Source organism: Phyllostomus discolor, chromosome 9 (assembly GCF_004126475.2).
Source record: "Phyllostomus discolor isolate MPI-MPIP mPhyDis1 chromosome 9, mPhyDis1.pri.v3, whole genome shotgun sequence".
In the NCBI taxonomy this organism is placed as follows: Eukaryota; Metazoa; Chordata; class Mammalia; order Chiroptera; family Phyllostomidae; genus Phyllostomus; species Phyllostomus discolor.
The window spans coordinates 59,503,214-59,575,302 of NC_040911.2; the positions used below are offsets into that span (position 1 = coordinate 59,503,214).

Here is a 72,089-nt window from a genome sequence, read left to right on the forward strand (position 1 = left end):
TTTTCCCAAAGCTGCAGTATGAAAAGACTATGAACAGTTCATTCAATACACATGAATGGGTTTCTTTGCTCTGGGAAATACAAAAAGAATAGAAATGTGTACAAAGGTTTCTGGAGGGAAGAAGGATTACACCCTGTATGTAGTTAGTGTTCTGGACCTTCTGCTGCATCACATTCTTCTCCTGATGTCCATAATGTGAAGTTATCTCTAAGTAGCTGCATGATGAGGGTGCTGTCTTTGTATGAGTCTTTATTCAGTGTATTAAGTTCTACAATGGCTTCATCAAAAGCTGTTTTAGCCAGTGTGCAGTCAACCTCTGGGTTATTCAGGATCTCACAGTAGAATACAGAGAAGTTCAGAGCCAGCCCCAGACCAATTGGGTGAGTGGGCTACATCTCCTTGCTTATATCGAAAGCCTCTTGGTAAGCTCCTTGGGCATTATCTATGGTTTGTTTTCAATTGTCACCACATGCAACTTCAGTGAACCACCAGAAGTAATATCCCTTCATTTTCAGACAGAAGATTATAGGGGGACTCCACTCACAGGGCCCCACTGGCCACCAAGGATGAGAATAAGTCTACCAAGACATGATCACTTGCGGAGGAAAAAATAGCCAGTCTCTCAAAGGAGAAGGGCCAAGAGCCTGTTCCTCAATGGCCTTTTATTGGGCTCATTTACACAAGAATTCAGGTAAAGCTCATTAATCATTGCCAGGCGGTAAGGATCAAACAATAGATAACAAAGAAGTCTGAAGGCCTATTTTGATTCAGGGTCAGATAGCTAAAGAGCTGTAAAACTTTGAGGAACAAACTTACTTCTTGTTCGGACCCTTATCATTTCATTGAGAGCATTCTAAACAAAGCAGGTTTCACAGGATTTTACATATTCTTTCTTAGGCCTAATCACCCAGGGAAACCTCCTTTTCCAGCACAGGGCTGCACCACCCTCTGTCATTGTTTCAGGCTTAGGTGGAGCAAGGGAAGTAAGGCAGCCAAGAGATCAAGAGATTTCCTCACAGACAATGAGGACTCAGGCTTTGTAAAAGCTGAGGGGTGAGGATCCATCACCCCCTTTTTCTGTAGCCCCCAAAAGGCCCCCTTCCTTGGGGGCCTCCCACATGATCATGCCTGTCTTAGATTGTCCCCCCCCCCCTCCTTGGGGAATCTTACCCATCATTGGCTAACCCACCAAGCACTGGGGGCTAGTTATGGATGAAGTAAAAGGAGCAGAAGTGGTGCTCCTGCCAGGGAGATAAGCTTTTTGTCTCCCTTGTGGCTTACAGTTCAAGGCCACTCCCTCAGCCTTAGCCTTGGTGGGGGTTACAGATTCTGAAACCAGGCAGGTCGGGTCGCAACAGATCTTGCTGTCTGGATTAGCTGCATTGGCTATTAAATACATATACAACAAGTCCAGGACCGTGGTGCACATAGACTGAAGCTCCGAATCCACTTTCTCTGGATAGTCCTCAATCAGCTGCAACTTCTTCTCTGAGGTGTTGGTTTTCTACTCCATGCTTGAGATGACCCTCCAGGTGAACTGGTGGCTTACAACACTTTCTTACAGGCCACTGAGAACAGGTTGTGCTCCTTGTTGCCTGTCCTTGAAATTTTAATATAGCCCCTTATTAACCATCTAGCTAAAGCTCTGAGGGCAGGGTGAGGGATGACAAGCTCATTGAAGATGTTCTTGATTTTTTTCTATGGAAGTCAGCTTCTGTGCACTTCATATAAATATTGTAATTAGTTTGGTAAATGATATTTTTTCCTGGGAAATTAACCTATTTTATATAGGTTTTCAGATTTATTTATATGATATAAAATAGTCATTGGTTTTTAAAAAATGTTCTATTATAATGTTGCTATTAGTATTTCTTATTTTAAGTATTTGCATTTTCTTCCAACTTTGGTGTTGTATTCTCTTTTTATTGCCTTGGCTTGTGTGGATCAGTGGTTGAGCACTGGCCTGTGAACCAAAGGGTTGCCAGTTTGATTCCCAGTAAGGGCACATGCCTGGGTTGCAGGCCAGGTCCTTAGTGCTGGGGCACATGAGAGGCAACCACATATTGATGTTTTTCTCCCTCTTTTTCTCCTTCCCTTCCCCTCTCTCTGAAAATAAAGAAATAAAATTTAAAAAATTCATTCTGTCTTTCTAATTTTTTGGGTTTTGGTTTTTTTTACCTTTTTCTATTTTTTTCCATTTTACCCTCTCACCCTTCCCACTGATTACTCTCCATGTAATCTCCATCTCTGTAAATCTGTTCCTGTTCTAGTTGTTTGCTTAGTTCATTTTTGTTTCTGTTTTTAGGATTGGTTGTTGATAGTTGTGAGTTTGTCATCATTTTACTCTTCATAGTTTTGTTCTTCTTTTTTCCTTTTTTAAGTCCCTTTAACATTTCATATAATAAGGGCCTGGTGATGATGAACTCCTTTAACTTGACCTTGTCTGGAAAGCACTTTGTCTGCCCTTCCATTCTAAATGATAGCTTTGCTGGATAGCATAATCTTGGATGTAGGTCTTTGTCTTTCATGACTTCAAATACTTCCTTCCAGCCCCTTCTTACTTAAAAGGTTTCTTTTGAGAAATCATCTAATAGTCTTATGGACACTCCTTTGTAAGTAATGGTCTCCTTTCCTCTTGCTGCTTTTAAGAGTCTCTGCTTATGATTAATCTTGGGTAATGTAATTATTATGTGTCTTGGTGTGTGCTTCCTGGGGTCCAAAGTTTTTGGGACTCTCTCAGCTTCCTGGACTACCTGGAAGTATGTTTTTTTTTTTTTGTTTTGTTTTTGTTTTTGTTTTTGTTTTTGTTTTTGTTTTTGTTTTTTTTTGCCAGATTAGGGAAGTTCTCCTTCATTATGTTTTCAAGTAAGTTTCCAACTTCTTGCTCTTCCTCTTCTTCTTCTGGTACCCCTATGATTTGGATGTTGGAACATTTAAAGTTGTCTCAGAGGATGCTAAGCAAGCCTCTACTCATTTTTTTGAATACTTGTTTCTTCATTCTGTTTCAGTTTAATGTTTAGTTCTTCCTTCTGGTCCAAACTGTTGATTTGAGTGCTGGTTTCCTTCATGTCATTGTTTGTTTGCTATACATTTTCCTTTATTCCACTTTACATAGCCTTCACTTTTTCCTCTACTTTGTGACCATACTCAGCCATTTCTGTGAGCATTCTGATTACCAGTGTTTTCAATTCTGCTTCTGATAGTTTGCCTATCTTTTCATCACTAAGTAGTATTCTTTCTGGAGCTTTGACCTGTTCTTTCATTTGGGCCATTTTTTTTTTGTTTCAACACACCTTTCTTTTCTTTTTCTGTGTTTTTAGGTTGATTTGAAACTCTTTTTCCTAAAATTTGCAATTAGTGCTAGAAATACTCCTCTCAGAACTAGAGCTGAGTCTTATAAATTTTGATAATTGTATATACATTTTCAATAAGTTCTGTGTATTTTTTTTTTACTTCTCTTGAGACTTCCTCTTTTATCCATGGATTGTGTTGCTAAGAAATCTGCTGCTTAATTTTCACATGTTTTGAGATTTTGTTGCTATCTTTCTGTCCTAACTTCTAGTTTGGTTCTCCAATGGTGAGAGAACATACATTGTGTTATTTAATTTCTTTTAAATTTGTTGAGGTTTGTTTTATGGCCTAATATAGTAAATTTTGACATATATTCTGTAAACACTTAAAAAGGATGTGATTCTTCTACTTTTATGTGGGGTGTTCTATAAATGTCAATGTGGATATGTCAAAATATTGATTGGTGGTGTTGAGCTCTATACTTTTGCTGAAATTTTATCTAATTGTTCTGTCAACTCCTGAGAGAGAGGTTTCGAAGTATTTACTTGTAATTGTGGATATCTCTATTTCTCCTTCCAGTTATATCATTTGCTGCTTCACATATTTTTTTAGCTTTGTTATTTGGCACATACACACTCACAATCATTTTATCTTCTTGGTAAGTTGACTATTTTATTATTAAACAATGTCTCTGCCCTGGCTGGTATAGTTCATGGATTGAGCACTGGCCTGTGAACTGAAATGTGACTGGTTCGATTCCCAGTCAGGGCACATCCCTGGGTGGTAAGCCAGGTCCCCAGTTGGGGGCGTGAAAGAGGGAACCACACATTGATGTTTCTCTCCCTCTCTTTCTCCTTCCCTTCCCCTCTCTCTGAAAAACAAATAAATTATTTTTAAAAAAGTCCCTGTCTCTAGTAATTTTTTTTTGCTTCAGTGCCAACTTTATCTGTTATTAATATAGTTACTCTGCTTTAGTTTTGCTTTGATTACTGTTTACATGTTATATTATTTTCCATCCTTTTACTTTCAGCTTATTTGGGCATGTGTGTGCATATGGACATATATTTTAAAAAATATTTTATTATATCAATAGCCAGAGGGGAGAGGAGAGGGGTCAGTGAGGGGAAGGATTTTCAGGAACTACTATAAAGGACACATGGACAAAACCAAAGGGGAAGGTGGAAGCAAGGGAAGGAGGTGAGATTGGCTGGGGTGGGGGAAGTTGTGGGGAGAAAATGCAGACAACTGTAATTGAACAACAATCAAGTAATTAAAAAACAAAAGAAAAAATATTTTATTTATTGGTTTTTAGAGAGAAAAGAAGGGAGAGAAAAAGAGAGGGAGAGAAACATCAATATGTGGTTGCTTCTTATGTGTCCCCTACTGGGGACCTGGCCTACAACCCAGCTGTGTGCCCTTGACTAGGAAACGAACAAGTGACCATTTGGTATGCAGGCCCATGCTCAATCCACTGACCTACACAAGCCAGGACTGGTCATATATTTGAAGAGAGATTTTCCTAAAGAGCATATAGTAGTTGTGTGATGTTTTCAGTTTATTTTTAATTCACTTTGCCACTCTCAATATTTTTACCAGTGTAGTATTTGATGATTTATATTTAATATAATTGTTGGCATATCGGAGTTTTTCCGACATTTACTTTTGTTTCCTATTCCATGTTTTGCTTCATTGTTTTCCTACTTTTTGTAACTTGAGATTTTTTTTTAGAATTCCATTCTTATTTATTTATTTTTGTCCAATAAAATTGTACACTTGAAACCTTTATTGATTTATTACATCGCATCACCTCTATAAATTCAATACACAATAAATAAATAAAAATTTCTCCACATGTTCCTTTGGTTCTTGTTCTGGAACCCAAACACCAAAACCTGAGGTAAAATAGTTATCCCCAAAACACATTGTCTTTTAAAACAAACAAACAAACAATCAAAACCTGGAACTCCTGAGAATAAGTGTCATCATCAGTGAATTGAAGTCAGAAGTCTCCAAGGTCAGTTGCTACAATTCTGCCACCTTTGAGAAGAGGAAGCATTTTTCTTATATCCCACACTGGGTTTCTCAGGCTAGTCACTTCTGATCAGCCACAGTTGCCCCTAAGTGAGATCAGCACAAATCCTCTCAGAAACCCAGGTATTGTGGACTCACCTAGGTCTTCCAGTCCCCTGGGAGTTTACTTTCTCTTTTGGGAAATGGAATCATGCATTTCTATTTCTCAAGTGTGTGTTGAGAATATTTGCTTATCTGTCACTTGTATACAGAAATCTGTATTATGGTGGCACATTGCGCAATGTTTGGGTGTGTGCTCACCAGCAAACTAGGACTCATTCTCAGTCCAGTATAGACATAGCCTTGCATCCACCACTCTACATTGGCCCTTTCGTTAACCTCATTACCTCATTTTTAGGCCATATTTCTTGTTTTTGGTGGGAAAATGCCCCCAGGTTGCAAATGGTTTGTTTGTTTATTTTTAAATGTCAACATTTTAAAATATTTTTTATTGTAGTTCCAGTACAGATTTCTGCTTCCCCCCATGCCGCCCCAACACCCCAGCCCTCAACACCTCCCTCCCCATCTCCACTCCCCTTATTATCATCCATGTGTCCTTTACAATTGCTCCTGCAACCCCCTTACCCCATTTCCCTTCTATCCTCTCTCTTCTCCCTTCTGATCACTGTCAGCCTGCTATCAACTTCAATGTCTTTTGTTATATTTTGCTTGCTTGTTCATTTTGTTGATTAGGTTCCAGTTAAAGGTGAGATCATATGGCATTTGTCTTTCACCACCTGGCTTATTTCACTTAGCATAATGCTCTCCAGTTCCATTAATGCTGTTGCAAAGGGTAGGAGCTCCTTCTTTCTCTCTGCTTTGTGGAATTCCATTGTGTAAATGTACCACAGTTTTTTGATCCATTCATTTACTGATTGGTAGTTAGGTGGCTTCAAGCACTCGACTACTGTAAATTGTGCTGCTATGAACGTACTGGTGCATAGATTTCTTTGGATTAGTGTTTCAGGGTTCTTGGATATAATCCCAGCAGTGGAATTGCCAGGTCCAAGGCAGTTCCATTTTTAGTTTTCTGAGGAAATTCTATGCTGTTTTTCATAGTGGCTGCAGCAGTCTGCATTCCCACCAACAGTGCACTAGGGTTCACTTTTCACTACATCCTCTCCAACACTTGTTTGTGGCTTTGTTTTAGATGGCCATTTTGACTGGTGTGAAGTAGTATCTTATTGTGGATTTAATTTGCATCTCTCTGATGGCTAGTGATGCTGAGCATCTTTTCATATGTCTTGGGGCCCTCTGTATGTCCTCCTTTGATAAGTGTCTCTTCAAGTCTTTTGCCCATTTTGTGATTGGGTTGTTTGTCCCCCTGGAGTGGAATCATGTGAATTCTTTACATATTTCAGAGATCAAATTCTTGTCTGAGGTGTTATTGGAAAATATGCTTTCCAATATAGTTGCTTCTCTATTCATTTTAATACTGTTTTCTTTAGCCATGCAGAAGTGTTTTAATTTGATGAGGTCCCATTTGTTTATTCTATCCTTTATGTCCTTTGTTTTAGGGGGACATATTAATGAAGATGCTGCTGTGTGGAATGTCTGAGATTTTTCTGTGAATGTTCTCCTCTAGGATGTTTATGGCACCGAGACTAATATTTAAGTCTTTTATCGATCTTGAATTTATTTTTGTGCATGGTGTAAGTTGGTGATTGAGTTTCAATTTTTTACATACATCTGTCTAGCTCTCCCAACACTATTTGTTGAAGAGGCTATTTTTACTCCATTTTATGCTTCTTTCCCCTTTCTCAAATATTAACTGACCATAGAGACTTGGGTTTATTTCTGGCTCTCTGTTCTCTCCATTGGTCTATGTGTCTATTCTTATGCCAGCACCAGGCTGTTTTGATTACAATGACCTTGTAATACAGTTTGGTATCAGGTATTGTGATCCCTCTTACTTTATTCTTCTTTCTAGAAATTATTGCAGCTATTTGGGGTTGTTTAAAGTTCCATATAAATTTTTGAAATGTTTGTTTCATATCTGTGAAATATGTCATTAATACTTAAATATATTGCATTGAATCTATAAATTTCTTTGGGTAGTATGGACATTTTGACAAAGCTAATTCTTTCAATCTGTGAGCACGGTACATGCTTCCATTTGTTTGTGTCTTCCTTAATTTCTTTCTTCAGTGTTGTGTAGTTTACTGAGTACAAATCTTTTACATCCTTAGTTAGATTTATTTCTAGGTATTTTACTTTTCTTGTTGCCATATCAATGGGATTTTTTCCAGATTTCTCTTTCTGATAGTTCATTGTTGGTGTACAAAAATGCTTTTGATTTCTGAATATTGACTTTGTATCCCACTGTTTTGCCAAATTCATTTATTAGGTTGAGTAGTTTTTTGGTGGAGTCTGTAGGACTTTCTATGTATACTATCATGTCATCTGCAAACAATGAGAGTTTTGCTTCCTCCTTTCCAATTTGAATGCCTTTTATTTCCTTTTCTTTTTTGATTGCTGTGGCTAGGACTTCCAATACTATGTTGAATAGGAGTGGTGAAAGTGAGAATCCTTGTCTCGTTCCTGATCTTAGTGGGAAAGCTCCAAGTTTTTTCCCATTGAATATATTGGCTCTAGATGTCTCATGTATGGCCTTTATTATGTTGAGGAATGCTTCCTCTATTTCCACTTTGCTGAGGGTTTTTATCATAAATGGGTGTTGTGCCTTATCAAATGTTTTTTCCTCATCTATTGCCATGATCATGTGGTTTTTGTCTTTTGTTTCGTTTATATGATGTATTACATTTATTAATTTGTGAATATTGTACCATCCTGGCATCCCTGGGATGAATCCCATTTGAATATGGTGTATGATCATTTTAACATATTGCTGGATGTGGTTTGCCAATATTTTGTTGAGGATTTTAGCATCTACATTCATCAACTATTAGGCTTGAAGTTTTCTTCCTTATATCTTTATCTGGTTTTTGGATTAGGATGGTGCTGGCTTCATGAAAAGAGTTTGAGAGTCTCCCATCTTCAATTTTTTGAAACAATCTGTAAAAGATAGGGGTTAGCGCTTCCTTAAATGCTTTGTAGAATTCTCCTGTCAAACCATCTGGTCCAAGACGTTTGTGTGTCTGAAACTTTTTGATTATTGCTTCAATTTCATCAGCTCTCATTGGTCTGTTCAGGTTTTCTACTTCTTCTTCATTGAGATTTGGAAGATTATCATTTTCTAAAAATTTGTCAATGTCACCTAGGTTTTCAAATTTCTTGGTGTATGTTGTTTGTAGTAATTTCTTACAATCCTTTGTATTTCTGTGGTATCAGTTGTAATATCTCTTCTTTCACTTCTGATTCTGTTTATTTGGGTTCTCTCTCTTTTTTTTCTTGATGAGTCTGCTTAAAGGCTTGTCCATTTTGTTTATCTTTTCAAAGAACCATCTCCTGGATTCACTGATCCTTAGAACTGTGTTTTTAGTCTCTATGTCAGTTCATTCTGCTCTGATCTTGGTTATTTCCTTCCTTCAACTTTCTCTGGGTTGTCTTTGTTTTTGTTCCTCCAGTTCTTGTACACATAGGATTAGATTGTTTGTTTGAAATGTTTCTATCTTTTTAGGTAGGCCTGTTTCACTTCACACATCCCTGTAAGGACTGCCTTATCTGTATCCCATAAGTTTTGGATTGTTGTGCATTAATTTTCATTTGGTTCCAGAAACTTCTGATTTTCTCCTTGATCTCATTCTTGACCCATTCATTGTTTAATAACATGCTATTCAATCTCCATGATTTTGAATGTTTTGGATTTTTTTCCTTTTGGATGATTTCTAGTTTCAGTCCCTTGTGGTCAGAGAAAACTGGTTGATATGATTTTAATTTCTTGAATTTGTTGAGGCTTGTTTTGTGACCTATCATGTGGTCTATCTTTCAAAATGTTCCATATGCATTTGAAAATAAATATGTATCTTGCTACTTTGGGATGAAAAGCTCTATATATATCAGTAAAGTGTATTTGATCTAGGGCAAGTTTTAATGCCACCATATCTTTTTCATATTTTGTTTGGAAGATCTATCCATTTTTGACAGTGGTGTGTTAAAATCTTCTACTATAATTGTGCTGTTGTCAATGTCTTTCTTGAAGTCCTCAAAGACTTTATGTGTTTGGGTGCTCCCATTGTTGGGTGCATATATATTTACAATGTTGATGTCTTCTTAATGGATTCTTCTTTTGGGTATTATGAAATGACCTTCTGGGTTTCTTTTTATGGCTCTGTTATTGAAGTCTATTTTGTCTGATATGGGTATTGCTACCCTGGCTTTTCTTGCCTGTACATTTGCTTGGCAAATTTGTTTCTAGCCCTTCAAATTCAGCCTGTACAGGTATTTTGTTCTGAGGTGGGTCTCTTGTAGGCAGCATATATATGTGTCATGATTTCTTATCCATTCAGCTATTCTATGTGTTTTGATTGGGACATTTAATACATTTATGTTTAAGGTTAGTATTGTTAGGTACTTACTCATTGCCATTTTTTTTTACCTGTATTCCTTTCTCTCTCTCACTGTTTTTCTCCCTTTTCTTAAAGCAGACCTTTCAGCATCTCTTGCAGAGCTGGTGTGGATGAGGCATATTCTGAAGTTTATTTTGTCTGGGAAGCTCCTTATTTGGCATTCAGTTTTAATTGGGAGCCTTGCTGTACTGAGTAGTCTCAATTGCAGGCCCCTGGTTATCATTACTTGGAATATTTCTTGCCATCCCCTTCCTGCTTGGAGCATTTCCATTGACAAGTCAGTTGCTAGTCTTATTGAGGCTCTCTTGTAGGTTACTTCCTGTTTTTCCCTTGCTGCTTTTAAGATTCTTTCTATGTCTTAGACTTTTGCCATTTTATTTATGATGTGTCTTGAAGTGGTCCTGTTTAGCACCCTCTTGATTGGGCCTCTGTGTTTCCTGGATTTGTGTGACTTTTTCTCTCATCAAATTAGGAAAGTTTTCCATCATTATTTTTTCAAATAGGTTTTCTATCCCTTACTCTTCTTCTCCTCTGGTATCTTTATTACACAGATATTATTATGCTTCATGTTATCCTGCATTTTTCTTAACCCCTCTTCATTCTTTCTGAGCTTCTTTCCTTTTCCTTGCTCTTTCTGGGTGTTTTTCTACTTTTCTTGCCTTTTCATTTTTTTGTTTTGTTTTGTTTTGTTTTTGTCTTGTAGGTTGCTGATCTGATCCTCTGCTTCATTGAGCCTGCTTTTGATTCCTTATACTGTGTTCTTTAGTTCAGAAATTGTGTTATTCATTTCCTCTTGGCCCTTGTTGATTGTTTCTATTTCCTTTTCATGTTGATATAATTTGCAGTGAGTTCATTGTAGTTTCCCTATATTTTTTAGTAGCTCTCTGTGAGCTCATTGAGCTTCCTGATAACCATTGTTTTGAATTCAATATCTGATAGTTGACTTGCTGCTATTTCATTTAGCATTCTTTCTGAGGCTTCCTCTTTTTCTTTCATTTGGGGATTGTTTCTTTGTCTTACTGTTACTTGTGAGACTCTTCTTGTTAGCCTCTGCTTCTTAAACTGATCTGTTCTGACTCCCTGGTTTTATGGTATAATCTTCTATGGTAGGAGGCCTGTGGGATTCAGTGTTGCAGTCTCCTTTGTCTCCTGAGCTTTCTGGTCTTGGGCTGTCATTTATGTTGGCTCTCTGGATGTATTTGGGTTTTGATTGTTGTTGGGTTTTTCTTTGGTGGGTTCTTCCCTCCAGCTGGTTAACTGAGGGTCATTCCATCTGCCAGCTCTTGCATTCTGTTGTGCAGGTGTGAACAGGTTGTGTTGAACCTGGTTCCTCTGTGTGTAGGAGGTTTTGAGGCTTCTTTCTCACTCTTGTTCAGTTGTTTTTTCTGGGTAATTTCTCTACCATTTAGTTGTATTTCCAGATATGTCCTGTGTTGAGGTTAGTGTGGCTTCCACTCCATCCTTCACCTTCTTCTGTTGTTATCTGTTGGTGGTTCCTTTGTTGGTGGATTGCTTCTTCTAGCAGGTATCCTGGTGTTCACAGCTCCCACCTGCTCTTTTTTTATGATCAGTTGGAGGGGGAAGGCAAAATGGTTTAAACAGCAGGAGTGTATTCTGTGGTATTTAAAGTACCAACCCTCAGAAAAGAGATAGGACATACTTTGGCTATGTATAGTGTTAACTGTGATATTTCACACAATTAGTCACTTTTTAGAAAGGGTAGAAAAAAGATAAGACTCTTGTTGGAAAAGGAGGGATTGTGAGCTAGATCTAGAAAGCAGTGAGCTTGTGGGAGGTCAGACTATGAGGTAAAATGAGAGTAAAGGTTGCAAAATAGCTGTAGTGTGTGAGGGAATAGAGTTAACCACAATAGTAATGAAGTTCATGAAACAGTGAAGTGAGATAAGATGCGGGAGGGGTGCTGTGTAGTATTTACAGTTGTATGGGACATCAATTATTTACAATATTAATGGAGCCACAATCATATGACAGAATCTATGTGGTTTGAATAACAAGAATAGGAAGTAAAGGACAAAGAGTATTGTGCTAATGGAACCGAAGTTCCATTAAGAAGAGAAAAATGCAAAATTAAAAATACACTATGAACGAGAGAACACAGGGAACCAGTCAAACAATGCAATTTAACAAACCAAGCAAAGAAGACTAAACAGAAAGAAGAGAAATACAGAAATACTTATAAAATAAAAGATGGAAGAATAATGAAAAATAGTAACAATACAAATGTACAATAACTTGCAAGTTCTCTGGAGTAGCAAATTGAATTTTTTATCACTGTGTCAGTTGTTGGGATGACCATTCTTTGGGTCTAAGTCTGGTCCTTTCACAGCTCCAGATTTTATTGCCTCACCTGTGGGAATTTTTTTTAAAAGGAGGAAGGGATAAGAATTTAAAAAAGAAAGAAAGGAGGAAAGGAAGAGGGAATAATAAAAAGAAAGATGGAAAGAAAGGAAGAAGGAACTAAAAAAAAAGAAAAGAAAAAAGAAAAGCCTCCTGCTGACTTTAAACAATCCAAGCCAGTTCCGTTGGTCTTCCTGGCTGCAGCAGGTTTAGGTGGGATTGGTTTTGCCTTTCTCCCTTCCTGTGGTTTTGCAGGGATGGTTGTCAGGTCTGAAGCCCACTCTCTGCAGTTGCCCAGCCTCCTTACCATTTCCTTAGTTTGCTACAGGTCCCCCAGGGCCCTTCTCTGCCCAGCCTACACCTTCAGTTCACCAGTTGCACTGTCTTGAGGTGCACCAATTAGGGGCAATTCACACACTGCCTTCTTGTTTTTTGCTGTCCTAGATGCTAGGGATTCTCAGAGTCTCTTCAGGGTTGTCGAGCACCATCAATGAGTTTTCTGACTCCCTGATCCCTGCTGCTTTCCTCTGCGGGGCATCTCTGCCTTCCTCTTAGAGAGCCAGTCTGCCCTGCAGGGCAGGGGCAGCGCTATAGCTACTGGATGAATGAGGGCAGGTACCTCCTTTGTTTCTGTGCCTGGGGCAGTGGGGTTGGGCAGAAGCTGCCTCTGGGTGTCGTGTCAGGTGCTCTCTGTCCCTGTGGCTGCAAGTGTGAGCACTCAGCCTCCACTGCTGGAGTGGATGGGCAACCGCTGGGCCATGGGGTCAGGTGTGCACCCCCCGGGGCTGCCAGAGGGCATGGGTGCTGGCCTCCACTGCTGGGGTGGGTTTTGCAGCCACTGAGTCATGGGTTTGGGTGCACACCATCCCCACAATTCAGATATGACTGCTGCCTCAGCTGCTGCTGCTGCTGCTGCTGCTGCTGTTGTGGCTGGGGCAGGGTGGGAGTGCAGTTGGGTTGGTGGCACTCCACTGGGGTTGTGAGTGTGATGGGGCACCCTCTGCCGTTGCAGCTGGGGATAGGGGTGCAGGAGGCAGGGGCGGCTGCTGCAGGAGAATTACCTAAACAACCGCTGAGTGCCTCTTTTTTTTTCTTTTTCTTTTGACAAATTCCTCATATTCAAGGTGACTGCTCCAAACAAGCGCCTGGCCTCTCACACAGCCCAACTCTCCAGCCACACTGGGGACTATCTGGGTCAGGGTCCATCATGGCCCACCTCTTCCCAGCCAGCATCCACAGTCTCAGTGGGTGCACACCGCTTCTGTGTTTTTGCCACTTTGTCCTTATTCCTCCCCTGCAACTTCAAGCATCCAGGTCCCTCCTGGTGCTGCTCAAACCTTGTTTGGCAGGGGAAAGGAGCCATTGACCTGGCTCTCTCTGAAGAATCCCTGGGCCTGGGGCTGCAGCCACCCTAGTCCCTGTGCTGGTCCCAGGGACCTTATTGTTCCTGAAGCACTCTCCTAACCAACTGATTTTTCAATGTCATCTATAGTGTTGGCCTCCCATCTTTATATATGCTGGAATACCATTGGCTGTTCAGTCTTTTCCTCAGGAGGTTGGCTAGGTGTTTCACCCATGTGCAGGAGGAATGCATTCCACTACCACCTATCTTGCTGCCATCTTCAAAGATAGCCTTTTCAATAAATGGTGCTGGGAGATCTGGACAATTACATGCAAAAAAAATTAAGAAAAAAGAAATGAAACTAGACCACCAACTTACATCATGCACTACAATAAACTCAAAATGGATAAAAGACTTAAATATAAGTCACAACACCATAAAGTCCTAGAGGAAAACACAGGCAGGAAAATTTCAGGTATACCACATAGCAATATTTTTGCCAATATATCACCTAGGGCAAGGGAAATAAAGGAAAAATAAACAAATAGGACTACATCAGACCAAAAAGTTTCTGCATGATTAAAGAAACCATTATAAGAATGAAAAGGTCACTGACTGTATGGAAGAACTTATTTGCCAATGATACATTAGACAAGAGTTTGAGCCCCAAAATATATAAAGAACTTATACAACTCAACACCAGGAAGGCAAACAATCCAATTAAAAAATGACTGTCTTTTTAAACCCCACTCCATGCACAGGGGGTGAGCTCTCCTGTTCTATTTGTCAATCTGGTCTTCTACTAGTTCCTAAAAGCATAAGGGCAACAAGTGGTTATCAGGTGGTTAATGTGTGGAGAGATGGGAGCAGGCACAGATCCTCACTCTGTGGGAGTGAGGCAGTTCTATTTGTCCTACTGGGGCTGGGGCTTTGCACATTGCACTCCAGACTTCCACAAGGTTGAAGTGCCCTCTCCTTCCTTCAGAATTCCTCCCTTTCTGACATTTTGCACTTTGGCTCTATTGTCCTCACCATTAAGTTCTGGCCCATCCCAGCCTCTGGGCAGCCTCACAGTTCTCTAGATATGGCTTATCTGAACCTTGAAGATCAACAAGCCTTGCTTCTGCTTTTGGCCTTACTCTGATTTCAAGACCTAGCCCTAGCAAAATGGAATTTGTCCAGCTTTCTCTTGGCCACATTCCCCACTTATACCTCATGTCCAGTTATCACATTTCCATCAAGAATGTTACTTCCCCTCTAACTCACCACTGTTTTGCCTCTCAACCCCAACAGGAACTAGACTCCTGCCCCCAGACCTCAGTCTGTGAAAAAGGAGTCATGTCCTCACTTCTCACCAAGAAGCTCTACTCCTCAGCCTCATCTGTTTTCTCCTATTCTCTTTTTCTATCTCTAAAGCATGACTACTCCATGACTACTCCCTAGTTCCTAGAATCCTTTCTCTCAGCCATCCCATGGTAGGGGAGCCTGGCCCTGACAAGTGAGGGGAAACAGGAGAACCACCTTATGCCATGTAGTAAAATGTAAAGTGGATTTTTACAATTTTCTTTTATATTTGAGAGCTGTTTGTAGATTGTATTGGTGTTTGGGGGAGTCCAATCTGTACTCAGTTTCATAGTTGGACAGAACATGGAGATGCTCAGTTCATAAATGGATAACCTTTAGGGAAGGATTCTGTTTTTAAAAATGGCTCTGGGAAGGTAAAAGCTTAGAAGTCTGTTCTGCTTGCTTGAGTCTCCATGATTAAGTTTCTTTGTAAAAGTGTCTTAAAGTTCTGCCTGGTTAAGTGTTTACAAATAATGAGAGTATAAAATTAGAAAGTAGACAAGAAAAAGTTCCAATTTGAGGGGTTCTTCAGATCTGTGATGGTACCTGAGACCAGGTTAGACACTGGTCAGCCAGAACTTGATGCCCATCTGCCTGGAGATAAGAAAGACTGAGGAGATAAGATGAGGCTGAGAAATGATTCTGCTGGGTGATATTCTTAAAACTGCAGTTTCTCTGTTCACCTCTGAACCCTAATGTGTACCGGAGTGCTTTTCTTTTAGCAGTGTAAAGATGGACCCTGGCCCAGAAATGGGAAACGGGTTGGGAGGCTCCGGCAGGCAGGCAAAACAGAGCTTGATTGGGTAACAGTCCTTGCACCCTTTCAGGCATGAGGCTGTAGCAGCAGCCGTCTGGGAGCTGCAGCCACAATGCACCGTAGAGACAGCATATGTCACCCTGGCAATCAGGGTGACGTTAGCTGGCTACACAGGGGATTCTGGGGAGCCCTCAAAAGGAGAGCACTGTAGAACCTCTGCTTTCTTGGATTCTCCCCTCTTTCCCTACCAGTGAGGGATAGAATTCCTGGACCCGGGGTCTTGGGGACTGGCCTGGGATTGTCCCAGAGCCAGTCTGTTACCACTGTAAGGCCAGAGTGCAGCACAGTGAACTCCAGTAAGAAGGGAGGGGAGGAGGCTCTGGCAGTCAGGCAAGGGGAGCTTGGTCAGACAACAGGCTCTGTGCCTCCTCAGATTTGAGGCTGCAGTGGCTGCCATCAACCAGTGTGGGCCTATTGATGATGGCTCCAGTGAAGCTGGTGGACAGGACCTCCCACCACCCACATGATCCTCCAGTGGGAGCCCAATGGTGGCAGTTCCTGCTGTTGCTGTCAATCTGCCAATGGAAGTGGCAGATGCTGGGACCACTCAGGACTTAGGACCTGGATGGTAGGAAGCCAGCTCTCTGGACACAGGGTCCTACCCTGGGATTCATGCCTTACCAAACTCTAACTTTTGGGGTACTACAATTGCATCATGATACAAGTCCTAGATTGCTTTCACTCTTTTGCTGGGAGAGCAGTGCATGGAGACTGACAGCTGCACATGGAGGCATGAGGTGGGAAGCTTCTTGTAAATGGAGGTTCCCTTGCTTATTCATCTGGAGTGACCTGGCAGCAGATTCCACACCCAGAGAATGAGAGACAGAGAGAGAGAGACTGTGGTAGGTGGTGGTGAAAACCCATAGATGCATACCCCAGAAAGGATGAAAGGATGGAGACCTGTTTGCATGGCCAGGTAAAGTTCCAAAAGCACATATAAGTAATAATGGTGAGCTTACAGGTTTGGTTTTAGATTTTTATATTCCTGGATGTGGCTGTTTTACCATGGTTTGCAAATGAGGTTGGCTTGGAATGTTTCCAGCCCTCTCAAATCAGGTTTCCTGTTAATAAAAACCTATTTCCTTCTCATAAATCTTTGTAGTATGTGTATATATGGCAACAAGCTGCTGGAACCCATGTTGCCAAGTTAGATCAGTATTTTGTAATCCAAGGGGCACTCAAGCAGGAAAGGAGGGGGAGGTTGTCTAGTGCTTTCAGTAAAATTTCCTATTTCAAAAAAGCTAATAATATCCTCTGGAAACTCAAGTCTGACAAGACCACATTAATATAGTGGCCTTGATACACTGTAGAAATAAAATGTGATGATGTCAATAGCACCTCATCTGGAAAAAAAAAAATTCAAAGATACTGGTTTATAGCTGTTAGTTGTGTGTATTATAAAAGAGTTCATCCAAGCTATATCATCTGAAAGAGCAGGCCCTACAAAACTATCTTCACTTTCAATATCAGCCCCAAGATCAGGGTTCCTAAGCCCACCATCACTTCTTTCAAATGGTCTTCAAATTCGGAGGTCCCCACAGACTCTTTTAGGTTTGCTGGTTCACTAGAATGACTCACATAATTCAGGAAAGCACACCATCTATATTTGGTTTTAGCATAGAGATACAAATTAGAACCAATCAAATGAAGAGACACAGAGGGAGAAGTCCATGAGGGTGCCAAATACAAAGTTTGTGTCATCCTCAGGGATTCACTACCCTCTCAGAATCCATATGTGACAATGCACACAAAGTACTGCCACCAGAGAAGCTCATCTGATCTTTGGTGTCTGAAATCTTTATTGGGGTTTTATTATATTTGAAAAATTAACTGAATCACTGGCTACATGATTGAATTCAATTTCTAGCCCCTCTCCTCTCTCAGGAGTTCAGGCTGATGTCACATGGCTCAAACTCCAAAACCTCTAATGACATGGGTTAGTCTTTCTGGCATGATCAGCCCAATCCTGAGTCATCTTATTAGCATAAGTTATCCATGCATCTACCCTGAGTTACCTCATAAGCATAATTTATCAGATGTAGCGCCATAGGCCCTCTATGAATAATACATTTCACTCAGGAAATTTCAAAGATTTAAAGGTTAACTTCAAAAAATGGAAACAAAGAAGGAAACTCTATTTTGGTAAGATTAATTCCTCATTATATAGCCACAGAGGGGTAGGCTTGTGAAGATCCTCAAATAAACCACATTTTTTTTTTGCAATTGAATCATATGGGAAATGTAGGTGCTGATACCTATCACTTTTTGTAAAGTGAAGGAATTATTACTTTTTTTTGACCGAAGACCATCAGTTCAGAAAAACTTAAGATGAAATAAGTGAACTATCTCCTGGTCATCTTTGTTTGAATATGTATGTACTTTTAAGCAGAATTATTTCCCAACCATGAACAGTTAAAAAAATGACTGCTTTATTTTAAAGATCTGATCTTCCTTAACAATATATTTATTGCCAGCACTTCTTAGTAACAGTGATGTTCAGCCCCACATTCCCTGGTTATTTCCAATTCTACACATATTTCATACTTTCTGTGAGCAAGGAAAAATAAAAGCTGATGGTTGGAGGTTGGGATACTTTTCAGAATAATTGAGTTACCCTGTATACTAAGAAAATATATTCATGCAAGAGATGGAACGGTCTCTACTACGCTTCCCTAGAAAGCTACGTGAAATGAACTGAATAAAGCTACATGGCTGGTACTAAAGAACCTCTTGTTTTAGAAAAGCATTAAATTATACTGAGGTACCTAAATGTTCCTCAAAACTCAATATCAAATTAGATTTTTGGATTATTTTTCTCAGAATTATTTGTCAAAAGAATAATAGAGTACTTTACTTTCACCATCCCATCAGTTATGAGCATTAGGCAAAGAATTTTAGAGGGTTAGAGGTTATATTTTGAGGAGAGATGGATGATTGGGAATGATAGTTTATTAGGTAAAGAGAGATCTGGGTAGAGTTTTGATTACCAAAAGGTATAAAGTTTGATTTTTTTTATTTGTACCTGGGCTAAAACTGAGTTAAAAGAACTGTAGTTATACCACTTAAGGGTTTTATAAATAATATTATCTTGTTCACATATATACAAGTCTGGAAATGTACATTTAATTTATTGCAATAATCCCCAAATGTATCTAAAAAATCCACCTTCTCTTTTTCTTTCTTTGTTTTGGCCAAGGAACATCTGGATGTAAGTAAATAAAGGCCAGGATATTGAGCCATAGCACTAAGAAATACAATATGTTGCATGAAATGTATAAGGGAAATGAAGGAGAGATATTAATTTTTAGATGTTTTCAATCTTTTTCTCTCACTTGAAACCTTTTCTAAGAGGTAAAGATTCCAGCTGCTAGGTCAGTTGTCTTTTTATTGCACATAATCTGAAGGATGGGCAAAGGGAAGATGAAATTGGAGCCATCAGAAAGTATATGATAGTTAAATGATGAATAAATGGGTAGAAAGTAAAAATATGAGCCATGGGGACAAACTAGGTGTGAAGAAGTGTTTAGAGGAAAAAAAAAAAGGAATTTATAGAGTATTGGGAATGTGAAGGAGCTTGAGACAGAGACTATTTGGGGGATTTCAAAGGTTGCTGAAATTAAGAATGCTATTCCCCACCTTGTTTATGTTGTAAGAGTTAGACTAAATGTTCAAAACATAGAACTGTATTTTTATGTGCTATCGTCATTTATTTGAGGAAACAAACTGCTAGTTGTCCAGGTTTATTAGCTTTATGGTAGGAAGGAGGCTGGACTTCTCATTACTGAAGATTCTCTGTGTGGTCTCATCTCTTTATATTTGAGTTACTTTATTGTACATGTAGGTCTCCCCATATGTGGTTTATTTCAAAATAATACAGAATAAACCCAAGAAATTATGGAGCTGGACATGCCCCTCCCACCTTAGAGAAGACCCTTTCATAGGAATACCTAGAGTGTTTGAGGTGTCTGGGATACACTCTTCTGCAGGTTTTCTTTCTCTTTGAGGTCATACTTTCTTAATATCAGAGAAGTTAGAACTTAGGACTAAAATTTAAGTTTTGACTGAAAGAAACAAGCCCAAGAGAGTCATTAGTCTATGTATTTTTTTTTAAAATTTATTTATTGGACTTCTGGCCAAGATGGAGGCATAGGTAGATACACTTTGCCTCCTCATGAAACCAAAAGAAGGAAAACAACAAATTTAAAAACAGAAAATAACCAGAACTGCCAGAAAATTGAACTGTATGGAAGTTCAACAACCAAGAAATTAAAGAAGAAATATTTATCCAGACTGGTAGGAGAGGCAGAGACAGTCAGCCAGGGCAGAGAGGACTCTAGCAGGCAGATACTGGAAGACCAGGGCAGGAAAGGCAGAAGCTGGCAGAGAGGGTAGTCCCACATTTACATGCAGATAAACTGGGAAGAACAACTGAGGAGTGAGACAGACTCCACAACCCAGGGTTCCAGAGCAGGGAAATAAAGCCTCAAAACTTCTGGCTGTAAAAACCTGTGGGGCTTGATGCTGCAGGAGAAACTCCTAGCCTCACAGTGGAGTTTGTTGGAGAGACCCACAGGGTCCTAGAATGTACACAAAACCACTTACTTGGGAAACAGCACCAGAAGGGCCCAATTTGCTGTGGGTAGTGGAGGAAGTGACTGAAAGCCAGCTGAAAGCTGATCAAGTGGCACTGTCCCCTCTCAGACTCCTCCACCACAATGCAGCAACATGAGTGACTCTACCCCTTACTGTGTAACAGGTATGCCAAGACACACAAAAAATATGGCTCAAATGAAAGAACAGATCAAAGCTCCAGAAAAAAATATAACTAAGCAATGAAGAGATAGCCAACCTATCAGATACACAGTTCAAAACACTGGTAATCAGGATGTTCACAGAAATGGTTGAGTATAGTCACAAAGTAGAGGAAAAAGTGAGAACTATGAAAAGTGAAATAAAAGAAAATGTACAGGGAACCAACAATAAAGTCAAGGAAATGGTACTCAAGTCAACAGTTTGGAGCAGAAGGAACAAAAAAACATTAAATTGAAAAAGAATGAAGAAACAAGTATTCAAAAAAAATGAGGAGAGGCTTAGGATTCCCTGAGACAACTTTAAATGTTCCAACATCCAAATCATAGGGGTGTGAAAAGGAGAAGAGGAAGAGCAAGAAATTGAAAATTTGTTTGAAAACATAATGAAGGAGAACTTCCCTAATCTGGCAAAGGAAATATACTTCCAGGTAGTCCAGGAAGCTGAGAGAGTCCCCAAAACTTTGGACCCCAGGAAGCACACACCAAGACACATAATAATTACATTACCCAAGATTAAAGATAAGGAGAGACTCTTAAAAGCAGCAAGAGGAAAGGAGACCATTACTTACAAAGGAGTGTCCATAAGACTATTAGATGATTTCTCAAAAGAAACCTTATAAGTAAGAAGGGGCTGGAAAGAAGTATTTGAAGTCATGCAAGACAAAGACCTACATCCAAGATTATGCTGTCTAGCAAAGCTATCATTTAGAATGGAAGGGCAGATAAAGTGCTTCCCAGACAAGGTCAAGTTAAAGGAGTTTATCATCATCAGGCCCTTATTATATGAAATGTTAAAGGGATTTATCTATGAAAAAGAATAAGCTCAAATATACAAACAGCAAAATGACAACAAATTCACAACTATCAACAACTGAACTTGAAAAAAGAAAAACAAAAACAAAATAAACAAACAACTAGAACAGGAACAAATTCACAGAAATAGAGATCACATGGAGGGTTATCAGTGGAAATGTGGACTGGGATGAATGGAGGAAAAGGTGCAGGGAATAAAAAGCATAAATTTTCAGTAAAAAATTGACAGGGGGAAGTTAAGAATAGCATTGAAAATGGAGAAAGTAAAAAACTTATCTATATGACCCATGGACATCAACTAAGGTGTGGGAATGATGGTGAAGGTGGAGTACAGGATGGAGGGGAATAAAGGGGGGAAATGGGACAACTGTAATAGCATAACCAGTAAAATATATTTTAAAAAGTGTGGGAGGATGAAATATTTTAGCAATGTATATCCCTATAAGCAAAAACAAACCTAAAGTTTGGATAAAGGGGAATATTTGGAGGGAAAAAAAGGATACTGGGTAAAACCCAAGTTTTAGATCCAGGCAGACTTGACTCCACACTGCTCAGAGAAAATATGATCACTGGTTGGTGACTGTACACAAGATTTACCTCCTCATACCTCAGGTTCCCTGTCTGAAAAGTAAGAATAATTGACAAGAATTTGTGGCTACAGGGTGGCAGGACTAGAAATGACACTGCTCATTTGTAGAGAGGTTAGATAAGCTTTAATAACAATGTCACACCAAACAGGCATGAACAGACAGAACAGTGACAATAGCTTTCAACAGTCCACAAATATACTCACTGTTGTGCTTAGTCAGAAGAAGGCCATCTGATTAGCCTTTAACTTGTTTCACTCAGTTTAATCTCTTAGAATAGAAAGAAGGAAAAGACAGTTTGGACACCAGGAGTTGAGAAGCTTGGGGTAGAGTGGCCTTGTGGCTGTAGAATATGATGAGGGAAGGAGAAAGGACTGGCCTCCCCAAGCTGAGGACATTCAAAACAGGTCCAAAAATATGACTCCCAGAGAAAGTCCAGAATAAAATATTAGCAAATAGAATCCAACTTCCCATTAGTGGGGTTTATCGCAGGACTTTAAAGAAAGTTTCCATTTATATTTAGTAATCTATATGTACCTATAAATGTACTTAGTCTTATGGGTCAAAGAGACTGTATAACTATTAAAAATGATGGAAAAAAAAAGGCATGGGAAGTAAGACTCATAGAGACATAGGAATAGATTGTTAATATCACACTAATGTATGGCTATGTTTTTATGTATACAAATAAGCTTCTAAAGACAAATGGAACCCCACACTCCCTATAAACACTCTTGCTCCCCTTTTTCCTAAGGCAAGAAAAAAAAACCCCAAAATATCCATGGTAATTCCTCTTATTTTTATTGCTTTGAAATACTAGTCACTTAAATTAGATAAGAAAAAAAGTCTAATACATGGAATGGAAAAGGAAAAGTAAACTATATAGTTGAAAATATTAAAAGAATAAACTAAAATATTTGGAAAATGTGGAGTTTTGGCCAAGATGAAGGTGTAAGTAGAAACATTTCACTTCCTCACACAACCAAAAGAAGGATAACAACCAATCTAAAAACAATAAGCAACCAGAAGTGCCAGAAAATCAAACTGCATGGACCTCTGACAGCCAAGAAATTAAAGAAACATTCACCCAGACTGGTAGGAGGGGCAAAGATGGGCAGCTAAGTGGAGAGAACACATGACAAGGCAGTGGATCACTCGGGACAGACAGTACTGGCTGAATGAGAAACTAAACACTTAAAGCTAGCTGTAAACTACTCTGGGCTTGCCATGGCAAGGGAAACTCCCAGTCTCACATGAGAGAGTGCATTTGAGAGTGGGGCTAGAGCAGAGCAAGCAGGCATATTTTTCTCTCTCTGATCCATCCCCAATAGGCAGTGTCAGAATGCAGCAAAGAGGGTTGCCTCACCAGGGTGAATACCTAAGGGCCTGCCCCCTTACAACATAACAGGTGCACCAACAAAGAAAATGGCCTAAATGAAGGAACTGATAAAAACTTCCAAAAAAGAGCTAAGTGATGAGGAGAGAGCCAAGCTATTTGACTTAGACTTCAAAACTCTGATAATCAGGATGCTCACACAACTGATTGAGCTCAGTTGCAAAATAAAGGAACAAATGAAAGCTACCCAAAGTGAAATAAAGCAAAGTATACAGGGAACCAACAGTGAAGGGAGGGAAACTGAGACTCAAATCAATGATTTGGAACAAAAGGAAGAAATAAGCATCCAACTGGATCAGAATGAAGAACAAGAATTCTAAAAAAAAAATGAGGAGAGGCTTAAGAAACTCTGGGACAACTTCAAACACTCTAAAATCAGAAACATAGGGGCCACCAGAAGAAGAAGAACAAGGGCAAGAAGTCGAAAGCTTATTTGAACAAATAACGAAGGAAAACTTCCCCAATCTGGAGAAGGAAATAAATAGACTTCCAAGAAGTCCAGGAAGCCCAGAGAGTCCCAAAGAATGGATTCAAAGAGGAACACACCAAGGCACATCATCATTAAGTTATCCAAGATTAAGGATACAGAGAGAATCTTAAAAGCAGCAAGAGAAAAGGAGACCATTACCTGCAAAGGGGTTCTCATAAGCCTATCAGCTGATTTCTCAAAAGAAGCCTTGCAAGCAAGAAGGGGATGGAAAAAAGTATTTGAAGTCATGAAAGGCAAAGACCTACATCCATGATTATGTTATCCAACAAAGCTATCATTTAGATTGGGAGGGCAGATAAATTGCTTCCCAGATAAGGTAAATTTAAGGAGTTCATCATTACCAAGCCTTTATTATATGAAATGTTTAAGGGAGTTATCTAAGAAAAGGAGGAGATCAAAAACTATGAATAGTAAAATGACAACAAAATCAAAACTATCAATAACTGAACCTAAAAACCAAAACTAAAAGAAAAACTAAGCAAACAAGTAGAACAGGAACAGAATCCAAGAAATGGACTTCATATGGAGGGTTTTCAGTGGGGAGGGGGTGGGGAAGAATGGAAGGAAATGTACCAGGATTAAGAAGCATAATTCATAGACATGAATTAGATGGGGCAAGGTTTAATTGTTTTATCTGTTTGGTTTATTATTTCTTAGAGTATTTGTTAAAATCTACAGGAAGTGGTAACATTTCTACCCACAATTCTTACATTCGTTTCTATTAAATATTTAAAAATTATGTAGTAAGTGAACATATTTTGTTCATTGTAGCTTCTTTATGTTCCATGATACCCAGTTAAACACAGACTTGTATCATTCCATGACAAATTGACATGTTTCTACTTGCTCAAAGAGTAATATATGAAACTCTAGCATTTCAAAAATATTGTTACATTTTTTCCAACATTACTGTTAACTTTATTTTTGTCTTTAGTTTTCTTAAATTACATGTTATTGATTATGCTATTACAGTTGTCCAGATTTTTCCTCCTTTTCTGCCCTCCACCCAGCACCCCCCACTACCTTAAGCAATCCCCACACCATTGTTTGTGTCCATGGGTAATGTGTATAAATTCTTCAGCTACTCAATTTCCTATACTTCAACTTTCTTCTTTAAGTGTTTTTCAAATGGGTGCTACATAGTTGGATTTTTTATTTTCTTATCCAGTATGAGATTTTAAATCTGTAGTATAATTACTGATTTCAGTATAATTTTTGTCTTCTTAGGTATTCTTTCTTTTTCTCATTTTTAAAACTTTTATTGTTGTTCAAATAGAGTTTTCTGCCCTTTCTTTGCACCTCTCCCTCGACCCCCAACCACGCCCATTTCCTACCCTTGATATCCCCCCTTTGGTTTTATCCATGTGTCCTTTATACATGTTCCTGAAAACCCTTCCACCTTTCCCCCCATTGTCCCCTCCCACCTCCCCTCTGGTTACTGTCAGTTTGTTCTTAATTTCAATATCTCTGGTTATATTTTGTTTGCTTGTTTGTTTTGTTGACTAGGTTTCACTTATCATTTGAAGTACATAGAGGTTTACTTTTTGACACTTATATTCTTAATAATTCTGTAGTTCTTCATTTGAAGAAATAAAATTAATTTTTAAAGGGGTTGCAATTTGTTTTTTTTCTCCTTCTACTATTTGAAAACTCAAGGGTTGTCAATACCAAAGCATCCACTGAGTGTCTCACCATACTTAGTTGTTTGAATTTAAAAAGCACAGAAAAAATCTGTTGGTTTTTTTTTTTTTTTTTTTTTTTTTTTTAGTGTGGCTTTCAGAATGCACCAGGGGATAATATTTTTCAAGACACTTCTAGACAATTTTGAGCTATAAATTTTATTGACTTGTAAACAATTCATAAAATTTAAACATGGTGAGAAAATGATTTGTTCTTTATCTTTATAAAAAGCTCTGGGTTCCTGATGGCACAGAATGGTACTCCTATCTCTTCAACAACCCGTAAAGCCTCTATATGAGAGATGAGAACTGCACATTTAGCTAAATTAAGAGACATACTCTGACCCTAGAATTGGTCATTTGGGGGACCCCCAAATTTATTATTAGTGAAAAATCATCCATTTGAAGGGCTGCTATTGTAAATAAATCCTGAATCTATAGACTATTTTCCATAAAATTCACATAAAGTTAAAAATAAAAAAAATCCTTAGACTAAACATATACCTTCTAATGACACTGTAGCCAGTTTGAAACAGTATTAAACCACAAAAAATCTTCCCATCTTCTTGGATAGTATTCTATGGTAAAACTACAAGACAACAGGCATTAACAATGCCTCAAATGAAAAAGTGCCTGACACCAAGAGATATAATGAAAACAAACTAAATCATAAAAGTTATTCATCTTTATTTCTACTTTAAGGTTTTTTAAAACATAAAAATTACAAAGATAAAGTAGTTTAACTTTTATTCCTGTTGTGCTAATGTAAAATATCTTCAGGTTAGTAAGGACAGCCTTTTATTTCTTTTTCTTGTCTGATTGCTTTGGCTAATATTGCCAATACTATGTTAAATGGGAGTGGCGAAAGCAGATATCCTGGTCTTTCTTTCTGAACTAGGTGGGGAAGCTTTTAATTTTTGCCCATTGAGTATGATGTTGGCTGTAGGTCTTTTGGTATATGGCTTTAATTTGTGTTGAGGAATACTCCCTCTATTTCCACTTGCTGAATGTTTTTAATCATAAATGGCTGCTTTACCTTATCAAATGCTTTTTCTGCATCTATTGATATCATCATGTGACTTTTGTCTTTTGTTTTGTTTATGCGATGTATTACTTTATTGATTTGTGAATATTGTATAATCCTTGCATCCCTGGGATGAATTCCACTTGATCGTGGTTGCATGATCTTTTAACATATGCTGGATGTGGTTCGCTAATATTTTGTTGAGGATTTTAGCATCTACATTCAACAGCAATATTGCCCTGAAGTTTTCTTTCTTTGTTGTGTTTTTATCTGGTTTTGGGATTAGGATGATGCTGGCTTCATAAAAAGAGTTTGGGAGGCTTCCATCTTCTTGAATTTTTTGGAATAGTCATTGAGGATAGGGGTTAGCTCTTCCTTAAATGCTCTGTAGAATTCTTCTGTGAAACCATCTGGTCCAGGGCTTTTGTGTGTCAGGAGTTTTTTTTATTACTGCTTCAATTTTTCAGCTGTTATTGGTTTGTTTCAGGCTTTCTGTTTCTTCTTCACTGAGTTTTAGAGATTAGTATTTTGTTAGAAATTTGTCCATTTCACCTAGTTTTCATATTTCTCTTCGCATTAGTTTCTTCATAGTAGTGTCTTATAGTCCTTTGTATTTCTGTGGTGTCAGTTGTAATTTCTCCTTTTTCATTTATGACTGGGTTTATTTGATCTTCTTTTTCTTTTTCTTGATGAGTCTGCATAAAAGCTTGTTGATTTTGTTTACCTTTTCAAAGAACCAGCTCTTGGATTTATTGATCCTTAGAATTTAAGCATCTATGTCATTTAATTCTGCTCTGATTTTGTTTATTTCCTTCCTTCTACTTGCTCTGGGCTGCCTTTGTTGTTGTTCCTTGAGTTCTTGTAGGTGTAAGTTTAGGTTTGTTTATTTGAAATGTTTCTATCTTTTTTTAGGCAGGCTTGTATCACTATGAACTTCCTTCTCCAGACTGCCTTCACTATGTCCCATAAGTTTTTGATTGTTGTGAGTTCATTTTAATTTGTTTCCCAGAAACTTTTGATTTCTTCCTTGACCTTATTCTTGACATATTCATTATTTAATAGCATGCTATTCAATCTCTGTGAGTTTGAGCATTTTGAGTTTTTTCCTTGAGGATGGTTTCTAGTTTCAGTCCCTTGTGGTCAGAGAAAATGCTTGATATGATTTCAATTTCTTGAATTTGTTGAGGCTTGTTTTGTGTCCTATCATGTGGTGTAATTTGAAAATATTCCATGTACATTTGAAAAGAATGAGAATGTTGGCTTGTTGGGGATGAAGGTTCTATATGTATACCAGTTAAGTCTATTTGATCTAGGTCATTGTCAATGCCACAGTATCTTTTTTTGATATTTTGTTTGGAAGATCTATCCATTTTGATAGTGGGGTGTTAAAATTCCTACTATAAGACCGTTGCTGTCTGTATTTTTCTGGAAGTACTCCAGATTTTCCTTGTGTCTTTGGGTGCTCCTATGATGGTTTCATGTATGTTTATATGTTTATGTCTTCTTGATGGATTCTTCCCTTGAGTATAAAGGAACGTCCTTCAGCATCGCTTTTTATGGCCCCTTTTTTGAAGTCTATTTTGTCTGATATGAGTATTGTTACCCAGCTTTCCTTTCCTGTCCATTTGCTTGGAATATTTTTTTTCCAACCCTTCACTTTCTGTCTGTGTAGGTCTTTTGTTCTGCGGTAAGTCTCATGTAGCCAGCATACGTGTAGGTGATGTTGTGTCATCCATTCACCTAGCTATGTCTTTTGATTGAAGCATTTAATCCATTAACATTTAAAATTATTATTGATAGGTATTTGGTCATTTTCCCTCCTTTGTACCTGTGTTCCTCTCTGTTCCTACCTTTACTTCTCTTCATACAGTACTCTCTTTAGTAAATTTTGTAGGACTGGTTTGGTGGAGATGTATTCTTTTAGCCTTGTTTTTGTCTGGGAAAATCCTTATTTCACCTTCCAGTTTAATTGAGATCCTCTCTGGCTAGAATAATCGTGTTATAGGCCTTTGTTTTTTTATTACTCGTGATATCTCTTGCCATTTACCCCTGGACTAGAGTGTTTCTGTTGAGAAATCAGCTGCCAGCCTTATTCAACCACCTTTATATGTTACTTTTTTTATTTCTCCCTTGCTGATTTAAGATTCTCTCTTTGTGTTTACTACTTGGTATTCTAATTATGATATGTCTTGGAATTGATTTCTTTGGGTTCATCTTGTTTGGAACTCTCTGTGCTTCCTGAAATTTCATGTTTTCTTTTCCTCTCCAGTTCAGACAGTTTTCTGTCATATATTTGAAATAGGGTTTTCTATCTCTTTCTCCTATTCTTCTACCTCTGGTATTCTATGATATCACATGTTATTGCTTGTTTCATGTTACCTTGAGTTCCTTAAGCTATCTTCATAGTTTTTAGTGTGTTTTTTTGTTTGTTTGTTTTTTGTGCAGCTGCTCTACCTGAGTGTTTCTTTCCACCTTTCTTCCCACCTCACTAATTTGGTCTTCTGCTTCATCCAGTTTACTTGCAATTCCTTCTAGTGTGTTTTTTATTTCTGAGATTTTATAGTGCATTTCTTCCTTTTTTTGTTTATAGTTGCTATTTACTTTTTCATACTGTTGTAGTTCCATCCAGTTCCTTGTAGTTGTCTGTGAGTTCCTTGAGCATCTTTATAACCATTATTTCAATTCTATATCTGATAGTTTGCTTACCTCCCTTTCATTTAGCTCTTTTAGTGTGGGGTCTTCCATTCCTTTTGATTGCAGGTTCTTTTTTGTCTCCCTATTTTAGGTGACTCTTTTTTTTTTGTTTCTGTGCTTCCTGATGTTTCACTTTGCTAGCTGTCTTTGTAGGGTGAACTTCTATGGGAGGAATTCTATGGAATTCAGTGTTATGGTCTCTTTGATCTCCTGGTCTGGATGCTCTAGGTTTTCCCTTTCTTCTGTTGTGTGGGCTCTCTTGTTTGTACTTGGGTTTGTACATTTTGTCATTCTTTTGTTGGTGGGTTCTCTCCTGCAGTGAGTACACTGATGTTCACAGCTCCCACCTTATTCTTGTATGTGATCAGTGGCTTGGGATAGGCAAAATGGATTAAAGCACAGAAGAGTATTCAATGGAATTTAAAGTACCAATAAGTAGAGAAGAGATAGGAGATTCTTTGGATAAAGTATAGCACTTATCATGATTCAGTCAACTGGTCACGTTTTATAAAAGGTGAAAGAGCGATAAGACTCTTGTTACAGGGGATGAGGATTGTAAGTTAAATCTAGAAAACAGAGCAGTTGTGCAAGGTTAGGTGATGAGATATAGTGAAAGTAAAGGATAGAAAGTAGGGGTAGTGTACAAGAGAATAGAGTTAATCACAACAATAATAAAGCTCAGGAATAAGGTGAAGTGGGTTAAGATCAGGGAGAATTGCTGTGTAGTATTTACAATTGTATGGAATAGCAATTATTTAAAATAGTAGTGGAACAACAAAGACATGACAAGAAATATATGATTTGGGTAACAAGAATAGAAAGTACACAATCAAGAGTAGTGTGTTACTGGAACACAAGTGAAGTGAAAGAAGGAAAATTAAACTACAATAGATAATAAGGGAAACCAGTCAAACAAACAGACAAATAAAATGAAGAAAATTAAACAGAAAGAAGAGAAATAAAATACTAATAAAATAAAAGTAAAAATTATGAACAAATAATACAAATAAACAATAAAATTCCAGTTTTATAGGACAGCAAAGTAAAATTTGTCTCATTTTCTCAGTTTTTGTGGTTAGCCTTGTGTTCCTCCTTTGGATCTGTCTCTGGAGCTATCACAACTCCATGTCTTATTGTCTCACTTGAGGGAAGAAAAAAGAGAGTGAGAAAAGGAAAAAAATAAGCCTCCTGCTGACTTTAAACCCATTGAGGGAGTTCTGTTGGTCTTCCTGGATGCCACATGAAGAGGGGGGCTGGGCTTTGCTTTTATCCCTTCCTATGGTTTTGCAAGGATGGGGACCAGGTCTCAGCCACAATGGTCACAGTTGCCCAGCCTCCAGTCCAGGTCCTCTGTGAGCTGCCAGGCCCCCCCATCCATCTGCACCAGGCCTGTGCCTTTAATTCACCATTTGCACCCAGGTCCATGCAGTGAACCTCCTCCTTGCTCTTCTAAAGCCCACTGTGGCTGGAGCCCACTGCCAGGCAAGCAGTACCAGTCAGCCACCAGGCGCACGGCACTGCTCAGCTTCTGGGCGAGCAGTGCAAGTCAAGTGCGAGCCTGTGGCTCCAATCAGCCTAGGGTGATTGGTGCCACAAGCAGCCAGAATCAGCTGCAGGGTGAGACTAGGCTGCTGGGCTAGCAGCCCAATTCCTGTGTAGGCAAACAGCTCCAATCAGCCTCAGGGCCAGCGGTATGAATCAGTTGCCCACAAGCTGTCACAGTCAAGTGTGGGCACACTACTCCAATCCACAGTCAGTTGAGTGGCCCCAGCCAAGTTCAAGCACGCAGCTCAAATCACCCTTGGGGCAAGCCAGACACTGCAGGAGACTTCCTTACAAAGCAGCTGTGAGCCTTTTATTTATTTATTTATTTTTTAAGAAAAACCTGTTTGAGCCCACTGTTCTTAATAAACACAGGGCTTTTCACACTGCCCAACTGTCTAACAAGTCTGGAGTCTATTTGGAGCAACAGGCCCAATTATTTTCCCTTCTGCAGATGTCTCCTGGCTCCCCAGTTTCTCTGGTAATGATCTAGCTGGCATCCACAGTCCCAGCAGTTGTATACTGTCTCTGTGTGTCTCCCACTTCATCTCTATTACCCGCAGCGACTTCAAGCATCCAAGTCCCTCCTGGTGCTGAGCTGCTCTCTCTCCTCTGGTAGGGGAGGGAGCTGGTGATCTAACTCTACTCCCAGTATCCTGCAGCAGGCACTGGACCAGGGTCCATAGAAGGCTAGATCCCTGTATAGATCCCAGGGACCTTATTGTCCCATTGCAATCTCCTCACTGTATGTTTTTCAATGTCTTCTACAATTTTTGGCCTCCAAATTTTCTATAAGCTGGGATTCCATTGGCTATGCACTCTGTTCCTTAGAAGATCAGCTAGGTGTTCCAGCTGGGCATAGGGAGAACTGGGCTCTGCTCCCATCTACATCACCTCTATCTTCTTTCTTAGGTATTATTGCTTCTTCTATATTTCATACATAATGAAATATATGATTTTTTTGCCTCCTTTTCATAACATCCACCAATCTTTGTGCTATGCATTAAAATTTACATATTTTTGTTCTATGTGGATCTTTTAAATGTAAATTTCATATTTATATTATTTACTCTGGTAACTTTGAACTTCCATACTTTGAAATATAAAAATTCCACTTAATTTCCCGTGTAGTTTAATGACTAGTTGTAAAGTTTATAGAGCATCTGTTTATACACTGCTGCATCAATGAATGGAATATTATGCCTCCTATGCATTCCATTCAATGACATTTTTCAAACTTGAAAGTTCAACAAAAATCATAAAGTCAACATTTCTTTGCTTTTCTTGATATGTGGGGAATAGCACCAACATAGTTTTATTTTCCTGTTTTAAACTTTATGTGAATGAAACCATATGATAGTGAATGTATCTCACTTCATTAACAAACTGTAATTATTTGTCATTTTACCCATGTTTTGGCATCAAGTTATCATTTTCTTTTCATATAGTATTTCATGAAATGCATTTCTGAATAAAATACACTTACACACCAAAAGGAGTTACAGTGCATCTCTTGATTTGGATTTTCTGGGTTATATCTCGAGGTTTGAGAGTTTGCACAATGGTGAAAAACAAAATTGATTTCTATCCAATGGGAGTCCTTATAAAGCAAAAAAATGCCTATTGTTAAACAAATGAATAAATAAAATAGATCTTTTTGTTATAGTTTTCTGTGGTGGATCCTGGGTGGCAGGATCCGTGTATGTTGTGGCTGCTCATGAACAAATATACATGGACAACAGAAGTCTTCTGGTGAAAAGAGATGGCATGGCCACTCTCTGAGAGAGAGAGAGAGGGTGAGAGGGCCAGAGACCCCTGTCCCCTGCCTGGACAGGCATTTATTGATTCTCTGAGTATATTACATGGAGGGTAGTCCTCATTCACTATGCACAGGTTCACTGCGGGGGACTGCCTTTCACAGATAACAAAGGAAAGAATAAAGTTAATTACTTCAAAGAGAAGAATGTTGCAGATCAGGGGGAAAAGTGGTTGAACTGGTCACACTCCATGCTTGGGAAGTTTAGCTCAGATTTTAGGAAGCTGCAGTAAGCCCTTGCTGCCTCAATTCAGGGTGAGGGAGTTTTAGCAAAAGCAAGTCTCATAGCATTCTAGGTACAATGCAGGCCTGATTCCCCATGAGAAAACCTCTCCATGGGTGTGGTCCTGCATGCCTCATGCACCCCACTGGTTTTCCACATGAGGGCTGAGCTACATTTTCATGCCATGCAAAGCAGTTCCCTAGTCTTCCCCTCTTCAAATCTTTTAATTGAATCAATAGTTTGAAAGACATTAATTGATTAGTCGATTCAGGCAAATGATGTATTTTCAGATCACTTTAGAGGCCCTGAGCAGAGACAGTGCTGGCTCCTCCATACTGCTGAGTATGTCCTATTAGGATGATAGATTCTGAAAGACCAGCTTGATGTGTACTCTCTGCCCAGAGAATTTCCTGATAAATAATGGAAGCTCTAGCTTTTGGTGCCAAATTCCTATTTCCTTGCCTTTCTTGCACACAGACAGGTTGCATAATATCTACAGTACACACTTCCAATCTTCCCCAACTACACACTCCTCTCTTTCAAGTTCCTGTGGACTCTGAGAGTAGTCAAGACTGAGGGTTGTGCAGAGAGGGGCTGGCAAAGGGAGCAGCCAAATGCTCATACACGCAACCTCCTCCTCTCTCCCTCTCAGGACAGGGGACTAGTGGGTCACTGTCTACTTCCTCAGGGCCCAAAAGGGACAGGGAAATGGCCTGCAAACTTACTGACAAAGACATATAACTGGCCCTGGCCTTTCCAACCAAGGAGATGTTTAGTTCTTCAAACTACGTTCTCATTGGACAATAAATGCCCTTTTGTCAGAAGTTTCTTCTGTGCCTGGATTATTCATACTTTATAGCTGTTGAGGACAATGATGTTGGTGAAAATGAGATGTAAGACTTTGTAATCTGCACCAGTCCTTGAACCTTGAGCAGCCTTGGAGACCACTGAAATGTACCTCTTTTTAGAACTCCCTCTCTCTATCTCTCTCTCTGGGGCAGGTTGCTGGCAGTTTCCCCACTCTCATTAAAAAACATTGACTTTGGACCTGTTCTCTTGATTAGCACAGGTTCCATCCACACTCAGAGGTTCATGAATCCTGCTCCTTCACATTGTTAGGGCAAAGAGCAGAAGGTTTTTTTTTTTTAAGATTATAACAGGCAGCCTATGACCACCTGATAATTTGGATATTTTCCGCTAGGAACAGTCAGGGACAACTCTAGACAGGGTTCTCCCTGGGCTCAAAGGGCTTTATCTCAGTCTGAGAAAACATGAAGGGTAAGAGAGAACAATGAGGAGTAGAGTCAGGAGCCAACACAATATGGCAACCCCTAATCACAATGACTTCTCTGGGGGAGAGAGGAAAGGTGAGAACCCTGTTTCAGTTGTCACTAAGCTATGGTTAACAGCAGAAAAGGCTTCCAGTATTTCTGGAGAAGCAAGGCAGGCTAAATGTACACCATGGAATTAGTAACACAGAAGGCTACTTTCATGCTCTGTTCAAAGAATTGTAGAGAAGTGCTGGGCAAATTGCTTTACTTCTCCTTATATCCTGATGCTATAATGCAGTTGAAAACCTAGGATGGCTGCCTTGGAAAAGTGCCAAGATGCACTGCTTCTTGCACACTCTAGGGCCTCCCTCCCTCCCTCTGACTCTCCCTTCCTGACAGTAAAAACAAGTTTCTGGGAACTGCTCCTGTTCTTTTGGGTTCTGTGAGGTTTAGTCACCAGCTCAGGAGAAAGGGTAACCAAGCCCTTCTCCCATTTCCTGACAAGGCACCATGCTATTTTCTATCTCTATGAATTTGACCATTCAGGGTACCTCACATAAATGTTATCAATAATATTTGCCCAAAGCACATGCTTTGGTTACGAAAGCTTTTTAATAAATTTTGAAATCAGAAAGTGTAAACTTCCATGTTCCCTTTCAGGATTGATTTTGTTAAACAAAGTCTCTTGAGATTCTAATGAATTTTAGAAAAGGGTTTTCTATTTTTGTAAAAATTATAACTGAAATTTTGAGAAAGATTTTATTGAATCTGTATGTCTCTTTGGGAGTGTTGGAATCTTTAAAAAATTGTATTTATACTTCAGTTATAGTCAACAATATCATATTAGTTTCAGGTGCAAAACATAGTGATTATATATTTACATACTTTATAAAAGTAACATCTCAAGAAATCTATTACCCATCTCAAGAAATCTATTACCCATCTGGCATCATACATGTTTATTATAATGTTACTAATTATATTCCCTATTCACGCCCCTGTGACAATTTAGCATCTTATTGATATTGTCTTCTAATCTCTAAACATAGGATGGCTTTCCTTTTACTTGTGTCTTAGTTAACTTATTTCAACAGCATTTAGTTGTTTTCAATGTATAAGTCTTTTGCATCCTTGGTTAGGTTTATTCCCAAATACTTTATTATTTTGATATTACACATGAAATCATTTTCTTATTTTCCTTTTCAGTTTGTTCATTGTTATTACATGGAAATAATTGAAGTTTGTGTATGGATTTTTGTATGAAATTGTACTACTACAACTTGGATGAATTTGTAGTTTAGAAGTTTTTCTGAGGGTTTTGTCCTTATAGGATCAGGATGTCTGTGAAAAGACGTAGTTGTACTTCTTCCATTTCAATTTAGATGGCTTTTATTTTTTTATTTTCTAATTGCTCTGATTAGAACTTCCAATACTCTTTTTTCTCTCTTGTGGACAGATCTGAGATTCATTTCACAAGCTTCCTAGAAGATCATAGTAAGATGATGACCAGTTTTTCCAATAAATGTCTGCACTTAGTAACTTCCTTCTGTTCTGTCTCACTCTCATTGTTCTGTATCTCTACCCTATAGGGCCAAATTCCCAAGTAAACTATTGAGCTCAGACTTGGCCTCAGGAGGTCCCCAATAAAGATAGCAACTTTCTTTTTTCTCTACCCTTCTTTCTTTTTTCCAGTATCCTACCCCCACATACTCACTTGTGCTCACACACACATACATATACAAACTTTTCACGTTAACTAACACAGTAACTTTGACTCATCTCTGACCCAAACTCAAATTGACCTTAAATATCTGAGATTTACTTTTACCTTTTCTTTTTTAAAGATTTTATTTATTTATTTTTTAGAGAGGGAAGGAATGGAGAAAGAGAGAGAGAGAGAGAAACATCAATGTGTGGTTGCTGGGGGCCATGGCCTGCAACCTAGGCATGTGCCCTGACTGGGAATTGAACCTGCGATGCCTGGTTCACAGCCTGCACTGAACCCATTGAGCTATGCCAGCCAGGGCCCCTTTCTTTTATTCTGCCCATTTTATCCCTTGGTTGGGAAAAGAATTTACAATCTAACATTTTTGTGTGTTTTTGTTTTATGCCAGGTATTGTAGATATTTTCACAAGTGTTTCTTTATTCATTTCTCTTTTTAAATTATATTTTATTGATTGTGTTATTATGGTTTTCCCAATTTTTCCCCCTTTATTCCCCCTCACCCCTGCACCCCTAACGCTCCAACATCCCTGATCTTAGTTCGTGTCCATGGGTTGTACATATAAGTTCTTTGAGTTCTCTGTTTCCTATACCATTTTTGACCTCTCCCCATCTATTTAATGCCTACCAATTAGGCTTCTTCTTCCCTGTACCTTTTCCCACTTATTCCTTCCCTCCCCATTCCCACTGAAAACCCTCCATGCCATATCCATTTCTCTGATTCTGTTCCTGTTTTAGTTGTTGACTTAGTTTTTGTTTTTATTGTTTTTCTTTCTTTTATTTCTTAGGTTCATTTGCTGATAGTTGTGTTTGTTGTCATTTTACTGTTCATATTTTTGATCTTCCTTTTCTTAGATAAGACCCTTTAACATTTTATATAATAATGGCTCAGTGATGATGAACTCCTTCAACTTGACCTTATCTGGGAAGCACTTTATCTGACATTCCATTCTAAATGATGGCTTTGCTGGGTACAGTATTCTTGGGCATAGATCCTTGCCTTTCATGACTTCAAATACTTCTTTCCAGCCCCTTCTTGCCTATAAAGTTTCTTTTCAGAAATCAGCTGATAGCCTTATGGACTCCTTTGTAGGTAACTCTTCCCTCTTGCTGCTTTTAAGTTTGTCTGTTTGTTTTTAATCTTGGGTAACTTAATGATGATGTGCCTTGGTGTGTTCCTTTGGAGTATAACTTCTTTGGGACTCTCTGGGCTTCCTGGACTTCCTGAAAGTGCATTTTCTTTGCCAGATTGGGGAAGTTTTCCTTCATTACTTGTTCAAATAAGTTTTCAATTTCTTGCTGTTGTTCTTCTCCTTCTGGCACCCCTATAATTCAGATATGGGAACATTTCAGGTTGTCCCAGAGATTCCCCAGCCTCTCTTCATTTTTTTGGATTCTTGTTTCTTCATTCTGATCTGGTTGGATATTTCTTCCTTTTGTTCCAAATCCTTGCTTTGAGTCCTGGTTTCCTTCCTGTCACTGTTGGTTCCCTGAATATTTTGCTTTATTTTATGTTTGTTATCTCTTATTTGTTCTTTCATGTTTCAACCAGAATCAATCAGATCCGTGAGCAATTTGATTACCAGGGCTTTAAATCCTCTATCATATAGGTTGGCTATATCTTCCTCACTTATCTCTCTTTCTAAGGTTTTGCACTTTTCTTTCATTTTGGCCCTATTACTTTGTTCGGGGCCTCTGATAAGTTGTAAAGGGGTGGGCCCTTAGGTATTCACCCAGACAGGACAAACCTCCTTGTATAGCTGCAGTGCTGCCTGTTGGGGAGGGGCCAGAGGAGGAACAATGCAGCTTGCCTGCTCCTCTCTAGCGCACATTTCAAAGTACTCTTGTGTGAGACTGGGAGTTTCTCCCACCACCAAAGGACATAGTTCACAACCACCTCTGAGTTTCAGTTTCCCCTTAAGTCAGCCCCTTCTGCTCAGCCTGGAAAAACTACAGCCAGCCCTGCCCCCATGGTCTACTACCTCACCGCAGTTTCTTGGTTTCTCTCCATTTGCTGCCTTACCACTTTGGTTTCTCTCTTTAACGGTTTCTTTCATTCTGTGGTTATTGGTTTTCCATGCAGTTTGATTTTCCAGCACTTCTGGTTGTTTATTGATTTTAGATTGATTGTTTTCTCCTTTTGGTTGTGTGAGGAAGGGAAGGGTTTCTACCTACACCTCCATCTTGGCTGAAACTTATCTCTTCATTTCTCACTATAATCAACAGCAGAAAAGATTTTAGCTATGTTACATGATAAGAAAATGAGATTTAGAGAAGTTACATTCCTGGGCAAAGATTAATCTTGTTACCTGACTCTAATGGCTCTTCAGGCCTTCAGAGAAGGGTCTGAGGAAATGTTACAGAATAAAAAGGGGGGGACCTGGGACAATATACTATTACTGAAAGGAACTGCCCAGGTTCATTATGTCTGCCACCAGAGGAAAGACGTCTCTCAGTGCCAGAGATTCGTGAAAAGGAAATGAAATGAAATATTTATTTAATGCTATACAGACTTAAAGTAGTGACCTAATGTCTTCGTCAAAATCCCAAAGTTCCTTAAAACACCCACAAACACACACAGTCCTTCCTTCCTCCCTTTCCCCAGTCTGGGGTACCATATCTCAGGAAAAGAAATAGAAGTCCATGGTTCAGGCAGCCCCAGTTCTTCCAACTAATCCATCTCAGCTGGTAGGCCTCCCTTAGTTCCTGGCACCATCAGCTGTGTTGCCGGGATCTCTGCTAAAGCTGGGTGGTGGTTCCCCCTTCTAAAGCTGTGGGGGTCCCTACTGTGGCAAAGGCACGTGGCTCTCCTTTCTCTTGCCACAGCCAAGTGGTCCTCTCTGAACAATGGCTGTGGGGGTCTCCACTCAGCCAAAACTTCATGGTTCTCCCTCCTCAATGGCTGCAAGGATGGGGGTCGTCACTCTGCCAAAACCAAGTGGCTGTTCTCTGCTAAAGCTGCACGGTGATTCTCTTACATGTCCACAGCTGTGTGGTCCTCTCTGCACAAGGGCTGTGGGAGTCCCCACTCAGCCAAAATTACGTGGTTCTCCCTCCTCCTACAATCAGTTACACCTGCCAGCACTCTCATAGCCTCCCAGCTTTACTGGGCTGCCATCATGAGTCTGAGCAAGGGTAGCCCCATGTCATGGAGCCAATCATTTCCAAGTTTCCCATGCAGGTGCTGTAACTCAGGGGACCTGCCCCCCAGTTACATCTTGCTGGGAATTTACGTCCATTCCCCTAGCTCAGAGCATGGCCACAGCTATTTAACATATCTATGCAACCAATTAAAGGTTATAGATATGTTAAATGACCATGCCAGAGGTTAGCTGCAAAGCTGTTGCTATACAAAACAGCTCTCAATGGCCCTGCTCCATTTGTCTCTTCCCCCAACTGACACCTGAAGGGGAAGGGGTGAGAAAATCCTAATATTTCCTGAACACCTTGAGTTCTGGACCCCATTCCAAATCCCTATTTGGGGCCCTCCTCTTGGCTGCACCCTGTTACAGAAAGAGGAGTTTTTTCCTGCCAGGTGGGCTTGGCTAGAGCTGAAGTTCAGGTGAGAATCAGGAGTGCTGTGTGGGAGGAATTCGTAAAAATGGGAAACCTGATTTCTCTGACAGACCATCTAGTTTAAGTCAATGACTGGTAAGAATTGTCTGGGAAAACTAGCTTACTGTGGTACTTTACCCTGTCCACAGAAATAGAAATAGGACAGAAGTGCATATTATTTGGGAGAAGAGAGACAATGACTCAGATGCACCAGGGCTATTGTTTATGGTGAGAGTTGAAAACATCACAAACGGTAGGCATTCAAGGACAAGTGGCTTCACAAGAGGGAGTTATTGTTCTCTTCTGTGTATCTCAGAGAGTGGCAAGCTCTATTTAAGTTATTCCAGAGACACATTACCTGCAGGTGTTACCATGGTGGACTGTAGACTCAGAAAGCCCTTTCACCTTGTTTAGTAATGCAGCTGCTATGCAGAAAGGGGAAATAACCCAGATTTTAATCAAGCCCCACCCCACACACACACAAATCAAGAAAGCTATTAAAACTAGTTCAAATATCAATGATCAAGTGTCCTATGACCACAGTAATGTAACAAACTATTGGGTGAATTTGGCTGAGCCTGTCACCTATGTGGGGCCTTGGCATGGACAACTGGGCTGGCATGCTGCTGGTCCATGTCATCTTTTGTACTCCAACAGCCTATTCCTGGCTTGTTATCATGCCAAAGCATGGGTACAAGGTCAGCTATGAGATGGCACAGCATTGCTTCTGCCATATTCTAGTAGCCAAAAAGAATAACAAAGACCAAAATGGGAAGGGTGGTGAAATAGATTCCACCTCTGCATAGGAGTGGCTACAGAGGGCATGAATAAAGGGAGGGGGAGAGAACTACAGTCATTTTGCCATCATCTACCAAGGGGTTTATTGGAAGCATTGATAGGGGAATTACAGAAAATGCTAGTGGGTCTTGCAAAACTGGAACATCTTAGCCTTCCTGTCCCTTTTGCTGTTTCCAAGGAACCACATGGTCTCACATTTCTGTGTGCTTTTGATGCTTGCTGTTTTCACATCTCTCTTGCCCCTCTTTGTCTATAAGATCCAACATTTCTACCTCCCATAATGGTAGTGCTTGTAGCATCCAGCACACGCGAGAACCAATATCGGAGACTTTCAGGGTATCAAAGATGTTACTTTATTGGCCAAGTTTAACCTGCGCAGGGGCGAACTCTCAAAGTGTGCAGCAACACAGTGCCCACAAGGAGCTGCAAACGAGAGCTGCCGCGAGTGCGTACAACTACTTTCTTATATAGGGGCGGGCAAGCAAGCGTTATACAGAAGCAGACGTGGCAGTTAGCAATTCGCTTACAAAGACCACGCGCGGGAATTTCAAACCAAGCATTCTTGCATAAGGCGGGAAGGCAGGCTGTTTGTTCATTAACCTAGTAATCTCCTGGCTCTAGCTAGCTAGTTTTCTATTTTCTCATTAAAAACTACAAAGCATTGCTTATCTAGCCTATCCAGGGGAGAGTGTCTGCTTGCCCATTGTCTCCCTTATCATTTCCTTTTAGCTATAATGTGGTTCTTGTCTATTAGAGGAAATTTAGTTCTTAATTTCCTTATTCCCAACAGTGCTCACCATCTCTACTTTGCCCTATGTCAACTCTAGCTTCTAGTTCTAAGTGGAAATGTCCACACAGTTCCAGTAAGCCTGCCTGCCTTTGACTTAGATGTATAGTCATGCACTACTTAATGATGGGATATGTTCTAAGAAATTTCTAGTTAGGTGATATTGTCACTGTGCAAAAATCAGAGAGTGTACTTACATAAACTAGGTAGTACAACCTACTACACATCTGGGCTATATGAGATAACTTATTAATCCCAGGATGTAAGACTATACAGTATGTTACTGTACAAAACAGCACAAGATTAAGTCAAGCACAAGACAAAATATGCCATCAAGAGGCCCAGGAAGCATAAGATGTAAGGGACTGCTGACAACTTAACACAGCATATTGTTTTACAGAAAAAAAATAATATTAATAAAGAATAAACTCTAATTTTATCATTATCTAAAATAATGATACAAATATAGTGTAGTAAATATGTAAACCAGTAACACAGTTGTTTATTATCATTATCAACTATTGTGTACTGTACATGATTGTATGTGCTACACCTTTACACAGTTGGCAACCCAGTGGGTTTGTTCACATGAACATCACCATAAACACATGAATAATGTGTTGCTCTTATGGGCACTCCTTTGCAGGTAACTCTTTCCTTTCCTCTTGCTGCTTTTAAGATGGTCTCTATCTTTAATCTTGGGTAACTTAATGATGATGTGCTTTGGTGTGTTCCTCTTTGAGTCCGATTTCTTTAGGACTCTCTGGGCTTCCTGGACTTCTTGGAAGTCTGTTTCTTTCAGCAGATTGGGGAAGTTTTCCTTCATCATTTGTTCAAATAAGTTTTCAATTTTTTGCTCTTGTTCTCCTTCTGGTTCCCCTATGTTTCTGATTTTAGAGTGTTTAAAGTTGTCTCAGAGTTTCCTAAGCCTCTCTTCACTGCTTGAATTCTTGTTTTTTCATTCTGATCTAGTTGGATGTTTATTTCTTCCTTTTGTTCCAAATCACTGATTTGAGTCTCAGTTTCCTTCCCTTCACTGTTGGTTCCTGTATACTTTGCTTTATTTTGCTTTGGGTAGCTTTCATTTGTTTCATTATTTTGTGACTGGGCTCAATCAGTTGTGTGAGCATCCTGATTACCAGGGTTTCAAACACTACATCAGATAGCTTGGCTCTCTCCTTATCACTTAGCTCTTTTTTGGGATATTTTATCTGTTCCTTCATTTGGGACATATTTCTTTGTCTTGGCACACTTGCTATGTTGTAAGGTGGCAGGGCCTTAGGTATTCCTCTGGGGAGGCAACCCTTTTTGCTATGTTGTGCCACTGTCAGTCTGGGTGAATGTTTCTTTAATTTCTTGGCTGTCAGAATTCCATGCAGTTTGATTTTCTGGCACTTCTGGTTGCTTATTGTTTTAGATTGGTTGTTATCCTCCTATTGGCTGTGCAAAGAAGCAAAGGGTTTCTACCTATGCCACCATCTTAGCTAGACCTTCCCAATTCTTAAAAGATGAAAAGTTAACATAAGAGTCAGGTAAGGTTAAGAATACCCTTTTATCACCAGCTTTCAGGATCCAAGTTAATGGGAGAGTTGAGCATCTCCATATTCTGTTAAACAGAGAGTCCTAGAGATAGAGTTTGTGAGAATGTAATGACTTTTAACACATTGACCTTTTCCAGGAGATACACATGGTCTCTGTAGGAATAAGACTCTTGCCATATTACCAGTCATGGATGTCCTTCCTCATTCATGAGAAACAAGCAGACAGGTAGGGAGAGGTCAGTGGCACAGAGTTTCTGAGAAATAGACATATTTTATTGGCCAAGGATGAGAGGAAATGGATGGTCCCTTTATACCTGCCATACTCACATTGTTATTGCCTGATATCATCATTTCTCTTCTTGGGTTGTCAAAAATCTGCTCCAACGTCAAAGCTTAGGCACATAGAATCCTGGTTTCATAGGAACTATGTTTCTATTTGTATTAAGGCCTTGAGTACAGTCCTACTTGTATCTCAACCCTTGATAGTGAGTTTCCTGAGGGTAGTTCTAGTCATAAGGTGTGCAACACGGCCTTCAATAGCATAAACTCCAGCAACTGTTGTTGAAATGGTAATACATTAAGTCAAGGTACTACAATAGCAAAATCTGTAAAGGGAAAAATAAGAGAAGAGATTATATCCAATACCCTAGAAATACAAAGAATTGTAAGAAATTACTACAAACAACTATATGCCAAGAAATTTGAAAACCTGAGTGAAAAGGACAAATTTCTAGGAACTTATAATACTCTAAAACTGAATCAAAAAGAAGGGAAAAGCCTGAATAGACTGATATCAGCTATTGAAATTGAGACAGTGATAAAATAACTCCTGACACAAAAGCCCTGGACCGGACGGATTCACAGGAGAATTTTTTCAAACATTTAGAGAAGAAATAGCCCTAATTCTTCTAAAAATATTCCAAAAAATCTAAGAAGAGGGAAGACTCCTAAACTCTTTTTTATGGTGCTTGTATTATCCTAATTCCACAACCAGATGAAGACAAGAAAAAAAGAAAACTACAGGCCAATATTACTGATGCACATAAAAGCTAAAATCCTCAACAAAATATTGGCAAACTCAATCCAGCAATATATTAAAAACATCATACACCATGATCAAGTGGGATTCATCACAGAGATGCAAGGATGGTACAATATTTGTAAATCAATACACATAACATACCACATAAGTGATACAAAAGACAAAACCCACTTGATCATATCAATAGATGCTGAAAAAGCATGCGATAAAGTATAGCACTTGTTTATGATATAACCACTCAGAAAAGTGTGAATAGAGGGAATATACCTCAATGTAATAGAAACCATATATGAGAAACCTATAGCCAACATCATACTCAACTGACAAAATCAAAAATCTTTAGCCCATTGTATGTGCTTGCTTCCTCTGTTGAATATTAATGGACTAGAAAGGTGTGGGTTTATTTCTGGGCTCTGTTTTCTGTTCCATTGACCTATGAGTCTGTTTTTCTATCAATATCATGCTGTTTGGTTTAATATGACCTTATAATATAGTTTGATATAAAGTAGCATGATTCCTCCAACTTTGATCTTTCTCAGGATCACTGTTGTTAGGTGGGGCCTTTTGTTATTCCATATAAATTTTTGAAATACTTGTTCTAGTTCTCTGAAATACATCATTAGAATCTTGATGGGAATTGTGTTGAATCTAGATTGCTTTTGGAAGTATGGACAGTTTAACAATGCTAACTCTTCTTATCCATGAATATGGAATGTGCTTCTTATTTGTATCTTCTACTTCTTTCTCCAGCATCTTATAATGTTTTGAGTACAGGTCTTTTATATCCCTGTTTAGGCTTATTCCTAGGTATTTTATTCTCTTTGTAGCAATCGTGAATGGGATTATTTTGTTAATTTCCCTTTTTGTTAGCTCATCACTGACATAAAAGTGCAACTGATTTCTGGATATTAATTTTGTGTCCTGTTATTTTGCTGAATTCATTTATCAGCTCTAGTAGTTTCTTGGTGGAATCTTTGGGCTTTCTATGTAAAGTATCATGTCATCTGCAAATAGTGACAGTTTTTCTACTTCCTTTTCAATTTAGATGCCTTTTATTTCACCTTCTTGTCTCATTGCTGTGGCTAGGACTTCTGGTAATATGATGAATAACACAGGGACATCCTTGTCTTATTCCTGATTGTAAAGGGATGCTTGTAGTTTTTGTCTGTTGGATATGATGCTGGCTGTGGGTTTGTCCTATATGACCTTTATTAAACTTAGGTATCACTTTGCTGAGAGTTCTTATCATAAATGGAAGCTGGATTTTATCAAATGCTGTTCTGCATCTATTGATATGATTATATGATCTTTATATTTCAACTAGTTTATGTGGTCATTCACATCTATTGATTTGCAAATGATGTACCAACCTCAATTCCAGGAAAAAAATCCCACTGGTATGTGGTGTCTGATCTTTCTTGTATATGGCTGTATTAGTTTGGCTAATCTTTTGTTGAAGAATATAGCATGTATGTTAATAAGGGATACTGGCCTATAATTTTCTTTCTTTGTCATGTCTTTATCTGGTTTTACTATTAGGATAACGCTGGCCTCATAAAATGATTTGAGAACTTACCCTTATCTTGAATTTTATGAAGTAGTTTGAGAAGGAGAAGTGTTAGTTCTTTTTGGAATGTTTGGTAAAATTCACCTGTGAAGCCATATGGCCCAGGACCTTGTTTGTTGAGAGTTTTTTATTATAGCTTCAATTTCACTAGAGGTAATCTGTCTATTCAGATTCTCTGATCCTTTCTGATTTAGTTTTGTAAGATAGTAGATTTCTAGGAATTTATCCATTTCACCCAGGTTGTCCAGGTTGTTGGCATATAGTTGTTCATATTTTATTACAACCTTTTGTAATTCTTTGAATTTTTTGTGTCATTTGTTATTTCTTCTCTTTCATTTCTGATTTTATTTATTGAGTCTTATTTTTCTTTTTCTTAATGAATCTGATTAAAGGTTTGTCAGTCTTTTTTATCTTTTCAAATAATCAGCTCTTGGATTTGTTGATCTTCTGTATCATTTCTTAGACTCTTTTTCTTTTATTTTTGCCCTGATCATTATTATTTCCATCCTCCTACTCATTTGGGGCTTTGTTTGTTGTTCTTTTTCAAGTTCATTTAAGTGTGAAGTAAGATTGTTTATTTGAGATTTTTCATTTACTTATGTCTTTCTTTATGTATGTATGTATGTATGTGTGTGTGTATGTATAAATAGGTGTGTAATACTAAGAGTTTTCCTCAGGGTTAATTTTCTAGTGTCTCATGGATTTTGTACTGTTGTGTTTTCATTTTCTTTTTTTTTTCAAGATATATTTTGATCTGTTCCTTTATCTCATTGTTGACCCATTCATTGTTTAATAACATGCCATTTAATTTCTATTATCATAGTATTGTGATCAGAGAAGATGCTTGATATGATTCCAGTCTTCTTAAATTTATTGACACTTGTTTTGTGTCCTATCATGTGTTCTATCCTAGAAAATATTCTGTGTGCTCTTGTAAAATATGTATATTCTGTTGTTTTGGGGTGAAATGTTCTTAAGATACTAATGAAATCCATTTGATATAGTGTGCCATGTAAGGCTGCTGTCCTGTTGTTGATTTTCTCTCTGGAAGATCTATCCATTGAAGTCAATGGGATATTAATATCCCAGACTATGACTGTGTTTCTGTTGATCTCTCCCTTTATGTCCATCAAGATTTGCTTCAGATATTTAGGTGCTCCTATGTTGGATACATAAATGTTTACTATGATTATATCTGGTTGTTGAATTGTTCCCTTTTTCATTATGTAGTACTCTTATTTGTCTCTTACTGTAGCCTTTGTTTTAAAGTCTATTTTATTAGATATAAGTATTGCTACCCCAGCTTTTTCCTTTCCACTGGCATGAAATCTTTTTCCAATCCTTTACTTTTAGTCTGTGTGTATCTTTCAACCTGACATGGGTCTCTTGGAGGCAGGATATATATGAGTGTCGTTTTCTTATACATTCAGCTGCTCAATGTCTTTTGGTTGGGACTATTATGCCATTTACATTTAAGGAGGTTATTGAAAGATACATATTTAGTGCTATTTTATTGTTAGACTATTTTCTTTTCCCCTCCTCTTCCTCCTTCTCTTCTCCTCCCCCTCCTCCTCCCTCCTCCTCCTTCTTCACTTCCTTCTTTTCTTCAGGAAAGCCCTTTCATATTTGTTGAAGTACTGCTTTGGTGTTAACAAACTCCTTTAGCTTTTTATAATCTGGGAAGCTCCTTATTTCTCCTTCAATTTTAAATGATAGCCTTACTGGGTAAAGCAGCATTCGTTGTATGTCATTGTTTTCCATCACCTTGAATATTTCACACCACTACCTTCTGGCCTGAAGTATATCTGTTGAGTGATTAGATGACAGTGTAATTGGTGCTCCCTTGTACCTGCTTTTCTCTTGTGGCTTTAAGGATTCTCTCTTTGTCTTTAAGCCTTGTCATTTTAAATATGATGTGTATTGGTGTAGGCCTCTTTGGGTCCAATTTGTTTGGAACCCTTTAGCCTTCCTGGACTTGTGAGACGTTTTCCTTCATCAGATTAGGGAAGTTTTCTGTCATTATTTTTCCCATGAAGTTCTCAGTCCATTGCTCGCTCTCTTCTTATGATATTCCCATGATGCAGATACTGTTATACTTCAATATGTCTAAATTGTTTCTTAAGCTATCCTTTTAAAAAAAGATTTTATATATTTATTTTTAGAAAGAAGGCAAGTGAGGTTAGAATGAGAGGGTGAGAAACATCAATGTGTGGCTGTTTCTCATGAGCCCCCTGTAGGGGACCTGGCCCACAATCTAGGCATGGGCCCTGACTGGGAGTCAAACCAGCAACCCTTTGGTTTGCAGGCTGGCAATCAATCCTCTGAACCACACCAGTCAGGGCACTATCCTTATTTTTTTTAATTCTTTTTTTCTTTTTGCCACTCTGCCTGTATGAGTTTTTCTATTTTGTCTTTGAAACCACAGATCCTCTGCTTCATTTAGCCTACTGTTTATTCTTTCCAGTGTATTATTTATTTTAGATATTGCATTCTTTATTTCTGACTGGTCTTTTTATGATTTCTATGTCTTTTTTCATGTTTTTGAATATCCTTACAATCTTTCCTCTAAACTCTTTATCTGATAAATTGCTTGCAACCATTTCTTCCATCCTTTAATGTGGGATCTGTTTCTTTGTCTTCCCACTTTGGCTGCTTCTTTGCATTTTCCACCTTAGGTGTTAAATTAATCAGTTATCAGCCTGACCAGTTGTTAAACTAATCAAGTTTTAAAGGGCAGCTTTGTTTAAGATCCATAGGGTGGGACAGATTAACTCCTGTGGGCAGGGCTATTGCTCCCCTTCAGGCTGATGCCACTTGGAGTGGTGGTGTGCTGTGCCTGAGAAAGATGGCTCCCACAGTATGAGGAATGACTCAGCACATGGATCCTGGCAGTTGGTCCTTCAGTTCTCTCCCCAAAGTGAGCATCACCAGACTTTCCTCAGGTGTCTCTAGTCCACTCTGCCCTCCCTCTGCCAGAACACAGTGTAAGTGGCTTCAAGCATACTTTTGTGCATTGGCTGTTTAAGAAGCTCTCTGAAACTCCAGCCATCCCTCTTTGGCAGACAGAAACCCTACTGCTTTTCACTACTGGATATTATCTGGGTTCCTTTCCAACTCTAATGCTGTTAGGTAGGGATCTCAGCTTGAGGTTTATACCCTACACTTCTCAGGGGAAATAACCCAGCTGCTGAAACATCCTTCTAAATCTTCATCTGCAGCCTATGGGAGCCAAGCCAACCCTCTTGAGCCTACTCCACACTCTGTACCAGTTTCATTGTGGTGAAGTTGTTCCTTCTGTCTGTCCTTGGTTATAAGATTTCTCTCTAGATAGTGTTCAGTTGGTTGTTCAGGATGCTTTCTGTACAATTTAGTTGTAATTCCAGATTGGTCCTTGGAAAAAGTTAGTGTAGCTTCCACCTACTTGTCCACCATCTTAGATCTTTATTACAGTTTTTTAATCTACTCATCTTCTGATGGGCACTTTGGCTGTTTCTAAATCTTGGCTATTGTAAATAGCTCTGCTATGAAAATATATGTGCACATATTCTTTGGGTTGGTGTTTTAGGATTCTTAGGGTATAATGCTAGCAGTGCAATCACTGGATCAAAAGACAGCTTCATTTTTAATATTTGAGAAAATTCAATCCTGTTTTCCATGGTGGCTGCACCAATTTGCCTTCCTACCAACAGTGCACTGGGGATTTTCCTCTACATCCTCACCATCAATAGTTTGCAAATATATTAATGATATCCATTCTGACAGGTGTGAGATGGTATCTCATTGTAATTATAATTTGTATCTGTTTGATAGCTAGTGACATTGAATATTTTTTTCATGTCTATGGGCCATCTGTGTGTCTTCCTTGGAAACATGTTTATTCAGTTCCTTTACCAATTTTTAACTGGATTTTTAATCTTCCTTATGTTGACTCATATGAGTGTTTAATATATTTTGGAGATTAAATCTTTGTCCAATGTATCATTAACAAATATGTTCTTTCATACAATCAGTTCCATTTTTATTATAATGATGTTTCTTTGGCTGTGCAGAAGCTTTTTAATGTGATATAGGCCCATTTGTTTATCTTTTCCTTTTTTTCTCAGCCTAGGAGATATATCAGCCAAATGTTGCTACTTGAGATATCTAAAATTTTACTGCTTATGTTTTCTTTTAGGATTTTTATGGTATCATTACTTATATTTAAGTATTTTATACATTTTGAGTTTATTCTGGTGTATGGTATATTTCAGTGGTCTAGTTTCATTTTTTTTTTTTTTCATGTAGTAATCTAGTTCTCCCAACACCATTTATTGAAGGGACTACCTGTACTCCATTGTATGTTCTTGCCTCCTTTGTTAAATATTCATTGACCATAAAGTCATGGGTTTATTTCTGGGCTCTCTTTTCTGTTTCACTGATGTCCATGTATGTTTTTATGCCAGCACCTGACTGTTTTGATTACAGTGAACCTCTAGACTAGTTTGATATCAGGTATTGTGATCTCTCCAACTTTGTTCTTCTCTCTCAGAATTGCTGGGACTATTTGGGGTATTTTTTGGTGCCATATAAATTTTTGGAATATTTGTTCTAGAACTGTGAAATATGTCAATGGTATTTCAATAAGAATTGCATTCAATCCATAGATTGCTTTGGGTAATATAGACATTTTAATGATGTTAATTCTTCCAATTCATGAACATGGTATATCCTTCCACTTATTTGTATCTTCTGTGAAGAACTTTTTTTCTTCAGTGTACTATATTTTTTAAGTATAAATCTTTTACCTCCATGGTTAAATTTATTCCTAAGGTACTTTACTTTTTTGTTGCAATATTAAATGAGATTGTTTTCTTAGTTTCTTTTTCTGATAGTTCACTATTGGTGTATAAAAATGTCATTGATTTCTGGATATTAACTTTGTATTCTGCTAACTTGTTTGATGCATTTATTAGGTCAAGTAGTTTTTTAGTGGGGCTTTTGGAGTTTTATATGTAAAATGCCTCATCTTCTTCAAATAATGACAGTTTTACTCCCTCCATTCCTATTTGGATGCCTTTTATTTCTTCTTTTTCTCTGATTGCTATGGCTAGGGTTTCAATTACTATATTTAATGAATGATGAAAGCAGATTACCTCTGTCTTCTTCCTGATCTTAAGGGAAATAGTTTTTTACCCATTAAGTATGATGTTGGTGTAGGGTTTCCTTAGACTCTCCTGAGGAATAAAAGCTAATTAGCCACAAAAAATAAGCAGAAGAGCTTTATCTTGGGGGTTTGTGCTCCCAGGCGAAGTTTTTTCTGCCCCTACAGCTGAAGGGCTAAGAAAAGACCGCGCCACACAGAGAACATGGTGGGGTTTTATTCTGGTTAGCACTCTTTGTGGAGGCTGGGGATTGGTTTCCTCCAAACAAAGTGGCAACCCACCATTGGTGGCTCTTCTCGTGCCCTGGTTTGATGTCATCTATCTCTTCTGGGTCAAAGTTCAGCCTCCATCTTGGCTGCTCCCAGTGCTCAGCCACCAGCACCATCACCCTGGGCACTCGCCTGAAATAGGCCATGGCCCGGAGGGCTGAGGTGGACTGCAGTGGCCGGCAGAGGCAGGCTCCAGCCCGGGCAGCTCGGGGGCTGGAAGTGCGCAGTGGTAACTATGGAGGCAGCTCCCTTTTTGTCCTACCCCGCCCATCCTGACAGTTGGTAGTAGGTTTTTCATATATGGCCTTTATTATGTTGATGTAGGTTCCCTCTATTCTCACTATGCTGAGTGCTTTTATCATAAATAGATGTAGATTTTTCAAATTATTCTCCTGCATTATTGATATGATCATGTGATTTTTGTCTTTATTTTTATGTGATACATTACTCTTATTGACTTGTGAATATTGTACCATCTTTGCATTTGTGAAATAAATCCCACTTGAACATGGTGTATGATCTTTTCAGTGTATTGCTGGATCCAGTTTGCTAATATTTTGTTGAGGAATTTAGTATCCATGTTGATTAAAGATATTGGCTTATAATTTTTATTTTGTTGTGTCTCTACATGGTTTTGGAATTAAGATAATATTGGCCCCATGGAAAAAATTTAAAAGTCTTCCCTCTACATGAGTTTTTTGGAATAATTTGAAAGTATAAGTATTTATTCTTTTTTTATTTTTTAAAGATTTTATTTATTTATTTTTAGAGAGGGAAGGAAGGGAGATAGAGAGAAAAGAGAAACATCAATGTGCAGTTGCTGGGGGTCATGGCCTGCAACCCAGACATATACCCTGACTGCGAATCAAACCTGTGATGCTTTGGTTCGCAGCCCGCACTCAATCCACTGAGCTACACCAGCCAGGAAGTATTTATTCTTTTTAATGTTTGGTAAAATTTTCCTGTGAAGACATATGGTCCAGGTTTTATTTATTTACTTATTTATTTTGATTGTTGGTTTTATTTGTTTGTTTATTTTTTGTGTGTGTGCTGGGAGTTTATTATTATTTTTTTTATTACTGCTTCAGTTATGCTTGTTGCAGACTCCCTCACGTAGGGTACAAGGAGTTGTAGCTGAAACAAAAGAAATTCACACAGACTACTGAATCCTGTGGAAGAAAAGGGCAAGCAGCTTTTCTCTCAAGGGGAGCAAAAGCCTCGGCCCTTGCTCCAATGAGCTTTATTGTCTTACTGGGCACATTACAAGAAAGTCCTCATTAACTACGCACAGGCTTGCTTTAGGTGGTTACCTTATACAGAAAACAAAGGAGAGGATGCTGGTAATCACATCACGAAGAGGGATATTTGCAAATGAAAAGGCACAAGTGGTTGAACTGGTTACAATGATCCTTGGAAGGTTTAGGATGGTTTTTAGGAAGTTCCTTTGCAGTAAATGTTTGCCACTGGGGGCTGGGCCCACGCCAGGAAGGATGGTCCACTACAATGCTCATTGTTATCAGTCTATTCAGGGTTTCCACTTCTTCCTGAATCAGTTTTACAAGATTGTATGTTTTTAGAAATTTATCCATTTTGCCCATGTTGTCCAATTTCTTGTAATGTAGTTGTTCACAGTAATTTCTTACAATCCTTTGTATTTCTGTGGTATTTGTTGTTACTTCTCTGCTTTCATCTGATTTTATTTATTTGGACCCTCTTTTTCTAGTTGAGTCTAGGTAAAGGTTTGTCAACTATGTGTATTTTTTAAAAGAATGAGGTCCTCTTCACAAAACCAAAAGAAGGACAAAAACAAATTTAAAAACAAAAACATCCAGAACTGACAGAAAATTAGACTGTATGGAAGTTTGACAACAAAGGAGTTAAAGAAGAAACATTCGTCCAGACCTGTAGGAGGGGTAGAGAGAGGCAGTCGGGTAGAGAGGACTCGTGGCAAGGTGGTGGCTGGAGGACAGGGATGGGCAAGGAAGCAGCTGGCAGACCAGGCAAGGTTGTAGCTGGTGGAGCAGGCAGTGCTGCATCTGGGTGCAGATAAATCAAGAGGAGCAACAAGGGAGTGAGACAGACTGTACAACCTAGGGTTCCAGTGCAGGGAATTAAAGTCTCAAAAAATTCTGACTTAAAGAACCTATGGGCGTTGAGATGGCAAGAGAAACTCTCTGCCTCACAGGAAAGTCTGTTGGAGAGACCTATAGGGTTCTAAAACATACATAAAACCACCCACATGGGAACCAGCACCACAAGGACCCAGTTTGCTTATGGGTAGCAGAAGAAGTGACTGAAAGCCAACAGAGAGATGAACAGCAGCATTGTTCCCTCTCAAACCCCTCTCCCACATACAGTGCCACAACCTAGCGATGTGGGTAGCCCCGCCCTGGTGAATACCTAAGGTTCTGCCTTTTACTATGTAACATACATGCCAAGAGAAAAAAATGGCCCAAATGAAATAACAGATCAAGGCTAGAGAAAAAACAGAAATAAGGAACATAGAGATAGCCAACCTATCAGATGCATATTTCAAAATACTGTTAATCAGGATGCTCATGGAATTGGTTGAGTATTGTTGCAAAGTAGAGGAAAAAGTGAAGTCCATGAAAAGTGAAATAAAGGAAAATATACATGGAACCCACAGTGACAGGAAAGAAACTGGGCTCAAATCAATGATTTGGAGCAGAAGGAAAAAAATGAACATTCAACCAGAACAAAATGAAGAAACAGGAATTTAAAAAAATGAGAGGAGGAAGATGTCAGTGTGCTAGGAGGGAGCAGATTCTACTCCCTCCTACACATGGAAGAAAAACTAACCGATCTATGGAGGAACAGAGCATAAAGCTAAGAATATCACAACATTTATGAAAATAGGAGATCAAAAGTTATAGCGGACATTGAAAAACCAGACATAAAGTGTCCCAGGTTCGATTCCCAGCCAGGGTACATTCCTGGGTTGCAGGCCATAGCCCCCAGCAACCGCACATTGATGTTTCCCTCTCTCTCTCTCTCTCTCTCTCTCTTCCCCCCTCCCTTCCCTCCCTAAAAAATGGATGAATAAAATCTTTAAAAAAAAAAAAAAAAAAAAAAAAAAAAAAAAAAACAGACAGTAAGGAGACTGCTTCAGGATAATAAGGGCCTAGGGATCAGCGCAGGGACCAGGGAGGTTGCAGCCCCCAGGCCCAGTGCTCCTGGTCTGCCTCAGGACAATCAGGAGAGAGGTGGTTCAACCGCTCCCTCCCCAGCTAAACAAGGATTGAGCAGCACCGGGCGAGGCCTGGTTGCCTGCAGGCACAGAGAGGGGAGTGAGGACTGAGAGATAATCACACAGGGGCTGTGAGCACTCATTAATAGCCCTGAGAAGAGTGTGCATCCCAGTCTGTGTGACCAAGGGCAGCCTGGCAGTGCACCTGCACCCCCAACTCCAAGACAGTGTGATTTTGTGGAAGACCCAGACCCCACAGACTTGAACACAGAAAAAGCATGAGTGTTCTGCAGGATCCCTGGTGCCCACGGCTGAGAAATTGGGGGAAGTGCACACCCCTAGGGATCCTTAGAGCTCACACTGTGAACTCAGAAAAGGCGCAGGTGCTCCACGGGATCCTGGAGCCCTCAGTGGTGAGCTCCAGAGTGTGCTTAGGAATGCCCAGGCCCACACCCAGGGCCCTGGGGAGAGGCACCAGACCGGCTCTGGGGAGAATGCATGGTTAGCCATGGGGACAGTACATGAGAGACTGAGTTCGGCTGAGTTAGGACTGGGAAGACAGAAAAAGATTCCATTTGCCCCTCAGCCTGCTGAAGCTGTCAAGACCAGAAAAAGTGGTTTGGCCAGTTAAAAACGAACGGGAGGTTTTTTGTTTGTTTGTTTGTTTGCTTGTTTGATTGATTGTTCGATTTTATCTTTTTAAGCAACTTTTTATTTTTTAATTCTTATTATTTTTATATCTCTCAGTTCCTTATGCTTTTCTTTCTTTCACTCTAGTGTTATTCCTTCGTTTCCAAATTTATCTCTTCATTCCATCTTCTGCTTTTTTCCTTTTTTTGAAACTGCAAGTTATTGCATATTTGTATTATCTTTTTTCATTATACTTACATTTTTTATTTTAATAGTATTTTGGTATTCTTCTTCTTTCCGTATAGTCTTCTTTGCTTGCCTGATTATACTGTATCATTTGATAGGTTTCCCCTGTTATCTCACTCATACTGTATTGCTAATTTACTGTCCTTCATTTGTGTTCCATTGGTACACTACTCAAGGTTTTATACTCCCTATTTTTGTTATCTAGATCTCATAGAGTCTGTCATTTAATTGTTGCTTTAATATTGCTGTAAATAAGACCTATTCCATATAATTGTAAATACTACACAACACCCCTCTCAGATATCAGCCCACTTCGAGGTTTCCCAAACTTTATTACTGTAGTGGTTAACTCTATTCTCTCACACACTACACCTATTTACTATTCTTTATTCTCACCCTACCTCAGAATCTGACAACCCACAGCCTCTCTGCTTTCTAAATTCACTCACAATCCTTTTCACCCCAATAAGAGTCTTACCTTCTTTCCATCCTTTCTAAAAAGTGGCTAGTGGGGTGGAAGATCATGGTTAACACAATACATAGCCAAAGGATCCCCTATCTCTTCTCTACTGGCTGCTAGTGTAAATATCATAGAATACTGTCTTGCTGTCTGAAACCATTTTGCCTCCCCCCTCCAACTGATCACAAAAAAGAGTAGGTGGAAGCTGTGAACACCAGAATAACTGAAGGAGACTGTACCACTGAATCTCACAGGTATTCTACTACAGAAGTTCACACCATAAACCCAAGGAGCCAGAACAGGTAAATTTAAGAAGCAGACACTAACAAGAAGAATCTCACAAACAATGGGAAAACAAAGAAACAATCCTTAAATGAAAGAAAGGAGGAATCCTCAGAAACAATGCAAAATGAAATAGAGGCAACTCAACTATCAGATAATGAGTTCAACAAAATGGTTATCAGGAAACTAAAGGAGCTCACAATTAGCTACCAGAAATTACAGGGAAGCTACAATGAACTCACTCCAAACTATATAAACATCAAAAAGGAAATAGAAACTCTCAACAAAGGCCAAGACGAAATTAATACAATTTCTGAACTGAAGAACACGGTAGAAGGAATGAAAAGCAGGATCGATGAAGCAGGATCAGATTAGCGAGCTAGAGGACAAAGTAGAAAAAAACACCCAGAAAGAGCAAGAAAAGGAAAAGAGACCCAGGAAGAATGAAGAGGGAATAAGGGGAATGCAAGACAATATGAAATGCAATAATATCCGTATGATAGGCATACAAGCAGGAGAAGAAGAGCAAAGGATAGAAAACCAACTTGAAAAAGTAATGATGAAAAACTTCCCTAATTTGATGAGAGAAAAAGTCACACAAATCCAGGAAACACAGAGAGTCCCAATCAAGAGGAACCCAAAGAGGCCCACCTTAAGACACATCATAATTAAAATGGCAAAATTTCAAGACAAAGAGCAAATCTTAAGGGCAGCAAGGGAGAAAAAAAGAAGTAACATACAAGGGAGGCCCAATAAGGCTAGCAGCTAACTTCTCAATGGAAACATTCCAAGCCAGAAGAGAATGGCAAGAAATATTCCAAGGGAAGAGAACCAGATGTCTGCAACCAAGGCCACTTTACCCAGGAAGACACTTAATCAGGATAGAAGGCTGAATAAGAAGCTTCCCAGACAAAAGAAGTCTAAAAGAATACACCTCCACCAAAGTAGCTCTGCAAGAGATGCTAAATAGACTGCTTTAAGGAAAGGAAGGAAGGGGGAGACAGAGAGAGAGAGAGGGAGAGAGGAACACAGGTACGTAAATGACAATGAATAAGTATCTATCAATAATAACCTTAAATGTAAATGGATTAAATGTTCCAATCAAAAGAAATAGAATAGCTGAATATAATAGCATAGAATAGCTGGATAAGAAAACATGACCTACACATATGCTGACTACAAGAGACCCACCTCAGGATAAAAGACCTACACAGGCTGAAAGTGAACGGCTAGAAAAAAAATTTCCAAGCAAACAGGGAAAAAAAAGCTGGGGTAGCAATAGTCATATCAGACAAAATAGACTTCCAAAAAAGGGCCATAAAGTGAGACCCAGAAGGTCACTTCATAATACTCAAGGGAAGAATATACCAAGAAGACATAAACATTGTAAACATATATGCACTCAACGTAGGAGCACCCAAATACATAAAGAAAATCTTAGAGAACTTCAAGAAAGATATTGACAGCAACACAATTGTAGTAGGGGATTTTAACATTCCACTGTCAAAAATGGACAGATCTTCCAAACAAAATATCAACAAAGATAATGTGGCAAGGAACAATGCCCTACAGGAAATGGACTTAACTGATATATAGAGAGCCCTCCATACCAAAGAAGCTAAATAGACATTCTTTTCAAATGCACATGGAACATTTCCCAAGATAGATCACATGATAGGACAGAAAACAAGCCTCAACAAATTCAAGAAATTTGAAAGCATATGAAGCATTTTCTCAGATCACAAGGAACTGAAACTGGAAACCAACCCCAAGGAAAAGCTCAGAACACTCAAAATCATGGAGATTGAATAGCGTGCTATTAACAATGAATGGGTCAAGAATAAAATTAGGGAAGAAATCAAAAAGTTTCTGGAAAGAAACAAAAATTAACTCACAACAACCCAAAACTTATGGGACAAAGTGAAGGCAGTTCTGAGAGGGAAGTTCAGAGCGATACACACCTACCTAAAAAAGATATAAACATTTCAAACAAACAACCTAACCCTATGCCTATAAGAACTCAAGGGGCAACAACAAAGACAGCCCAGAAAAGTAGAAGAAAGGAAATAACCAAGATTAGAGCAGAATTAAATGGCATAGGGACTAAAAGCACAATTCTAAGGATCAATGAATCCAAGAGCTGGTTCTTTGAAAAGATAAACAAAATCGACAAGCCTTTAAGCAGACTCATCAAGAAAAAAAGAAAGAAGACACCAATTAACACAATCAGAAATGAAAGAGGGCAGATTACAACTGATATCACAGAAATACAAAGGCTTGTAAAATATTACTACAAAGAACTATATGCTGAGAAATTTGCAAACCTAGGTGAAATGGATATTTCACCTAGGTAAAAAATATATAATTTTCCAAAACTCAATGAAAAAGAAGCAGAAAGACTGAACAGACCAATAACAGCAGGTGAAATTGAAGCAGTAATCAAAAAGCTTCAGACACACAAATGCCTTGGACCAGATGGTTTGACAGGTGAATTCTACCAAGCATTTAAGGAAGAGCTAACCCCTATCATTCACAGATTATTCCAAAAAATCCAGAATGACGGAAGGACTCCCAAACTCTTTTTATGAAGCCAGCATCATCCTAATCTCAAAACCAAAGACACAAAAAAGAAAGAAAACTTCAGGCCAATATTGCTGATGAACATAGATGCTAAAATCCTCAACAAAATATTGGCAAACAGCATCCAACAATACATTAAAAAGATCATATACCATGACCAAGTGGGATTCATCCCAGGGATGCAAGGATGGTTCAATATTTGCAAATCAGTAAATGTAATACATCACATAAAAAAAGCATAGATATCTATTGATATCATAGATATCAATAGATGCAGAAAAAACATTTGATAAGGTGTAGCACTCATTTATGATAAAAACAATCAGTAAAGTGGGAATAGAGGGAGCATTCCTCAACATAATAAAGGCCATATATGAGAGACCTGCAGCCAACATCACACTCAATGAGCTAAAAAACTAAAATCGTCTCCATTAAGATCAGGAACAAGACAAGGTTGTCCACTTTCACCACTTCTATTCAATATAGTATTGGAAGTTTTAGCCACAGCGATCATACAAGAAAAAAATAAATAAAAGTCATCCAAATCTGAAAGGAAGGAAAACAAAACTGCCACTGTTTGCAGATGACATGATAGTGTACATAGAAAATCCTATAGACTTGGCCAAACAACTGTTTGACCTAATAAATGAATTTGGCAAAAGAGCAAGGTATAAACTCAATATCCAGAAATCAAAGGCATTTTTGTACACCAACAATGAAACAGCAGAAGCAGAAATCAAGGGAGAAATCCTATTTGATAGAACAAAAAGAAAAATAAAATACCTAGGAATAAACCTAGCCAAGGAGGTAAAAGAACTGTATGCAAAAACCACATAACATTGAAGAAAGAAACCAAGGAAGATACAAAGAAATGGAAACTGTGTTTCCAAAGAAATACTGTGTTCATGGACTGGAAGAATTTGGAAGAATCCATGGACTGGATGAACATCATCAAAATGTTCATACTACCCAAAGCAATTTACACATTCAATGTAATACCTATTAAAATACCAATAGTATATTTCACAGACACAGAACAAATACTTCAAACATTTATATGGAACCATAAATGACCCCAAATAGCTGTTGCAATTTTGAGAAATAAAAGCAGAGTAGTATGGATCACAATACCTGATACTAAACTATATTACAAGGTCACTGTAATCAAAACAGCCTGGTACTGGCATAAAAACAGGCACATGAACCAATGGAACAGAACAGAGAGCCCAGAAATAAACCCAAGTCTCTATGGTCAATTAACATTTGACAAGGTGGGCAGCAACATAAACTCAAATAAAAATAGCCTCTTCAACAAATGGTGTTGGGAGAACTGGATAGCTAAGTGCAAAAAAAAAAAAAAATGAAACTCCAGCACCAACTTACACCATACACAAAAATAAATTTAAGGTGGATAAGAGACTTAAATATAAACTGTGACACCATTAAAATCCTAGAGGAGAACATAGATAGGAAAATCTAATATATATCACACAGCAACATTTTTACTGATATGTCCCCTAAAGCAAGGGACATAAAGGAAGGAATAAACAAATGGGACCTCATCAAAATAAAAAACTTCTGCACAGCTATAGAAAACAGGATTAAAATTAAAAGAGAACCAACTGTATGGGAAAACATATTTGCCAATGCTATGTCAGACAAGGGTTTAATCTCCAAAATATATGAAGAACTTATATGACTCCACTCTAAGAAGACAAGCAACCCAATTAAAAATGGGCAAAGGACTTGAACAGACACTTCTCCAAGGAGGACATACAGAGGATCCAGAGACACATGAAAAAAGATGCTCAGTATCTCTAGCCATCAGAGAGATGCAAATTAAAACCACAATGAGATACCACTTCACACCAGTCAGAATGGCCATCATAAACAAAGCAACAGACAAGAAGAGTTGGAGAGGTTGTGAAGAAAAGGGAACCATTGCACTGTTGAACCATTGAACTAGTGCACTGTTGGTAGGACTGCAGACTGGTACAACCACTATGGAAAACTGTATAGAGCCTCCTTAGAAAACTAAAAATATATCTTCCTTTTGACCCAGCAATTCCACTGCTAGGATTATATTCTAAGAACCCTGAAACACCAATTCAAAAGAACCTATGCACCCCAATGTTCATAGCTGTCCAATTTACAGTAGCCAAGTGCTGGAAGCAACCTAGGTGCCTATCAGGAAATGAATGGATCAAAAAAACTATGGTACATTCACACAATGGAATTCTATGCAGCAGAAAGAAAGAATAATCTCCTACCTTTTGTGACAGCATAGATGGAACTGGAAAGCATTATGCTAAGTGAAATAAGCCAGGCAGTGAAAGACAAATATCTTATGATCTCACCTTTAACAGGAACCTAAACAACAAAACAAAGAGACAAGTAAAATATAGTCAAAGACAGTGAAATAGAGGACAGGCTGACAGTGAACAGAGCAGAGAGGGTAGGGAATTTCAGGGGAGAATGGGAAGGGTTTACAGGAACAAATATAAAGGACACATGGACAAAAACTAGAGGGCTTGGAAAACAGAGGGAGGTGTGGAGGGATGGGTGGGTGGGCTGGAGTTGGAGTAAAGGACAGAAAACTGTACTTAAACAATGATTAAAATAAAATTACACACATACAAAAAAGGGTGAGAAGAGGCTTAGGAACCTCCAGGATAACTTTAAACTTTCCAACAGCTGAATCATAAAGGTGCCAGAAGGAGAAGAGGAAGAGGAAGGAATTGAAAACTTAATTGAAAAATAATGAATGAGAACTTCCCTAATCTAGCAAAGGAAATAGACTTCCAGGAAGTTCAGGAATCTCAACAAGCCCCCAGAAACTGGACCCAAGGAAGCACACACTAAGGCATATCATGATTACACTACCCAAGATTAATGATAAGGAGAGAATCTTAAAAGCAGGAAGAGAACAATAAAAAAGTTAAAGAAAAAAGGAATGAGCAGAAGCTTACTGACATAAATACTTCATTATTAAATACCAAATATGTATACAAATCAGTACATGTACTACATCAAAATACCACTCAATTTGAACATGTATTTAGGCACAAAACATTATCTTTTGTTAACAGTATGTTGATAATGATTGAATTATGAATGTGATCTTTTCAGTACATTTATTTCCTTTGAAGCTCATTAAATTTATTCTGTTGGATAAAAAAAAAAAACAGCAAGAAAAAAAGAGAGAGTTATCTAGAATGGAGTTCCTGTAAGGCTATCAGCTGATTTCTCAAAAGAAAACTTGCAGGCAAGAAGGGGTTGGGAAGAAGTATTCCAAGTCATGAAAGGCAAGGACCTACATCCAAGATTACTCTATCCAGCAAAGCTATCATTTAAAATGGAAGGGCAGGTGAAGTTCTTCCCAGAGAAGGTCACGTTAAAGGAATTCATCATTACAAAGCCCTTATTATATGAAATGTTAAAGGGACTTACCTAAGAAATAGGAGATCAAAATACGAACAGTAAATGACAATAAACTCACAACTATCAACAACTGAACCTAAAAAAATGTTAACAAAAACAAACTAAGCCAACAACTAAAACAGGAACAGAATCACAGAAATGGAGATCACATGGAGGGTTATCAGTGGGAAGCCGGAGGGGGAATGGGGGAAAAGATACAGGGAATAAGAAGCATAAATGGTAGGTACAAAATAGACATGGGGAGCTTAAGAATATTATAGGACATGGAGAAGCCAAAGAACTTATATGTATGACCCATGGGCTTGAGCTAAGAGTGAGGGTAGTGTGGGTGGGAGAGGGTGTCAGTGTTCAGGGCAGAAGGGAATAAAGGAGGGAAATGAGACAACTGTAATAGCATAATCAATAAATACATTAGAAAGCAGGGGAGAGAAAACTGTACTTGAACAATGATTGAAATAAAAAAAAAAGAAAGCAAAAACAAAAACAAGAAATCAGCTCTGGATTCATTGATTCTTTAAATTATTTTGTTAGTCTGTATGTCATTGATTTCTTCTCTGATCTTTATTATTTCCTTCCTTCTGCTTTATGCTGGCCTTGTAGTTATTGTTCTCCTAGGTTTTTTTATATGTAAGGTTAGGTTATTAATTTGAGATGTTCTGTCTTCTTAGGGAAGCTTATAATGCTATGGACTCTCCTCTCTAAAGACTCCTTTTGCTGTGTCCTATAGGTTTGGATTGTGTGCATTCATTTCACTTGTCCTCAGGTACTCTTCAATTTCTTCCTCGATCTCTTTTCAACCCATTCATTATTGAAAAACAGGTTATTTAGCCTTAGGTATTGAAATATTTTAGTGGTTTTTTTTGAGTTTTTTTTTTTTTTTCTAGTTTTAAGCCATTTTAATCCTAGAAAATTCTTGATATGATTTCAGGTTTTTTTTTTTTTTTTTAATTGTTAAGGCTTATTTTGTGTCCTACCATATGATATACCTCTGAGAGTGATCAATGTGAAATTGAGAAGAATATATATTCTCTTTCTTGGGCTGAAATGTTCTGTAATTGCCAGTTAAATTCATTTGATCTAATGTATTATTTAATGCTGTGATATTCTTGTTGACTTTTTTGTCTGAAATATCTGTCCAGAGTTGACAGTGGGGTGAAAATCTGGTATAATAACTCTATTGTATCTATTTCTTTAAAGTACTCCGCGATTTTATTTATGTATTTAGGTGCTTCTATATTGGGTGCATATATGTTTATAGAGGTTTTATCCTCTTTTTGGACTGACCACTGAAGTATTATGTAGTTTGGCTTTTATGTTTTTTTGTTTTAAAACCTAATTTGTCAGATAGAAGTATTGATACCAAGTTTTATTTTTTTCCCATTTTCATGGAGTATTTTCTTCATCACTTTGCTTGTAACTTGTTCTGAGGTCAGTCTTTTGTATACAGCATGTATACAAAATTGTACAGCATTGTATGTGGGTTGTGTTTTCTCATACATTCAGCTACTCTGTGTTTTGATTGGGGCATTTAATCCATTTACATGAAGGTTATTGATAAATACATATTCATTGCTATTTTTCCCTTTGTACTGTTCCTCTGTTTCTATTTCATTTTCTTCTTTAATATTTTATTTATTTATTTGTAGAGAGAGGGGAAGGGAGGGCAAAAGAGAGGGAGAGAAACATCAGTGTGTGGTTACCTCTTGTGAGCCCCCTACCAGGGGTAGGGGGGCTAGCCTGCAACCCAGGCATGTACCCTGGCTGGTTATCAAACTGGCAACCCTTTGGTTCACAGGCTGGCACTCAATCCACTCAGCTACACCAGCCAGGGCTCTTTTTCTTCTTAAAACAGTCCCTTTAATGTTTCTTACAATGTTGGTTTGGTGAAAATGTACTCTTTTAGCCTGTTTCCTGCCCCACCCCCTCTGGAAGCCTTTTATTTCACTTTCTGTTTTCAATGAGAACTTTGCTGGATAGAGTAGCCTTTGTTTTAGTTACCTGAGTTTCATTAGTTGGAATATTTCATGACAGTCCCTTCTTGTCTATGGTGTTTCTGTTGGGAAATCAGCTGACAGCCTAATTGGAGATCCCTAGTGGCTGTTTCTCCCTTACTGCCTTTAAGATTTTCTCTTTTTCTTTAAATGTGCCATTTTAAAGTAATGTGTCTTGGCATGAGACTCTCTGTGTTCATCTTGATTGGGACTCTCTATGCTTCCTGGACTTGCATGACTTTTTCCTCCATCAAGTTAGGAAAGTTTTCTGTCATTATTTGTTCAAACATATTTTCTATCCCTTGCTCCCTGTTTTCTTCTTCTGATATCCCCATGTTGTGAATATTGTTCCTTTTCATCTTGTTCCAATACTCCCTTAAACCGTTCTCATTCTTTTTAAGTATTTTTTTTCATTTTATTGTTCTGACTGGGTATTTCTTTCTATCTTGCCTTCTAAATCATTGATTTAATCGCCTGCATTATCTACCCCCTCATAATACCTTCTACCATAGTCTTAATTTCAGATATTGCATTATTCATTTCCAAATGGTTCTTTTTTTAGTGTTTCTATGTCCTTTACCATGCTGATGCAGTTATCATTAAGTTCCTTGAGCATCCTTTAACCATTACTTTAAACTGTATGTCTGATAATTTGTTTGCCTCACTTTTCTTTAGCTCTTTTTCTGGAGATTACTGCTTTTCTTTTATTTGAAGCTTGTTTATTTTTCTCCCCTTTTTTAGGTTTCTCTTTTTGTTTGTTTCTATGTATTAGGTGAGATCTGATTTGACTACTTGTCATGTTGGGTAGCCCTATTAGGAGTCTGTGAGGCCCAGTGGTGCAATCTCTTTGAACTATGAATCTGGATGCTTTAGGAATGTCTTTTGTGTGGATTATGTGGGTTTTACTATTGTCTTTAGGTCCTGAATGTTTTTGGCTCATTGGATGGTAGTCCCCTTTGGCTGACTGGCTGAGATGCTCAATGGTCACTACTCTTGTATCCATTGTTATAGTGCTAACAGAATAAAGCAAAACAAACCCAAAAATAAAATACAAACAAGAAAGCACCCCCCAACAAATAGCAATACCAATGACAGAAGATCAAAGAATAATAACAGTTCAAAGAGAATTGGAATAGTAGAGAAAAGGGAAAAATAAAAAGAATAAGAGAAAACCAAAGGAAAGAAAAGTGATTATGGTAAGAGAAAAGGGAAGAGAACTAATATGAATAATAAATTGAAAGAGGAAAACAAGAAAAAAAGGGGCAAAGAAAGGAAAAGAATAACAAAACTAAGAAACAGAAAAAAGAAAGGAACAACATGATAATCAAAAGTAAGAGTAAAACAAGAGATATGAAAGAAAAATAGAGCAACAAATATAGAAGAAAAAATAAAAACAAATAATAAAAAACTATGAAAAAGAAAAACAACAACAAAAATAATGAAAAACAAGAAAGTAGAATTTGACTCAGTGGAACTTAGTGCTTGCCTGCAGTGCTCTCCCATTGGATACAGCTCTGATGTTGTCTGAGGCTGATGTTGTCTAAGTTGTAAGCCAATGTCAGGTGCTGTCCATATCTGGCCCTTGGCAGCCTGTTCGAAGCTATAAGTGATCCACAGTTTGTGGCTGATTACTCAGGGATTGGCTGTGCCCAGGATGGGCCATGCTACTCTGCAAAATTGGGTTTTGTCAGCACTGCGTCCAGGGTTGTGTCAGCAAATGTCCCAAGTCGCCACAGGATCAGCCTCTGCCTGTCTCTGTCTATTGGCCTGCTGTCAGTCTTAGACTAGTCACAGACTGACTGTTTCTGAGAGGGTTTCTGGTGGAATTGTGGGAGGGAGAATGGGACTTTTGGATCTCCCATGGGAGGCGCATTTCAGACTTCAGGCAATATGGTGGGTGTGTATACCTGCTCCCAAGCCACTAGTCTGAGTTTGTCTGGTATCATTTCCCTGTACTCTGCAGGGAAGGTCCCTGAGTAGGTTAATGGGTAGGATCTCCAGAGCCCAGATTTGGGGTCTGCCAGAACCAGGTGGGTATTTCTATGGCTCTCCCATGAGGGGAAAGTGCCAGTCTGTTTCCCAGGAAAGTGTATGGTATGGTTCCAGCCTATAGCCCTAAGTCTGTGTATGTTGCTGTCTTCTCAGCAGGGATTAAGATGTAGGATGAGAGGAAAGAAATAAGAAAAAAAATCAGAGAAAACAAAACATAAAACAGAACAAAACAAACAAACAAAAACAAAAATGAACGGCTGGGTGAGCAGGATTCCAGAGGGTGGGACAAGTGGTATCCCATAGGGTAAGATAATTGTTTTTTCCCTGAGAGATGCTTACTCTTCTCAAGGATAGCTACTGCAGAATCCAGGTATATGCCAGAACAGAAAACCCTACAACCTCTCCCCTATGTCTCTCCCTAGTGCCTCCCATTCCAGGCATTCCTCACTTGACTTCAGTTACATAGCCTTCCCTTTGCTGGGGCCCAAGGTGAATAATTGCAAAAATAAAACCTGCATTTTGGCCCCTTTAAGAGTTGACATACAGAAAATCCAAAGACACATGAAATGATGTTCAATATCGCTAGCTATCAGAGAGATGCAGATTAAAACCACAATGAGATACCACTTCACACCAGTCAGAATGGCCATCATAAACAAAGCAACAAACAACAAGTGTTGGAGAGGTTGTGGAGAAAAGGGGACCCTAGTGCACTGTTGGTGGGACTGCAGACTGGTACAACCACTATGGAATGCAGTATGGAATTTCCTCAGAAAACTAAAAATGGATCTGCCTTTTGACCCTGCAGTTCCACTGTTGGGTCTCTATCCTAAGAACCCTAAAACACCAATCCAAAAGAACCTATGTATCCCAATGTTCATAGCAGCACAATTTACAATAGCTGGATGCTGGAGGCAACCAAGATGCCCTTCAGTAAATGAATGGATCAAAAACTATGGTACATTTACACAATGGAATTCTATGCAGCAGAAAGAAAGAAGGAGCTCCTACCCTTCGCAACAGCTTGGATGGAGCTGGAAAACATTATGCTAAGCGAAATAAGCCAGGCAGTGAAAGACAAATACCATATGATCTGACCTTTAACAGGAACCTAAACAACAAAACAAAGAAACAAGCAAAATATAACCAAAGACACTGAAATAGAGGGCAGGTTGACAGTGACCACAGGGAAGAGAAGAGGGAATTTCAGGGGACATTGGGAACGGTTCACAGGAACAAACTTAAAGGACGCATGGACAAAAACTAGGGGGAGGGTGGTAATGGGACGGAAGTGGGGAGGGTTGGGGGGGCTGGATTGGGAGTAAAAGGGAGAAAACTGTATTTGAGCAATTATTAAAATAAAATTTAAAAAGAAGAGTTAACAAAAACAGTGGCTTTTTCTCCAGCCATTTATGTGTTTCCTCAGCAAAGAAAAAGCTTGTGGCCTTTCACCACTGGATGCTACATGGTCAGCTGATCCTGGTGCTCTGGGCTTGGGAGACCAGTTTGTGGTTTTGGATTTTCTTTTTTCAAGGGGAAGCTCCCACAGGCATGTGGCAGCCTTGGCCTGCAATGTGAATGGGGTCAGACCCTTTAATGACCTCACCCTTCCTTCTGGTCTTCAGGTGGTCTTTAATCCATCTTTGGTTAGAAGTCTTTCTCAGGTACTCTTTGGTTTATTTGGGGGTGACTGTTCCCCTCTTTGGGGACAGTTTTGTTTCCAGTTTGATTCTTGGAGGAGCTACATGACATATCCCACTACTCTGCCATCTTATGAGGTTTTTTCCCTAAAATTGCTCCCTAGATAGTTCTAATGCGCAGCCTCGGTTGCAAACTGCTGCCATTTAGAGTGATAACCTGAACCATAAATGAATCATATACTTTTGAGGTATTTTCTGCTTGTACAGTCTACAAATTTAGGCAGATTGTTACTGAACAGATATCTAATCAGAATAATTCAAAATGCATTTTATGAAGAGATCTGATTTGCCCCTGCACTAATTATAAGAATCCTGACCATAAAAGCTTAAGGTATTCCTCTCTCACTGAACGGAAATGCGATGTAATGTTCTTTTAGTTGGAGAAAAAAAAAGTATCATTTGGATTGGACACATATGGTTCAGATACTTCTCAATATAGCACAAATTTATTTTAATATAATAGATTTGTTACAAATTTCCTGAAAAGATTTTTCAGAAGGAGGTTGTGAATTAGCAGCTCAGCATCCTATTGAGAAAGTCATTATGTAGCAAGTTCCAACTTTAGATAATAAAATTATAGCTGGCAATTTATAACTTCAAAAGTCACATTCTTCAATATGGAATTATGAAAGAAAACATTTGCCAACAGCATTACTGCAGTGAATGAAGATGATTAGTTTTTGAGACAACAAGCAGTGTAACTCCTTCTTTGTGGCCATCTACTCTTGCCTGCGAGATATTTGAGCAATGGGCACTGGTCCAAGTCATTTTTCCTTCTAGAACTTCCTCTGCTGTATCCTACAACATGATGCACACCTTCAGGGACCCTGTATTTACTCAATTAGTAATGAACACTAGGAAAAAAGATGTACTAACTTGAATAATGCCAGACTGGGAGAAGTCTAAGAATGTCCCAGGCTTGGGACATGAGATGTCTCAGGGGAGAGTTTGTTCTGGGCAGAATCAACACAGTAATTGGTTTAATCACTTCATTCATCGTAGTGGTTTTCTAAAGAGGTACTAAGTCAAAGGATCTTTTAGTAAACTGAAAAATTCAGTCTTAGGATTTGCTTAGGATACAAAATTCTTATTACTTTCTGAGTAGTACTTTAAGATTTGTGTTTAAAATATAAGGTTTTTATTCATATCAGAATTGGTTACATCTTTTATAAAACTTTATTCTGTTAAAGAAAATTCCTTTCACTCTCAATAATTATACTAACCACCACCGTTGTTGTTTCTTAATTCCACCTCACAATTAAGTTCTCCTTTTTATAACCAATCATAAGTTTGTATCATCAGATTTTATAAACATTTGTGGAATTCTCTAATATATATGTAAAGATTATATATGTATATGTATAAAATATTTAATTTCTAATAAGAATGTAGGTTCCCTGAGAACATGGCAAGGCAAGGACAATGCCCCTTATAGTATCAAATCCATCACTGGGTTTTAGATGCATAATAGACACTTTAAACATATGACAGCTCTGCTGGAGAAATCTGTATGTTTTCACCCACTCTGTGTACACAATGTTTAAACCTCTGGATCAATTTACCTTCAAAACTTGTCTCTGCTACAAACTACAAATGTATCTTGGGTAAATTTTTGGGCTTGTGTCTCAGTTTTCCAACTTGTAAAAAGGGGATAATTATTGTACCTACCTCACAAATTTGTTTCGGGGAGATTAAGTAATAGAATATGGTAATATACTTAGAATGGAGCTGAGCACACGTTAAAGAGTCAGTAAGTGTTAACATACATGAGGAGATTTGGTTTCAGGGATACTGTAGAATAATTTGCTACTGAATGTCTACTGCATTTGCCTGATTTGATGTCCAAAATGAAAATTACTTTATTTTCTTCCTTTTATGAGTATTAACAACTATAAATATCTGTTGACAAACACCTAAATACTTGTTCCCTTACACACCTCCAAAGGCCTATTTAAGCCTCTTGTGTGGGGTGGCCTTGCCAATGACACCAACTAAAGATTCATGTGGCTTGAGTTCGCAGCACTTTTCCTGTGACCTGGTGAAGCCATAGGAGAGAAGAAAAAAGAGAGATTAGTTTATGTGGAGATGAAAGGGGGCAATGCAGAGCAGGGAAATGGGACCCAGCATCAAGTGGTGAGAAACCACAACTTTATGAAGAAGCAGGTGCCTGGGAGAAGGGAAGATATGAGAAGGGATATGAAATGCTGGCTCTGTGTTAGGTTCCTAATAAAAGTACATTAAATATAAGAACAATTCAATGTACCAGTAAAATAATTAATTAAATAGTAATTAATTTAGGGTGGGAACACTAAGTAAAAATACACCAAATACAGTATATTGGAATCCCAGCAGGGAACAGATATAATACCATACTCAAATTAGGATGATTTGAGGAGAAGGAATTAATAGCCATATTAACAAAATTGTAAGCAAGGTATTTCTTTGGCCACCAGGTTTGAGAAGTCTCTGGTTATCTGAACTCAGTGTCATTTAAGTCCTCTCCTGCTGAGATCAGATAATTACAGTTAGAGAGTGAGTGATAGACTCTGTTACTTGACAAGGAAGCTCTTATCTGCTTCAGTTTCTCCCCTGTAAGACATTTGGGTGTAAGACAGAAAAGAAGTGTGGGAAGGATCTTGAGGTTTCTAATGACAGATCTTTGATAGTGGCCCAATGGCTCAGTAAACTCATTTCTTTGGAGTTTATTTTTATCAAGGACCAATTGAGCCAATAATACATCTATCCATTCATTCACTACTACATTCAACTTACACTTCAAGTATTTTTTACATTTATAGCAGTAAAAGAGAAACAAAATAAATGAGGCTTTTTTCTAATCCCCAATAATTTACAATCTTACTGAGGTGAGAACAGCAATTATGGATGTTACAAAACAGCAATTTATAGATGAAAATCCTTATGGTCTGGTAGGGAAAAGGTTGAAATGGGGGCAGAACACTGCACAATCCTGTCCTTTCCAATAACATATTTTTACCCTTGTTCATTTTACTTTTCTGGGTGAGAGTGGTGGCCATGAGATGGAGGATGGAGACATCTTGGTGAGGCTACCAATAACTTTGAGAAGAGACAAAATGGCATAGTGGGGGACTGAACTCTTGAGATTAATTAGACCTGGGGGTGCTTCCTGGATGACAAACAACCATAAATTAAACTTGGAAAGGCTATTTCCTCAACTGAAAAATGTGGGAAATAATAGCTTATCTTCAAGGTTACCAAAAAATTAGTTATTGCATAGGTTAGTGATGAGCTGCTGCACTGCAAGTTCCACAAAGGAAATGGTTGCATTTCCCTTTTATTGTCACCGTGTACTCAGCACGTCAGAGTTGAATCTTGCATGGATTGAAATTGCATTTGCTAAACTAGGTAAGTGTCTATCACATAATAAACCCTTATGAATAGTAGATATTTGATTATTTTATTTTGTGATTGTTTAGTTCACTTCCAGTTCTAAAATTATGTAATTTTTATAGGACTCTAATGAAAATTAACAATAAAAGGAATGTCTTATTTATTTGCCAATGTATTATTATTGGCATCTGTTGTGTTAGGAGGTTAGGCTTTAGAGATGAAACTAGTTGTCTCTTTATGAGAATGAAGCATGAAAGAATTGGTCAGAGGAGAGGAGAAGTGAAGGATTTAAGAAGATCCTTAGAAATGAGCCCTGTGGGACATAAGTCTGATGGTCTTGGAATAGTCCTAAGGTCCTTAGACAGTATCATAAGTGGGATCCTTTCAGTAGCCAACCCTGAGCCAAGGGTCTAGCCATGAGTTATCTTTTAAGGGTGTACTCCCAGGAGAAACTGTTAATATGATAAGGCAGGATAGGAAATGTGTGCAATTGAAGTGGATCCCCCGCCTTATACTGACCTGGTGGGAGCTCTGGAGCACAAACTCTACTTCAGCAATTTACCTGTCCCATCACAAAGCCAGGGGGTTGGGATTTTGTACTTCTACTCCAGTCAGTCATTGGCTAAGTAACCCCAGAGGACAAGACTATAAATTTTCAGGCAATTCCACCAGCTCAAAGGCAGTCCTGTGGAGAATAGAACAAGTGTGAACCAGTAAGCAGAACAGCACAAGGAACTGGAGGGCTGGGTGTACAGAACTATTAAGGGATCCGTAGAGATACAAGTGACTCACCAACAGTGTCTGATGCTGAAGCAGCAATAGAAAAGGGCTTCCTTAGGTTGAAGCCCTGGAAGCTTTGTTACCAACACCAAGTCTTCATTTCCAGTGGTCCACCTGGAAAAAAGCACTAAATGTTTGATGCTAGCATATCTCCTCTTGGTCTATTCCTCTTGTTCTAATTCAGCCCTGTTAAATTATGTAGCATGGGCACAAGGGCTGCTAGAGCAGCCTCAATGGGATCCTGTGACTCGAAGCACAACTAATTTATCCAGAACTTAAGATAAGGAACAAAGACAAAGCTAATCCTTAAAGCGGCAGTTTGCATTCAAAAATAACCTTCAAATGTCAATTTGCATTTCAATTTTTAAGCAACAAAAGCATGAAGACAATCCAAATGTTGGCTAGATAGTTTTGTTGGTGGCTGAATATGGAATGATTTCTATATTAATGCAGGTGGTCCTTACTAAGTGGCCAGTAAAAAAAAATATTTCTCTGGAGAAGCTTATTTGTTCATATTATATAAGCTGTAATTGCTTAAGTAATCATGTTATACTAAGTGATGATAAGCAGAATCTAACATTTGGTTTATTTGCCACAGACGGACAGGTATTTAAGATGTGTCCTTTGTATGTTAACATCATCTCAGACTGTGTCTAACATTTATCTCTGCCTATTTTCCCATGTATGATCATATACTTTCAGGCTTCACTACTTTCTGGAATAATTATTTCTTTTAATTAGAGATCATTAATATAATTTAACTACCGTGTTTTAACTCTATAACAATACTAAGGGCAGAAAATGAGCCCTTGCTCAGCTCAACACTTTTGTTATTGGGACATATTTCTATTAGTGCATTTTTCATATTAGAATAAAATATTCCTGTTATACTTTTGTTTCCCATTGATTCACAATACCTTTAATAGAAAGAGCCAGATTTTATACAACTC

General features: G+C 38.5%; 1 long non-coding RNA gene across 1 annotated transcript; it reads left to right on the forward strand.

Moving 5' to 3' along the window:
- Positions 1 to 8,307: 8,307 nt before the first annotated feature.
- Positions 8,308 to 26,968, forward strand: LOC118496758. Its single transcript, XR_004899316.1, has 3 exons — positions 8,308 to 8,457; positions 13,128 to 13,134; positions 26,930 to 26,968. It is a non-coding gene; the product is annotated as an uncharacterized LOC118496758 (long non-coding RNA).
- Positions 26,969 to 72,089: the final 45,121 nt, after the last annotated feature.